General features: G+C 35.5%; 1 protein-coding gene across 1 annotated transcript; it reads right to left on the bottom strand.

Moving 5' to 3' along the window:
* Window positions 1-16,133: 16,133 nt before the first annotated feature.
* Window positions 16,134-62,086, bottom strand: EMB1644 (Small nuclear ribonucleoprotein family protein). The gene is made up of 7 exons (XM_089821694.1): window positions 61,873-62,086; window positions 53,311-53,352; window positions 52,796-52,894; window positions 52,545-52,622; window positions 16,862-16,901; window positions 16,588-16,746; window positions 16,134-16,501 (listed from the first exon to the last, which is right to left on the bottom strand). Exons 1-7 carry the CDS (start codon window positions 61,873-61,875, stop codon window positions 16,479-16,481), a joined length of 444 nt encoding a protein of 147 aa, XP_089677820.1. The 5' UTR covers window positions 61,876-62,086; the 3' UTR covers window positions 16,134-16,478.
* Between the last annotated feature and the right edge of the window lie 10,003 nt (window positions 62,087-72,089).

Below are 72,089 nucleotides of genomic sequence, written 5' to 3'. Positions count from 1 at the left end.
ACATTGTTGATCCTACACATGAAGTAATACTATTCATTGTGTTGGTGTTGATATTTTTGTCCTTAAGTGGAAAATAGGCCCCTTAGGTTGGGCAAAATGACTAAATGAACCTATCAATAATAGATATATTGGTTTGAAGATATTGTGTGAGCTTTTGATGGTATATCTTATAAAAATGTTGAATATTTGATGGAGTATTTGATGGAAGTATTGTCATTGATGTCAAAGGATTTTATGGGTGTGAACAAAATTACATGTTTTAGCATCATTAATGTCAAAGGTATGAGAATGCGGTGAGGTATATGATGTATAAACAAGTGTTGAGGAATTTAGTGATCATGTAACATTACGAAGAGTAATCACTTTTTGAGTGTCAACTTTATAGAAGTTATCAAGACTAAACTTTCAGTTAATGATTAAATTGTATGAAATATTTAATAGGAAAAATTTATAGTCTTCACTCTTTGTATATATCTATTTGGATAGAGATATCACATATACAGTGAAAAAGAAAGAGTTCTACTCTAAAATAGAAGACTAAGGCTATGTAGTGATTCAAATGTGCATGATAATTGTATAACAGAGACACAATACTAAAATTTCTTTAAGGTGCAACTGATTCAATATATATAGTTTGCATCATTAAAATAAGTTTAAATGATAGTATGAGATACCTTAATGTGCAACTCAAGAAAATAGCCCTAGTCTACCATAAAATAAACTTGAAATAAAAGAGATTAAACACTAGAAACCCCCTTCAAGTTTAGCTCCTATGTTCTCCTTTTTTCTTCATAATGTTGATTTAGCTCTTAATTTTGACAATATGTACCTACAAAATGATAGCAAAAAGATGTTGATGTGATAGAAGAATGATGATAATGAGAATAATATGAGTATGATTAGCCAAAACAAGTTCATAAGAACTCAATTTATATAATTTTTGAGCGAAAATGCAAAATGGAAGGAAAGGTGAGCTTTTGGAAAGATTTCATGGTTAGGTATGAAACTTGGAATTTTTTTATGAAAAAGAGCTAAATTTTAGTTAATATAATGCATTATGATGATGTGTAAGAATTGGCATAGGAATGTGTAAGGAAAATGGAAAAAAGTGTAAGAATTGTGCATAGAAAGTGTAAGAGGATGTAAGCTAGAAAATAGGAAGAATTTAGGAGTTGAAATTTTTGAATTTAAAAACTCATGATTCCCCTATGAATGAAAATTAGAAAATTAAGAAATGGGAAATTATAAATTAAAGAAATAAGAAATAAGAAATTAGGAAATATGAAACTCCCATAATTCAAGAAAATGAGACAATTAATAATAAACATTAATTAATTGAAAAAGTTGATTAAAAAGAATAAGTAATAAGAGTGGGTAAATAAAATGATAAGACATAGGAGTAAACTATGGGTTATTCACTCCTATAGGATAATTTAATAAATTGATTGGACAAAATTATTGAACAAATGCAAGTTAACCCTATTGAAGGACTATGATGAAATCGGATGAATCAAATCCATAATCATATTAATTGGATAAATGATGCCAGATTGATTGACTAGGATCAATGACTTGTCAAGGACGCATGACAAGGATTGAAAACATATGACATTAACGGACTTTGTTAATTCCATAGGTTTGGTTGAAATTGATTGATAGGATTAATCACAATAACATCAATAGACATAGTCAATGCTATTGAGTTGATTGGATAAGGATGTGACCAGACACTAAAGGAATCAATGATGTCAATGATCAAATTGGTAACAAATGACAACAAGGCATTGAGGGACTTGATAATTTCAAGGATTGAATTGATAAAATGATGAAATGCCAAGGACACATGACATGAATTGATGAATGTTGATAAGGAACCAAAGGATGCAACAATGCCTAAAGGATTGATGGTGATAGTTGACTTGATTGGGGTTTGACAAGGTTCAACTAAGCATTAAGGGATCAAAAAATGACTAGGATTGGATAGTGATGATTGAATAGAATTGATTGCGAGTGATTTGATGATGTTGAAACAATTCTAAATCAATTTGGAAATGATCTATAGTTTATTGAAAAGGGTTGAAGATGATGAAAAGCATATTGAAAGATACTCCAAGAATGTTGTGAAATGGGTCTAAATGATGAACAAGTTGGGCAAAAGATCAAAGTTGGTAAATTTTAAAAATGGGACACATTAATGCACAGAGCTAATGAAAGAGTAAGTGTGAACCATATTTTTATAATCCATATTTTGCCCCTCTTTGAGACAATGTTATTCTAAGCATTGTGTCAAAGAAAAAAAGATGATAAAAGATCATGCCCCAATGAATCAATAGAAGGGAGGTAGGGTACTACCTCAAAAAATGGGCAATAAATGACTTGAGTTTAATTTTTTGAAAAGAGAAAATGATGAGAAAGATTGGCATAAGAAATATCAATAGAAAAAGAAAATGGGATTGAGAATAGTTAGTAAATGATTAATCTTTCTTTCACAAGGTACACTTTATGTCATACGACCTTTATTTAATATGAAAAATGGAATGCAATGCATCATGGCATAGAAAGCCAGAGAGAAAATGCAAGCCTTTTACAATGTAGATAGAGAATGACCTTATCCACTCTAAGGCATAGAGTTGATTCCCAAACTATCAAAAGAACATTTAGAAAATAGAAAAAATAGTCATGAACCATCTAGCCACTCTCATAAATCATTTTATATCATCAAGTAGCATAGGAACATGATTAAAAGAAAGAAAACAAGAATAAAACACTCACTAAACAACATGAACCAAAAGCCATTCTAATCCATTATTACTTTCTTTATTAAGTGATTTTATGATTTTAAAAGTGTTCTTGATTGATATTTGACAAGTTGATAGTTGAAGTTATTGTGATCAGTGTAAAATCAGATTTGATCATTGGTCCAAGCGGTTCAGTTTGGGCTTTGTCAAAGCAAGATTTTGTGAAAGCACAATGTTTAAGTTTGTGTCTGTAGACACCTAAAAACCTTTAGAAAATAAAGTATTTTTATTTTCTGAAAAAGTCCTGATGACATCATCATTTATTAATTAATTAATTATTTATTTTATTTATTTATTTTTATGCCATTAAATCCCTTTATCTTAATTAAAAATATTTAATTAAGGAATCCCTTCCAAAAATGTTTAAATCTTATTTAAACATTATTTCTTTATTTATTAATTATTTAATTAATAAATTGACCAAAAAACCCAAAATAAATTAAAAATATATTTTTTGCCCAAAACTTGGCTAATTTCCTTAAGACCACTAACCTCTTCCAAAATCTTCTAATCCTTCTTTAATTTTAATTAAAGGCTAATCCCATCATTTCCTACCCCTAATCCCAACTCAAAATATTTAATTAAGATTAAATATTAATCCTCATGTTTATTAAAAAAGTTTTAATAAATATCTCCTCAACCCAAACCCTTGAAATAAATAAAACTTTATTTATTTCCTAAAAATCTAATTTATCCTCATCCTAAGAAGTTCTAGACTCTTCTAGAAAGTCTTCATCCTCATCCTAGGAAATTCTAGACTATTCTAGAAAGTCTTTATCCTCATCCAAAATCTAGACTCTTCTAGAAGATGTCTTTAAACCTAATCCTAATCCCCTCCTAACCTTGTCACATTCTCTAAACATGGGTTAAGACTTACTAACCCAAGCCAAAGTTAACAAATATCTCCTCCTTCACCCACCCTCATAAAATGCCATCCACTTGCCTATCCCTAAGCTAATCCTAAACCATCCTAATCCATCCTCTAATCATTTGCACAAGCCTAAGCAAGCTTAAAACCTTCCTAATCAAGCCCAAGTCGAAATTCCTCTCATCTCCTTCAAAATATCCCAACCATAAAACTTTATGAAGTCCACTAGGCCATAAATGACTCTTCCAAGCCCTTTTATTGCTCTTACAAGCCATTATGAGGGTCTTTATGAAGATTTTATCCCTTGAGCCTCCTTTGTTGACTCATCCTTCCCCTTTCCTCCATCCTCTCACCCTATGACATGTGTCACTCCTTGATTGGCTGTAAGGAAGCACAATCCATGTGCTCTCTTCTCATGCAATTTGAGCCCTCCATGAGCTTTTTCCCATCCTTGCATCATAGCCCTCAATCCCTCAAGCCTCTTGCCTATAAATTGGATCCTTCCCCTTTGCAAAACAACACAATCCATGAAGTAAAGTCATAATGCCATTTTGAGAAGCCATTTTACATCAAAACCATACACTCACACCCAAATTCCAACTCCATTTGAAGCCCTTTTTGAAGCATAAGCTTGAGCATACATCCTATCTATTTAGACAAAGCTACTCAACAAGAGAGCTTCTCATTGAGAGAGCCCATTAATGGCTCATATTCTCAATTGAGAGCTCATCTTAGTCTATCTTGAAATTTATGAATTTTGTTTAGTTTGTAGAAGCTTTATTTAAATTTGGTTTCTATTAGCATACTAACATTGCTCATATACAGTGTCTACATGTGCTAATTTTTAGGAAAAGGGGTGATTATTTACAAAATAAAATAAAATTTGTTGACTATTTTTTTTATTTTTGTTGACTTTTTCAAAAGATAATGGATTTGTGACATGACGTGGATAGAGGGCTCAAGAATATTTATTTTGTGAATGGTTATCTTAAAAGACATACCATAATGGGCCATGACTATGATAGTATGCTCAAAGATTGGTAGGGTAATGAAAATGGGGATGAAATAGATTAATGCTAGAGATTGGATAGGCTCGATGAAAGGATAGGAAAAATAAATAGGAGGATGGAGGGAGTGAAAAAAGATTTGACGTTTAGTGGATGGAAATAGATGCAATAACAACATTGGCACACACACCTTGAAGGGCAACGAAATGAGAGAGGAAAAGGAGATTTTGGCTTTGAAAAAGGAAGGGATGTGGATTTTAGGACATAAGGACCCAAATTGGATTTGGAAGATGGAAGGATATTTGGAGGGATAAAAAATTTGGATGCCAGCTTTGATCTTTCCTTTAGACTCTATGCTTCAAGAAGCTTCTTGGGATTCCACTTTTTTTTTTACTTTTCATACTTTTTCCGGTCCTTTTCTAACATTGTTTGCAAAAGAGAATTAGGAACCCATATTGCTTTCAACTTTTCTTTATGATTGATGGGCCTTTTTGGCCTTTTTGACATATCTTTTTCTTTTGGTATCATGTGTTTCTTTATAGTCATGTGTCAATTAGACTAGAGATGTTGATCCTTAAATGCATGTGGATTGCTTGACTTAATGATCTTATTCTTGGCATCCAAATTACTTGGAAAGGGAATGAAATACATGGATCAAGAGGAATAGTGTGGAGGGATTTTAGATGGGTGGAAGGCTCTCTAGGATGTGTGCCTTTTCTTACTTTCATATGGAAAAGGGTAAGTGGATTGTGAACTAGTGGATGGAGTTATATATGGACCTAAAATGGATGGAAGGGATGAAGGAGGAGGTATACATTTGGATCTAGATTTAAAAGGGATACAAATGCCTTAAGTGTCAGCTTTAGAACTAAAGTCATGACCTTCAAAATTTTGTTTGACATGAAAGGGTTTTGACATACCTTGTTCTTTAATGATGGACCCTTTTACTTGATGATGCCTTTTACTAGTGAGATACTACTAGATGCGTATCCATGTTTAGGTGTATATGATATGGAAGAACTTGTAGGACAGTAAATTTGACTAGACTTGATAGAACTAGGGGAACCTATTTGAAGTGTAAGAAGTTCATGAACATCTTGCATAAGTGTATTTAAACAATGAGGGGGATCACACAAAATAATAGGATCCTTTAATGGAATAGGAATAGTGATAAGATCATCTAGTAGGATATGATCTTGTGGAGGATCAAAAGGGATGGTGGGATCTTGAGTAGGATCCATATGGATAATGGGATCATGTGGTGGCCATGGAGGAATGGTTAGATATTTTAAAGAATTTGGGTCTGAAGGGATACTCTGATCTTGACTTGGATTTGGACCATTAGGAAATATGACAGGTTAATCTTGATCTTGCTTTGGATGTGAAAGGTCAAGGGGAAATGGATCATCTTAGATAATGGGGTTATATGACACTCAAGGAAAATGAGGTCTTGGTCAAATATTGGATGGGGTTTGTCTTTGTTAGGGATCTTGATCTTGATTTATTTTAGGACTTGTTTCTACGCTCTTTAAATCATCCTCTTGACATAGGGTATGAATTTTTGAGAATGGGTTAATGTTTGTACGTGAAGGAGATGGGCTTTGTGTTGGACTATCTGAAATAGGATTGATTGAAGATGGAGCACATAATGTTATTGGATGTGGAATTTGGGAATCATGAAATGGACTTAGATCAAGGCTATGACTAGTTGAAAATTCTTGTGTGGATACCCCTTGGGAAGTCTCATCATTGGAAGTGCAAATTAAGGGTATTGGAGGAAAATTCTCTTTTGAATCTTTAGGTGATGAAGGATAAGAGGGAGACATGGATGTTTCTTGGAGGTTCATTTCTTCATATGACATTACTATTGCATCCGTGTGAGTTTTTTTGGATGAGCCATTTATAGACATGGGTAAATTATCATCCTCATCTTCTTCATACAATTTTTAAAATCTTCTCTTAAGAGTATATGATTTTGATTTTTTTTTCTTGGTTGATCTCATTGTTCATGTAGAATTGATATTTACATTTTGTACAAATTTATTGGTTTGAATATGTTCCTCAAAAGCAAATTTTTTGATCATGTTAATTTGATGTCCAAATGTTGACATATTTGGGTTTGTGCTTGTTTCAAAAAGAGTTGTCGAATTTTAGGACAAAAAAATTTTTTGATTGAATTTGGTTGAAGGAGAAATTGTTTGCGAACTTAGTGTTGATGGAATTATTTGTACAAAATAATGTAACATTTCTTGAGGATAACTTGATTCAAAATGGGATGAAAGTTGGTTCAAAATCAAAGGGTGTCCCCATTGGATTATTCCATGTGTTGGTGAATTGCTAGGTGAAGAAACATGTTGCACATGTCATTTGAAGAAGATAAGGGATGTTTTGAAAAAGGATTGGATTGATCATATTCAAGATCTTCATTTAGAAATATTTGGTTGAATTTTTTCTTTGCCTCTGTGAGTTGTGAAATAAGTTTGGCATTTTTTATCTGTCCATGAGAGATTTTATGTGAGCTTTAGAAAATCCTTGTACCAGAAAGTTATAAATTTTAGCCCCATCATAACCTCATTTTACAATGGATTCTATTTTCTTTTGAACATTTTCAGACTCCTTGTCTTTTTTCCTTTACAATTTTTTTATAAGGAGCATGTGATATTTAGGTGATTGATTATAACTTGTTGTAGGTGGCATTTGTCTTAAATCAAAAGAGGTAACACCATGTGACGTGTATGTTGTGTTGGGGTCAAAACCTTGTGTTGAATCAAAAGGTGATTGTGAAGTGTCCATGATGTTCAAGTCAAAGAGTTGTTGCAATAGCATGCCTTGTCTTGGGTTGAATAGTGTTTGTGTGGACATGGTTTGATATAAATCATGTTTCCTTATGGAAGTTTTGACCTTGAAATGATTGGCATGATGTCTAAGGATGTATGCAAATGCACCTAAGTATGAAGGTGTATGCAAAATGCACTTTGTTTTTAGATTTTTGGACTTTGAAATGAAAATGCAACTAAGGTATGCAAAAAAATGAATTTTTGAGTTTAGGCATGCAAATGAAACTAAGGTATTACAATGTAAAGGATCCAAAGTTGTGAAATGAAAATGCAAGTTCTAATTGGATTAAGGTATGCAAATGAAAGTGTTTTTGAATTTTTTTGGAATATAAGTATGAAAAAATGCACACCAAGGGTATGTATGAAAAATATTTTTGAGATTTTTTTAATTTGGATTATGAAAATGTAACTAAGGACATGTGCATATAAGGAATTTTGATAATTTTGGACTTTGGATTATGAAAATTAAACTAAGGTTTTATGTATGCAAGTATGCAAGGGGTTAATGATGTTTAGGACATGCAAGGTTTTGAGTAGAAGATGGGATTATGCAAAGGTCGACTAATGAAAAGCAATGTTGAATTTCAAATGTTGGTGGACTTGGACAAAAAAATTGTTGGATAATGCTCCTTCGACTTTGGAGGCTTTTAATATTTGGAAAATGATTTTGGATTTGATATGAAAATGTTTTAGACTTGAAATAATAATAAAAAAATGTAATTTTTTTTAATTTTCGGATAAGTAAATAATATGGAAAGTAAGGTTTATGTAAATATAGATTATGAAAGCTAAGGATTATGCAAAGTGAGGATTATGCAACCAAGGTTATGCAAAGTGAGCATTATGAAAAATATGATTATGCAAAGTGAGGTTTGAATTTTGAGGAAAATATTTGGAAAACACAAGGCTAAGAGTCTAACCTTATAAGGATTGGATATTGACCAAGAAGAAAAAGGAAAAAATCGAAATGATAAAGTTGATAAAAGGACTATGTCAAACCCATCGGGACATAGATGAGATTTAACCCAAAGAAGATGATAAAAGGACAAAATACAAAAAAAGACCAGGTTCAAGATCCTTTATTCATCTACATTAGGAGATACTCTAAGACTCATTTTTTTTGGATTTTCAACTAACATCAAGGGTTCTAAGGTTCAAAATTAGGATTATTATGGGATCAAAATGAGGGATAAGCAAATACCTAGATGCAAAGGAATGCTATGATGGGATCAAAATGAGGACAATGATGGTTATGAAAGGATGAAAATTACAACAAGAACATGCAAAATGCAAGGTATCCTATATGCAAAATCAGGGGAATGTTGGGATCCAAATGAGGATTATGTTATCAAAAAGGGGTCCTAAATGCAAAATGACAATTATGCAAGGACTATGATAAGGATATCATAATGCAAAATGCAAGATGGATATGCAAAATGAATTCTCAGAGTGATGCCACAAGACTTAAGGCAACAAGTTTATGTTTCCATGTTTTTTAATGTTTGACAAGTTTGAACAAGTGTATTTTGGAGAATGTTCAATGTTGCAAGTGTATTTGTTAGAGTTTGATAAGTTTTTGTAATTAACTTGATTAGTTTGTAAACACTCATGCAAGATACAATAGATAGAATGGTTGTTGTTAAAAGTGATGAGATGAGCCATAACCTAGGTTTAAAGGATTGTATCCATTGAATTCCCACTTGAACTAAAGTTCAATCATGTTTATCTAGAGAAAATGACCTAGAATAATGGTAGCACGAGCTCCTCCTTACAGTGCACTCACTTCTTGGGAAAACCAAGATCTTCTTCCCGAGGGACTATTGTCTCTACTAAGCACTACGAGTTCGTGGGATGACTTCACAAGCATGGGTGACCCCCTGAGCCAGTGAATAGAAGGTTTCTGGCCACTAAAACATGGTATTTAGTATGGGACACTATGTTCAGGAGGTGGATGATAAAATCTTGCAGGAGGTCTCACAGGCCTAAGAGCTAGGGTTTTGAGCACCTCTAAGGGTACTGGAGGAGAGCTATCACCCAACCATATTGTTGATTGGGCATTACCCACAATCAAACCTTTATATAAGGGTTCACCTAGATTTACAATAGGAGTATCACCCAAATTTGTAACAAAAGCTTCATCCTCATTATTAGGATACAACTAACCATTGGAGTTAAAATTAAGAGGGATATTCAAATGTTATTTGTCAACATCTTTCCACCAAGTGATCATTTACACTATAGAAGAGAAAAAACAATTGTCAAGTGACCATTAGAGAAACACCAATGATATTGAAATGGGATGCCCCCATATTCCACCACTTGATTCCATGACCTATCCCTCGCTATAGTGGTCTTAGTTTTATCCACCTTAATAAAATAGGTGATATAGTTTCCAATGACATCAAAATAAGAGGTTGCTCAAAAATTGAATGGGAAGATTAGAGAGCTAAACCCACACAAGATGCACACTAAGTGGTTCATTAAGAGGATTTAAAGAAATTTCCCAAGGTTTTGCATGCTTTATTTTGTGGATTTCTTCTTGGATGTCCCCCAAGCTTTATTTTTCCATTGAGTAATGTTGTGGTGACACCTTCATCTACCACATTCCATGCTTGACCATTTTTTATTGAGCACATTTAATATGTCTTGTTTGGGAACACCTTTGAATACTAAAAACATGATCTTGATGGAGTGAAAGGTAGGAGAATCCCCAAAGGAGATGTCCTAGCCCCCAACAAAAAACCACACAGCAGAAACACAACAACAATGCAACATTTGATAGCAAATCATGACTCTTTATTCATAAAATAACTGATTACATGCAATGTGTCGGGTTGTAAGGCCTTCTCAATTACTGCCAAATACAGTAGTAATTACAATAACAGTTATGCAAGATTGCTCAAGATTCAATCCAAACACTAATCCCAGCTAATCCAGATCCACACCCAGGTAGAAACCTTCGAGGAAATCTTAACTTATGCTCACAAGCCCATCAAGCAATCTCCTCATTTTCCAAGCCACGGCTACTATCCCTTCTCAAAATTTGCTCCTACATTTCATCCTCTTCTCCAAGATGGATGACCATCTAAAAGACTCCACAAGACCCTCTATTTATACCCAGCTAAGCCACAAGTCAACGCTATTCATTACAAATTAAATTAAATTAAACATTAAATACATGTTGAGCCACAAGTCGACCTCCAATAGATTTTAAATACCAAAATGCCTTAGAATGCTTACAACACAAATTTAATGCACATAGGAGAGACAACCAAGACCCAAATAGGTCCCACACAAACTCTCAGGTTGATCCATGTCACGATCACATGCTACATGCATTAAATGCTTCAACTCAATCGAGTAAATCCACAAGAACTCCAATCTACACCAACACACTATTGAGTGTCAGTAAACTCCTAAGCACTTCCAAGCAACCAACACATGCTGAGCACAAAAAGTGTCAAGCAACAAAAGATGTTGAGCTCCAACAACGACTGAACCCCTTTAATGACCGAGCCCCTTGGCCAAAACTATACCCAATAGGGACTGAGCACCACTTCTTTGGTGACCGAGTCCACAACTCTGAGCCAAAATACCTCCAACATGCAGTATTGCTAACAACCCTAGGATGCTCCTACATCAGACAACCCAGGTTCGAAAAGATGTTCTCAATAGTTGGAAGAACATTTATGGGATTCAGCACATAAATCCCACTTGGTTCTTCACATGCATGTCCTCCAAGTCCTCAACTTGTACACTCTTTCCCTTGATCTTCTGTTGCTTCCTCACATCCATCCTCGGTGTGCTACAAGTCTACTTTCCATGCTAATCTCTAACCTTCTCAGAATCCTTCAACTCAACTCGACTACTAATACTCAAGTTTCTTCTATCGAGTTCTTCATTCTGCAAAGGAATCAGGGAATGCTTCCTAGCACCATTCACAATTCTAAACACATTCTTGACACAATCATGCACAACCCTATAATCATATTGCCAAGGTCTACCAAGCAACAAATGACAATTGTTCATGTCCATAACATCACACAATGCTTGAACCTTATGTTACCCAATCTAAAAATCAACAAGGCATTTCTCTCACACCTCCAAAGCATGCTCACCTTGCAACCAGCCAATCCTATAAGGATAAGGATGTCTCACTCTCTTCAAACCAAGTTTCTAAACCATCTCCTCAGCAACAAGGTTATCATTACTACCACCATCCACAATCACAATGCAGACTTTACCACCAGACTTACAATGAGTCCTAAACAAACTAGTCCTCTAACAAGATTCCAGTGTCCTCTACCCAATCAGTACTCACGGCACTAGCAAACTCTCTCCTCGCTCAAGTTGATTGCCTTGGACTTCAACCTCATTCACAATAGCAGCTCTCCTACCATTAGGATATTCAAAGTATCTATGCCCTTCTTAACCACATCTAAAGCAATTACCTCTAAACTAACCTCCACCTATTCTCCTCTTCTGATCAACAAGTTTTGGTTCATCTTTTGCACTTGGCTTAGCCTTTATCGAGCTATCCTACTTCTCCTTCCCTTTAACATTACCTTGACTTTTCCTCTTCAACTTATCTTCTACCTTTCGAGCATATTGATAAGCATCCTAAACCGAATCAACATTCAACATGCCAACCTCATCTTGGATATTGAATCTCAAACCAATAATGTACCAAGCTACCTTCTCCTTTGACAATTCTCTATGCCCAGACCGAATAGTCAACTTGAAAAACTCCTCAGTATATCTTTCACAATCATATCCTTTTTCTTTAGATTCTGCAACCTCTTAAACAACTAACGTTCATAATCAACAGGAGTGAACTTAACCATCAACTTGGTTACCATTAATCTCCATCTAGTGATCTTCATTTCACCTTCTTTTTCTATGTCTCTTTGTAGTTCTTTCCACCAAAGAGCAGCATGTCCTTTCAACAACATTACACCACACTTGATACTTATACTACCCAATCTGGAAATCAACAATGCATTGATCCCTCACCTCCAAAGCATGCTCACCTTGCAACCAACGAATCCTATAAGGATAAGGATGTCTCACTCTCTTCAAACCAAGTTTCTGAACCATCTCCTCAACAACAAGGTTATCAGCTTTACCACCATCCACAATCACATCACAAACTTTACCACCAAACTTACAACGAGTCCTAAACAAACTAGTCCTCTAACAAGATTCAAGTTTCCCCTAACCAATCAATACTCATCAAGCTAGCAAACTCCCCCCTTGCTCAGGTTAACTATCTTAGACTTCAACCTCATTCACAACATCAGCTCTCCTACCATGAGGACATTCAAATGATCTATGCCCTTCTTCACTACATCTGAAGCAATTACCTCTAAACTCACCTCCACCTGTCCTCCTCTTCTAATCAACAATAATAGTTGTAGAACTATGTAATAAAAGTGTGTTTTCAATGAAATGAGATTGAAGTTAGAAATTCCTATTGTGATCTAATAATCTCCAAGGTGAGGTAGTGGTATTATCATTTAGCATATTTACTTTGTGAAGAATGAATATTCCAAATTGTAAAGGGTTTCTCCTTCTCATTATGTGAGGCTAACATCAACCATATTACAAGACTTCTCAAATTTGTAAGTGATTGTTTAGTCATTTTAAAGGTCAAAACTACAGCCTTAGATGAAACATTGCAACCCTATCATTTTCCTTAGTTATTTCAATGAAAACTATTGCAAATGTGTTAGCTAAGTCCTAGTTATTTCTATTAAAACTTTTAAATGCCTTCGCTATGTGCATTCAACAAATTTACTCAAAATTATCTGACGCAAATTTTATAGAGTATTCTAATGGTGAGTTATATTTAGGATTGTGCATTAATGGCATATTTTATAGCTACTATTGTAAAACTTATATAGCTCTCTCTCATAATCTTTCAAGGTTACTCTTCTCTAGCTTCTATTTGTCATTATTACTAATAGTAACACTTGTTGAATGTATTATGAAGGTTCTATCGATCTATAGCTCCATTGTTACAACCAACAAAATAACCCTCTTCCAACATGCCCAATATTGTGTGATAAGAAAGCACAATACTAAAGATATTTGTAATTCATAAATAAATTCAATGTGAGCTTGACTATTTTCATTTGACAATGATTAATCACAAACAATTCCCTCAAACCAATATGGGGCTTATTCTAATCTTTCAAAAGCTATGGCTACATAATCATAATCTATCGTAAAGATGAACTAACAATTCATGACTCATTTAAAAATACAAAACAAGACCCACCACAATTTCATTTATCTTAATAGCCTTGCAACGTGTCTTAAACTAGAACTTGCACCTTTGAATGGTGCAAGGATTAACTCCAATAGTCTTTTATATATTCTTGATAATTTGCTTGAGTATTTTTATTTTATTACTAATTCTAATTCAATTTTGTAGTTTGAGCTAGTTCAATTATTTAATAGTCTTTTTTAGTGTTTTCCACACTTCAAATACAAACATTTTGTTTGAAGAGTCGTCTAATCTAGGGGAGATTCTTCCTTTTCCTCTATAATTGCACATGGACTACTTTTCATTTTGAAGTATCTTTCAAAAGTGAATAACACAAATGCAAAACCCATCTAGTGATTTTAATTTGGATATAGTTGTAACAATAAGGCCTTGTCCCTCAACCACACCAATATCCATTGTTGCTTTCTATAGCACGAGTCCTTGAGATTTATATAACATGATAGCTTGGCAATTGGTAATTGTCTTTGACTACCCAAGGTGGCAAGCATTATTGGCACACATTTGGGATCCTCTTGATTCCGTAGAGGTCCATTATAACAATGTACATGGTCAGATCTACAGTTGGCTGAATAAATATATAATAACTCAAATTATTTACATCCAAGAAAATTATATTTGTTCAATGTATATTAATATAAATGTATAACATTCAAAAATCATTTTTTATTAAAAATCAACTATATAATATTTAGAAATTTTTTAGAATTTCTAATACACCTTTCAATTTTTTTTATTGAATTATTATGATTTATCTTTTCTTTAATCATCGCAATAAAAAGAAGTCCATGACTATCTATGGTATTATCTAAATATTATACTTTTTCTTTGAGTGTAACATATTATTATCCAAATCCTATAATTTTGTTCATTGAATATTTTATCTTTATTTCAACATTAAATTTATAATTTTCTTCTATTTGTTCAATGGTGACAACATATACTTGGTTGATCTTTATAATACAGTCTTCAATGTGTATAATATGTAGCCTTTAAACAATTCCTTGTACTTTCCTTTCTGACATTCTTTATTGCTTTGCTGTTCGTGATAAGTTCCAGATATTTAATATATAATTTGCAAAACTCCTTCAAAAGAATTTTGGAAATTAAAATTAAATTGTAACTTACCATTAGGTAAAATATAAGAAACCCTTCGTACATCATACACAGCATGTAAGTCCTTAAAGTATGCAATAATAAGGAATGCTCATAATATGAGCAATTCTTATGTTTATCCTTTAAATAAGTTGAAAGAAAATACCGACATATTTATTTGTAGTAATCGATGTCAACAATTTGAAGCTTCCAAATATTACTAAAATTAATGGAATGCGAGATGATCGTTTAGTTTTCCTACCGTTCTGACAGGCTCCTTCATCGAACATGTAGGTGGAAGAAGACTTGTAAAATATTATGTAGTTGGCAGTTTCTCAGTTTTTTTATTTTGTGGCGTTAAGACACAAGCCGCGGGCTAGTCTCACCAAAATAAGCCCGTCAGCTTAACAAAGACAATCGAACATTGATTGGTAATCTCTTTTAAAAACTAAAACAAGCTAGAAATAAAAATTTCAAAGCTCATTTAAGCAAATTGTCAAAGGCATTTTATCCCGCAACTATTGAAAATCTGTAAATACAAATGAATTAAATAAAGGAATTCCTTCTTGCAATACGATACATGAAAGAAAACAAATTATAATGTCGAGAGGCAAAAAGTATATACCATCAAAGAAGAGGCTAGAAATTTTTTTATCAATAAATTTTAGTAATACCTACTTACAGAATCAACCAATGCTGGTAATCCTGTATAGGAGAACAAATTAAAGGATATGCCCTAAAGGCCTAAAGATTTTGATGACATAAAATAGCGCACACGTTTATCGAGTAAAATTTATTCATTCACTTTCATGTATAAAATTCTGTGTTCGGAAAAAATGTCACCGTTAAATGTCTCTATCAAGGAAAACAAACACGTCATTTGAAATTCAAATGGTAGTAACTGCTTAAAAAAGAAAACCTGTCAAGTGACCCAATAATTCACCAATATCAAAACAAACAAACTGTCCAATTAAACAAGGCATACTTTACCAGGTCTTAAAATCTTCAGTTGGTATCTGTGTCATATACATTATCTTGCAGGAATCACTTTTATCATCGACTAAAATTTATTCATTCAAACTTTATGTATAAAATTCTGTGTTCAGAATAAATGTCACCGTTGGATGTCTATATCAAGATAAGCAAACAGGTCATTTGAAATTCAAAATAGTAGTAGTAACTGCTTAAAAATGAAAACCGGTCAAGTGACCCAAGAATTCACCAATATCAAAAACAGACAAATTGTCCAATTAAACAAGACATAATTTACCAGGTCTTAAAATCTTCAGTTGGTATCTACATGTCAAATACATATCTTGCAGAAATCACTTGAGTTCTAACAATGCCTACAAAAAGCACCAATGCAAAAAGTCTAAGAAAACTCATCGCTAGCTTATGGCATCCAAAAAACTTAGCCATGCAAAACAAAGGAGCCAGGTGATTAGCAAGATAATAGAAGGTAGTTGTACAGATTTCTTTAAAAACATCATCACATCCAGCAGTCTTATCACAGGGAGCCACCTCAAAGCGTATAAGATTAAGAGAAACAACAATGTTCAAAGTTGCTCACAGCACTATAAAAAAGTGTCATGTACGGCCACGGGCACCCCCTGAAACAAAAGCAAAGAATTATTATACATTAAAAATCAGGACACATAAAAATAGCAAGGTGCAAATCACTTATACTACTTATTACCTCTTCCAGTTCCTCCCCTCCCAGCTCCTCGAGCACGTCCACCCCTACCACTTTCTTCTGAGCCTCCTCGACCTCCACTTTTTGCTGGTCCTCTACCACCACCTTCCTCGTTCCTTCCTCTTCCTCTTCCTCTTCCCTGACTAATAACAGGTTTTCTATCTGCAAATGGACGATTATTAAATTAGTAACTCAAACCTGATATTAAATATCGAACAGCTGCATAAACTTGCAAGTATATAAAAAAATTATGTCAGACTTGAGAGCAAGGTGGTACCTATACGTCTAATTGTTTCTTCTTGAACTTTGTCAATAACCTGCCAGAGAAACCACATCTTAATAAGCAATCTGAGGAAAGTGAGCAAAACCACCTAATTACAATCATCATAAAAGTCTAAGCAAACAAATGATTTCTGCACAATCTAGTCAATAGAGAGAATTGATAAAACAATATTTATCACCCCTCCATTCATCTAGACATTCTCCCATCAAGAATGTTTAAGAACACACTGACTAATTGATTCTACAAACTTATTTAAATCTCCGGACAAAGAGTTTGTCTCAAACTTCAGTTTCTAGTCTGACTTTCCTCATTTATTTTGCAGAGATCCTCTTCAAGTCTTTTGAATTCCTCTAAAAATATCAGATCTGTACTTCTCTATGTCTATATGTTATATATAAGAAATATCTTATCGTAATGTATGCAAATATAGAGAAGTTATGAGTTAAAATTCTTGATATAGTATTCTCTTGAGAAATAATTATTTTAACAATCTGCTGAATGTGTTGTTGCATGTCTCTCTGATTTTTTGATCCTAAGAGTTTACACGTTAAGAAAATTGTCAATCGTGTTAGTTTTCAGAGGATTGCTGCAAATGTGCTAAGCACTGCCATAATATTTGGCATATGTTTTCCAAATGGCAGCAACCTCTTATTTAAATTGAGAACAAGCCACAAAAAGACATGTCCATAGGACATGTCTATTTGTTAATTAGATAATTAATATAATAAAAGTTTAATCATTGTTATATACATATGCCATAGTTTTATCTGACTGAAGCTACGAAACATCAACACTCCCTCTTAGCTAGGGAGGATAAACACTAGACAAATATTACACCACTAGAATTCTTTTAGAATGACCAAATACTCTTAAGTAATAGTCTCCAAAATATCAACACTTGATATTCACCATGTACTCAATAAGGGTTTGCAGAACATCAATATATCATATTTACCATTTTGATATCACATTTGAGTAATGGTCTACAGAATATCAACATATGATATTCACCAAATACTCTGAGTAATGGCCTCAAAGTGAGATGCAAGATATTCACCAAATACTGTGAGTAATGACCTCCACAACATCAAGTTGTATGATATTCACCACGTACTCTATGCAATGGCCTCTAGAACATCAATTTGCATACCATTCACCATGTATTAAAAAATGTTTATAAGTTATGTGCACACGTATTCTCATAACACTTACCATATAAACATCCACCATGTGAAGTATAATCTATCATGCTCTGCACAGACATCGTAAGATATCCATCATAATAGAAAATTAAGTTATTGTAAAATCATCACCTTTCAATAACTTATGCAAATACAAGTGATGATCATTTGGAAGTCGTCACTTCCTCATGATGTACATAGGGTGTAGGCCCATTAAAATCACATAGTTACGAGGTATATTCATGAATCAGAGTCCTCTTGACTTGCTAAAATTTACCAATTACTAGAGAACTCAACATGGTTTTACTCCATCTAAATCAATATGACCAAGATCGCTGAAAGTTGAATGAATCATATCCTCTATTTGCTCCCTCTCTTTCAAGGTTGCCTCTAATGAGATGTCAGGCTCTCTTTTCTTGCAAGAACATTCTCAGCGGAAAAGATCAAGGCAAATAGTTCTTATAGTATATACAAATAAGAGAGAGAATACATTGATTAGTTAAATTAGATACTCAAGAATAAATACTTAACTGTACATCAATATCCCTTTATTTTATCTTTCATGCCATTAGACATTAAAATTGACAACCCTATTTATTCATAAATTATATTTCTCAATTACGTACATCATAAATTTAGATACATACCTTTGATACTTGCACTAACAATAGGAAATCTTAAAGTCTTACTCCACCCCTTTGTATTAGTGATGACCATACTACTCTTCATGGGATGAGCATATTTGAATATTCTACATACTTACATTTTGTTCGCTGCCTTTGGTGGTCATGTTGGCTACATTGTAGGGCCCGTATTAGAGTCCGCATACTTATCCTGTCAATGCCCATTTAATAAGTCATTTATATGTGAAGTACTTCACTTAGCTGGCGGATGACTAAAATGACCCAAATGTTTTAATGAATATCAGCAGTCCTTCATTAACCTTTTCCAATTATCAGTAGTAATTAGCAGTGATTATTTGGGAGGGAACATCTTGTCCATTCCCTATTTGAATGTCCACCTGTGCAGCGATTGAGGGACTATTCATTCCTGATGCCGTGTCATTTCAGATCATGTGATTTGCAATTTCCTCGATGTCCATCTATCTTCCCACTGTTTGTCCTCTTTCCATTTTGATATGTATTTTATTGTTTGGTATTTGCCCATTGGTGGGTTTCGAAATGTTTACATGTTGCAATGGAAAGGAAGCTGTCACCTTGCATTAGTTATTATAAGATTTCATCTTCCGCCTTATTGATGTATGATGCTATCAGTGGATTCATATGCATATTCTTTCATTAACAAGGGGTCCACCTTCTGTTTTATAGATGATGGTAATAAATCCCAATGTCTTCTATGTTAGTTCGTATTGTGGGCCCAGTCGCCCCTTATAGATATATCTCTGATTTTATCAATCAATCTTCTATAGGTTTTAAGATAACCTCTCAGTACAGAACTCAATCCCAACATTTGCAATATCCCCACTTTGTTCCTCACATAATATGCTTCCAAATGGCTAATATTTCTACCAGTGACCAACATGCCAAGTTATTATACTAAGGAATAAAATGCTTGTCTCAGACCTGTTATTAATTTGAGCATCCAGCCATACGCTTCAGTTGTAAGATACCTTACCTGTTCTAACCTTCATTACAAAAGTAATAACAAAAAATTTATGTAAACAAATAGTCACCCAGCTTGTGATACTAATGACTTCATGCATTGACTTTTATGGGCCGAAATGATATTGCAGAAATCTGATACACAATGTCTTTAACGACAGGATGATCTTTTTATTCATTTAAAGCCTGCTCTAATACCCTGTTAGTTTTCGGAGGATCACTGTAAATGTGCTAAGCACTGCCATAATATTTGGTACATGTTTCCCAAATAGCAGCAACCTCTTATTTAAATTGAGAATAAGCCATGAAGAGACATGTCCCATTCATATGGGACATGTCTATTTGTTAATTAGATAATTAATATAATAATAATTTAATCATTGTTATATATATATATATATATATATATCTCATAGTTTTATCCGACTGAAGCTATCAAACATCAACAAATCGCCAATGAGCTCGACATGGATCCACATAACCTACAAACCAAAGTTGTAAACACATAAAATGCACCTCTTGGTGCATTGAAAAACCAGTTCATCATCCAGCCAAAGCTGAAATTATTTTATTTTAACCAACGAAAAAAAAAGTGATGGACAACTGGAGGGTGACATGGTGTTTAGATGGCATAAATTCTAATAACTGGTTGGTACAGAATCTAGATAATCCGACTCCCTGGGCTAAGAGTAAAGAACCAAGGGTAGTCACTGCAAAAAATTAATTAAACAGTATTTGAAGCAACCGAGTGGATAAAAAGCCAGTAGAGGAGAAAATTGAAAACTAAAACAGTCCACTTACCATAGAGATTTTCCAACAACAGATTTTTGCTGATTGTTTCCCAACACTAATGACAAGTTATAAGGTCCAAGCCTCCAAAATATGATAGCAATATCATAAATAAGAAATGCACTAATTAGGGATCATTCTACTCTTCAATGTCAAAAACAATTTCATAGGTATGTCATTCATGTCATCTATTTAGTTGTTAGTTTCATGGTTTAACCCTTTCATTTCAGGCAATGAGCTGTTAACATTTTAATTAACTGTAATACAACTATGTTTAAATTGTATGTTTGGGGAAAACAGAGATCGAACACTGCCACTGGCTGAAATTCATCGCCTGGAGAACAGAGTTCAGCGACAACATATATATTATTTTAAACAATCATGAAAGCAGTTTGCTCTAAGTAATATCAGTGAAATTGGCACAATTTTTCAGTCCCAATTCAAGTTGAGAGGATAGTCCAGGGGTCCAATAAGAAACAGGAGGTATTTCTGTGTATTATATAAGACATCTATAAGTAATTTTTCAAGTTACAAAGCACCCAGAGCAGCTGCAATTCTTACCCTGCAGAGAGATGTTCTAATAATTCTGCACAGCTGCACACTGAATTCTTAGCTTTACAGCCATTTCATTTCTAAGAAAAGCAGACGGGTTTTTTTCTATTTTCTTTTCTTCTGAAAATAGAATGTTGTTAAGTATGTGTACTCATCTCCCAAATCACCAAATTGAAAAAACTTGGTGGTCATTATTATCATACTTGGAAAGTTAAGATCCATTATTTATATTCAATCAGTGGAAATTTCTGAAAATGAGTTGATGGTGGATATTAAAAACCAAGGGATCCTATGCTTGATTTGCAAAAAGCACATTGAAGTGGGTAGATATCCTGTCTGAAGATGAAGAGCCAAGGAAGTGTCACTGATCATATAAAATGTTTCAGGCCTTCAATTTATCATTTGGAAGAAAATGGAATCAAACATGTGATGGCACTATTGCTCAACTTGGTGACCTGTCTATCAAGTAAATTTACAATGCATTAGCTTATTGTCAGTGTCACCCATCATCCATGAATCACCTGTTTCCTGAGACTCACCCATTCGAAAATAAGTTTGATCTGAATCACAAATCATTTCAAAATGATCAACTAAACTTACCTACTCACACTCACATCCACTTGAGACATTCTTAACCCCACTTATCAGTAAAATAAAAACAATTTTTCAGTTCTAGAATCAAACACATTCAAACACATTACAACAAAAGCACATATACCAGAAGATGTTGAAGAACTACAAGATTAAATCCTGAAGACAGAAATGCAGATGAGGGAATCCTCTCACTCCAAATTTTGCAACCTGAATGGTAGAATAAAGAAGTGGATGTTATCAATTTGAGTTAGCCAATGGCATGATACAGCGTACCCTGGGGACACATCTCCCCCCAAAATCCCCAACATCTCCAAGACATTGATGCACCGGGGATAGGGGAATGCTGAACCGGCATTTCTGGCGGTGTTACCCATCCATTTTAGGAGAGACACGGGGACATCCCAGCATACCTTGACGGGATAGGGGGTGGAAACAAATACCTCGACCCCTCTATGGAATAGACAGAGGTCCCGTCACAGCAAAAAATAAGGTTACTTTTTTATTAAAAAATGTGTTTTTCTATATTTTATTGGTCGTTTTGTAACCCTAGGGCATGTGGGATAATTTCAAAATTGAACTAGGGTCTCCTCTATGGAGACATGCATTAAGAATATCACAAGTTGTAGGTGGTGGCTCCTATATTTGGAGTTGTAATTATTGTCGAAGTAACAAAGGAAAGCCTTTCAATAGCTCTTATTCTCGGGTAAAGCTTCATTTCATGGGCCCTGCCAGTAAAGGTTTAGGAATGTGTAAAGGTGTAGATGGGAAAGGGTTGTCTAATGCATGTATAGCTTCATTTGTAAAAGAACAAGAGGTTGCTGATCATTTAGTTAAAAGATGGAAAAAGAGTTATTATCAACCTCCTTCCTCGATAAAGAACAAAATGCAACCACCCACTGAAAAAGGAACCAATTGTATCTTCCAAACATCCATTCATGCAAGTATTTGTACCAGGAGAGGAGGATGAAGTAGAAAATTTTGCAGCAGCCCGGAAAAGAGGCCCATTGCACTTAGCATTTAAAATGGAGGCAAGAGACCATGTTGATGAAGCCATTGCACATTGCATCTATGCTAATGGTCTTCCTTTCAACCTAGTTTGGTTGAGGGACAGTATGACCATATTTTTTGGACACCATGCACTTTACACTCCCTCAACTTGATTATGCAACAAATTGGCACTCAAATAGATTGGGTGAAGCAAATATACGAAGAGGGAGAGGACATATAAATTTTTGTGACTAACTGCAACATGTCACAATCCATTTTTAGAACATACTCACAATTGGAGTTGAAGAATGTAAATTAATTTTTTGCTATTAATAAATTTCATGGATTTGTAATTTAGTTAATATTTATATTTTTATTGTCAATTGACATATTGTTAACTTGTTTAAGTTGCTAAGACCCGTTCTACATCTCATACTATTGTTATGAGACAACTTCTCAAGGTGAAAGATGCTTTGAGCCAAATGGTCATTTGTCCTCAATGGGGTGCGTGGAAGGCTTCAAATACAAAAAGAGCCCAAAAGATTAGGGGCATGATCTTGGATGAACATTGGTGGGTTCGTGTGCAATATGTATTGGATATCACCGAGCCCATCATCACTATGCTTTGCTTTGCCGATACAGATACACCTTGCTTGGGATATGTGTATCATGGCATGGACACCATGGTTGAGAAGGTAAAACATTATATACAAGCACATGAGAGTGACCCTACAAAACGTCAAGCCTTATGCAATAAAGTGAAAGCAATAATTATGCATTGTTGGGAGAAGATGACTACCCCATTACACCTCCTTGCATATGCTTTATCTTCGAGGTATTATAGCTTGGCGGTACTTTCTATGCCAGATAGAATTGCACCATATGCTGATGAAGATAATGTTAATGGGTGCTCGAGCTTTTGCAAGAATCTTCCAAGATGATGAGATGCATGAAAAGGTGAGGCTAGAGTTTGGCTTATTTGTTTTCGGAGCAAAGCTTACTCCATTTGCAATTAAGGACCAAAATAAAATGGGAGCAATCACATGGTGGCACATGTATGATCAGCCATACAAGCATCTACAACCTTTTGCAATTAAAATCCTCTCACAAGTAAGTTTTGATTTTTGTTTTTAGGTTACAACTTGTATTCAGTCATATTGTCATTTACTTTTCGTCCGTATGTTTAATTTTCAAAGATTAATTTTGTGAACACAATGTTGGTTGCAAGTTCTTCTGCTGCTGAAAGGAATTGGAGTACATACTCCTATATCCATTCAGTGAAGCGCAACCAGTCGGTGTCAAAAAAAATTGAGGACTTGGTCTACATTCTTACCAACTTGCATATTTGGTCACATAATAATGATGAATACATGGATGGGGCAGCAAAACTTTGGAATGTACTCTCTAAGTGTGCAAACTTGGATGCAACACTTCATGATCTTACTTTGATGATGGATGATGCTGATAGGTCCATGACACATGGTGCATCTAGCGCAAGTGGAACCAGTTTTGGTTCAAATGATATGGAAATTGCAGTAGTTGGAGATGAGGAGGATCCAGAATTTTTTTTAAATCCTTATTATTCTAACTAGTGAACATTGAATCATGAACTATGTTTTTGATTTTGAAGTTTGGAGATGGAGTGTAGAACACGAATATTTGTGCCTATGAAGTTTTAATTTAAAGCTTGAGCTACTTAATTGGCATACGAAATATCTTGAATCTTGATCAATGGTGAAGTATCAAATGAATAAATTAATAATGATATTATGAAATGATGTATGTTTGTATATTTCTAAGTTTCTAACTCTAAGTTCTTGTATTTTTAAGTTTCTTAAATTCTTTGCATATATATAAATATTATATATATATATATATATATATAGGCGTTTCCAAACGCATCCGTATCCAAAAAAATAAAAATTCCTACATCCCCTTTTGATTATGTATTCGAATCAATAACTTAGATCCAAATCGATATCTATAACTGTGCATAAAACCATTATTCATCTTATTCAATATTGGCTTAAGAAGGAAAGGGTTGTGATATTTCCAAGGAGAGGCTTGTCTAAATTCAAGCAATGGCATTAGTCCCAAGAAAGGGTAGGAATCAGCATCCCAGAAGCCTTGACAGCAATCCCAAGACAGGATACGAGCTTGGACCTATAAACTTTGAGGGAGCCCATTGTATTTGGTCTCCAGGTACCTTGGTTATAAACCTAATCCTTCTTTCCGCAAGTTCGAATAGTAATAAGGTCAATAGGGATGTCAATAAATATACATAGATAACTTAGAAGGAATAAATAAATTATTAATTGTTTACTTGGCTTGAATTGTTGTGTCTTTATCTATTTGACTTGGACATAAATATTACAATTGGGTTCAACTAGTAATGAGTAAGTCTAATCTTGTAAGGGTGCATTACAGGAAGAGGAAAAAGCAAGATGTTGCGACCCCGTATTCGTTGTTTCTTTTATGTCTATTTGATTTTTGTAAAGATTAAAGAGGCTTGGTCTTTCTTTGGAGAACTTGTCATCTTTAGAGTAACAACATTGCATGCAATAGGACATGCTCCAAAAACACTTAGAAATGTCATGTAGGTGATCCACCAACCCTATTAAACTCTCCATAAAAGGATGACCAAACAAATGACATTTTATTCTACTAAAGTGCATTTCAGATGTTTCCATCCCTCAATAATTGATTGTAGAAGTACATTTGTCATACACTCTGTTTATTAAGACAACTAATAAGTATGAATATCCAAAATAATGGATTGGTAACATCAACAATCAGATCACAAAAATAGGACAATTGATGTCATTGAAGTTTTTAATTGACATAACAAACAAGGATCACATCATCCAAGTTTCAATCAAAACTTTGACCATTACAATTTATAATTTTAAAAAATATAGTTACTTTCAAAAAGTTTTAATAATATTAAACTACTAATTTATTTCCCTTGTTAAAGGGATGGTCAAAATTAAGGACTGAAGGAGTGACCAATAAATTCCTTCTATGGAAGATATTCTAAAACTCAATTTTGATGGAGCTCATGGGGAGGACCTTGGCTTGACAGGAGTTGTCATCGCATTCCAAGGTGAGCAAGCTGAGTATGGAGGTTCATTTAAGGACCTTTCTTTCTGGGGCGTAAAATTAATTGTGAAGCAAAATTTCTTCCTTTATTGGAATGATTGCAACTGTCCAATGTGTTTGGTTGGAGCATGTTAGTAGTTTTGGGTGATTTTGAGGCGGTGATAAATGGTTGTCCTAGAGGCCAAGTTAACAACCAGAACTTAAAACCTATCTTTGATGAATTCCAGATGCTAAGAAATGGCTTTGTATTTATATCATTTACACATTGCTTTTGACAAAGTAATAAGTTTGCTGATAACTTAACAAATTCAAGGTCAGTGCAACTCCCGCCCCAACAAAGGTTGGCTAAGATCCTATGAAATGGTAGCTAGAGAAGTGACTTTTCTACAAAAGTGGTTGTACTCCCCAACATGCCTTACTTTCCCATAACCAAACGTTTAATGCCTTCTCTGGGAATATTGTAAATAAAGGGGAGATAAAACAGAAGTGTCAAGAAGTATTTGATGATAGACCATGTTAGTTCCCAAAATCGCAGATTGGAAATCCAAGAGCCTGCCACTTCTCCGATAGGATTCCGCAATCAATTATGGCTAACGAATGAGAATCACCCCGATTCCCCTACACCTCAAGCTCCACCACACCTAGGCGAGTAAACCTTCTCCTTAAATGTGATCACTTGGTTCAAAGCTTTTCTAAAGCAAATTTAAGGTTTTGGAGTTCTTCAACTGGCAAAATCCTTGAACTCGATTTAAAATGAAACTGGATGTTGAGTGTTTAAATTGAATGAATTGTATAAGCTTTTGCTAATAATGGATTTGATGTTTGCAGAAAGGATGTTATAGAGTTTTTGCCTTCAAATATAAATCCAGTAGACCAATGCTTTAACCTATTTGGGTAATAGAGTCAACTTCAGTGAATTTTCACATACAACTCTATAAAATTCTTATGCACTTGAACTATCAACAATTTAACAATCAAGATGCGAAAGACCAAATATTATGCAATCTTAAATTAGTCCAGATTGAATTTTAACTCCTCTGGTAGCGAGACAAACTGGACACAGATACGAAAACAACTGTATATTCCACAATCTTTGTAATGATCCAATTTAAAATGCTAAATGACCATGTCCACTTATCTGACATTAAAATTGGTTACAGAATTTAAAAATAATAATTATAGGATGATTCATCTGCAGTTTAAATCTCCATGCCTTTAAAACTAAACAAGAAGCCTTTTATTTTTATTATTAAAATAAAATAATTGAATTTATATTACAAAGTCATATTATAGCCCTTATTCCTCCATACAAGTAGATGTAAAATACTCCTCCTTGAGAGTATTTTTTTGAATGTCTTCTACAAATGAATAGCTCTCCTTTTATATCTTGAGAACAAACAAATATGCCTTTTGTTTTAAACAGGTGCATCACTTCACCATAATACATTAAGATCATTTACATATAATAAATATAATTATATATGACTTAAGCACCTTGTCGTAATTAATTTTAACATCGGGCTTTTATTTCTTTATCCTTCACGATAATATTGATTAGATGCTAGTTGCAAATTTAACATCTCTGAGAAAATATTGATTGGAACATTATCAATATTTCTCCTTATACCTTTATTATCTGCCATATGTGATTTTATATGATTTCAATCTCTGAAAAACATAGGTATTCATTCTTGAATATATTTACTCTGTATTATTAATCCACCGCTCCTCTTTATTCCAAATTGTGGTCGGCAAACTCTAGACACGGCAAAGACATCATTATTGGCATAATTTGACTCCTTGGAACTTCGTTTTGGAGTGCTTGGCACGATATTCTTCCAAACACATTCCATATCCCGGTGGAGTGATGGAGTTTCTCGAAATAGAGTTTCCTGATGACATATTTGTTATTCTTTTATCACTCTATATAGAACTATACACATTTGTGATTGTGAATGATTCTTCTTGTAGAGAAACAAAGTATGGTTTTGTGCAAAGGCAATAGCTCCTTGCTTCTCCAATGATGATACGGAAACAATACGATGCCCGATAAGAATATAGGCCTTCATATTCTATGTGCATCGACTGGGCATCATTTCTATGCTTGAAAGCCATGTATCATGTATTCTGAATCACATATGGACCTTCCAAATGTATCACTCAATCGCATCCTCTATACGTCTGTTGGTAGCTGGGCATCATTAGCGTATATTACTTTAATAGTTAAATAGCATCCCAATAATCTCAACGCCAAAAACTGCTTGAGTGATGATTCAACAGGTTTGACTGCCATATCAGCATGGGAAAATTTGATTGAATATAGAACCAGGGTCCTACCGATAGTATTCCAATTGATCTGCATCCTGTACAGATTGAGGATCCTGAAGATGATTTATTACCCAACATCTTATCTATTGCACTTGTACGACCTAGATTCTGTTAGTAAAATTGTTTCTATGCCTCTTTTTCTCATTGTCTTTACTTAATATGTCTTGGTCAGCTGCTTCTGATATTCTAACTATTTCTGCTGTTCAATAAGAGACTATTACTACCTTTGTTACTGTTGTAGATTACAATACTTTTCTGTATTTCTGATCCGCATTTCATAATCTCTCTATGGATGGACTGTAGGATCAATATCTTTGTTTTAAGTTCAATAATAAAGTTGTGATCTAGCTGAATAAGTGTATCACCAGCTTGCAAAACCTAGTCAATCTTTAGAAAAATAATGGGAAATAACAGTTGAATGGAAGCTCCAATTTTGCCAAAATTTAGAGTTCCATCAGACCAAACAAAACATTTCACGTTATGGACGCAGAAGCTGTATCATTTGTTAAAGTCATTCAAGGAGAGGAGGCTTTGAAAGGCTGAGCATTTGCATACAATTGATTCTATTTCACAAAATGTAGAATTTGGGAGTGGAAAATCAAGCCACAAAGAAGTACGCAACTGGGTAAGATAAAACTCTTGAATGGTGTCGGTTGTCTAATCAGAGATGAACATTGTAAACTGATTGGAGTTGCTTCAAAGAAAACACTAAAAAAGACACAAATACTGCAACTGAGGTTTGATCCTTCATCCTTGGATTGCAAATTTGTGAATTATACAAAGCTTGAAAGGTTCAGGTTAAAAGAGATTCAATAGTTAAAGTGAACACCATAAGAGACAGAGAATTGACCAATTGAAAAGTCAAGAATATCCTTCGAAGTGCATGGCCTATTCTAGACATGTAGGGAGACTTCACAGTCAATAATATCTACAAAGAAATAAATGTGTACGTATCATCCTGGCCAAAAGTGCCGTACAAATCAAAACACAATATGTAGTTCGCTACATGTACACACTAGGCATTATTATCATTAGAATTTGGTATTCTTTTAAAACATAAAGATCCACCTAGAGGCACTATGTAAGGATTAAGAGATAGGAAATTCAAAAATGAAATGAAAACTACTTGAGTAATGAAATAATCTTCCCCTACCTTGTTAAACTTGGATGCCAACCATGATGGAGAATGATTTGATTCCTATCCCTTTATTGAAGACAACTGGAAAAAATTCACAAAAAGCAGGAAGATATTCATTGTATCTCGATTGACAAAATCATTATTAGTATTTCCATGATAGATATAGCATGAGATTCACCATTATTTGATGGCAAGCCAATTGCGTCTAGAATATCTATTCTCATCCTCCCATCATATTACGTGGACACCTCTGTAAGATTGGTAAGCAAGGAGAGGCAAATGGTGTTTCTAGGTGGTATCATAGAGATGCACTTCAAATGGGTTTTAAAATAAGAAGAGGAATCCTACTGTTTTAGGTACAATGGATTCTTGGAAAGAATTCAAGACAGCCAAGGAAATTAAGACATGCTTCAATGTTTGTGGCCACAAAGTTCAATCTTGATGAAGAAAAACTAATAATTAACAAACTAGCAAATACTTTGGTCAAAGGAAATTTACTTTAAATTTGGACAGCATTCCTCAAGCAGCAATTTTAGGCTCTAATAAGACCCCATCTTTGGAGCTTTGATCATTAAGAATGGAATGACTAGATCACCGAGTGCTTCCATTCTCAATGATCTAACCACAAAATGAGGCTTGTAACACAAAAAAGGCATCATGAAGTGTCAAGTTCCTTAAGCAAGCAATTGGATTGTGTTGTCATCTTTTCACACCATCTTCCCATTAAAAATGTGAACCTCTCTTTTCACTTTGGCAGTACGAGCAAAAGTCGTTGCAGGCTTTAGTTGGTGGCAATCTTGAAGTTTTCAAGTGAATAGGCTTAGTTTGATCAAGCCTAGATGCAAGTCAATTCATAGAAAGGAGTTGAGTTGTTAACAAGGGGCGCCAAATACTTAGCCAAGTTTAGGTGATATTACGCCTTGGTGGCCTAACTCGAATGCTCTTGTTTCTAATTTTGAGATTTTGGGGCAAACTTGATGATGAATGATTTGAAAATCATGGTGGAAGAAGTTTTGAAAGACGAGCAAAATTGAAATGGGAGAATTAATGTTTAAAGATGATATAGACTTTGGAAGCAATTGGTAAACTGGCCAAAGGTACTGCCTTGTCCAAGGGATAGTGTGGAATCCACAACCCTCATGGACATGCTTATCCAACCAAACCAAGAATTTCACCCTTCAATCTCCATGAAATATCGACTCCAAATTGATACACTCACTAAGATAGGAACATTTCAATGTTTAAGCTAAGTTTCCCCACCTAAAGCTTGTCTAATTCAAGAGGGTAAAAAGACTACAGTTGTCGTGAAAGCATGAAATCAAGCCTTTGACCAAAGAACGTAGTGAACAAGTCTCAAATTTAGAGTGACATTAAGATATCTAAGATCATTCATCATAACATAAGGAAAGGTCAAATCTCAAGGTGAAGAGGTCAAATAAAAACGAGTTTTAAGGAAAAGGTGCCTAAAGCTTGTCCTTCGAATGTGCAAGATCCACACTACCATTGACAAGGTTGTCTGCACTATTCTACACTATCCTTGGACACTTATGTCCATAGAATCCTTGAATCATGCCCTTCGTTTTTGGTCTAATATTGCACTCCAAGTTGTTTCACCTAATGAATATTGTCATTCTAAATTGTAACTAAGCCTCTAAGCTTCTAACCATATGTCATAGTCTGAAGGCACTGTAGAAAAGTTGAATCAACTTCTCTAGAAAGTTTTTGAGGAATTATTTCCACATCTATATGCAAAATTCTTCTATCCTGCTCCTACACACAAAAATTGAAGAGTTTTTACTGTTTGTTGGGTAAGGGCTTGCCTTTGTCAAGCCCTAGATTGAGGAATCAACCTTGAATTGAAATATAATTGATAAAAGAAATGCTTACATGTAGTAGATCTAAATAATATTCAAACGAAAGATACAATTACCTTCGAAGATGCAATTGACTTTTATATGTGTTCAAGTATGTAAGTTTAATAGCCTTGACTCAAAGAAAAATCATGAGGAAATCAAAGAAGCCAAAACCTCATGTATAGGAATATTGTCATTCTAAATTGTAACTAAGCTTCTAACCATATAAATCGGATCCCAAAGTGTTGAAAAGAAAAACCAAAGAATAAAAAGCAAATCAAATCAGGTCTGAAAATGAAAATCATGTTTGAGCTCTCTTAGGATGGTTTATAAGTAAAAGTTTCTTTCATCTAAGCATCGTGCTGAAATTGTCTTAACCATAGTAACGAGAATCGCAGTGATTCACACGATTTGGCGATTCAATTCAAGCCAAATGATTTTTTGAGAATTGGTGAATCAAATCAGCAATAATGGGTTTATGAAATAAGTTACTAAATTTCAAGGGATTTTTAAAATTTGTCTTGCCGATTCTAATTCTCATTACTTTGATCTTAACAATATTCTAATCTTGTCCATGTTCATCATTTTTTCAAACTTAATGCAACTACTCTCTTGTTTTCCAAGGTAATTATGGAAGGAGATGCTTGGAGATATCATCATCACTTCTACAAGTTCAAAATCATGGCATTGAGAATACTAATAAATGAGAGAAGACAAAGAGAGTACTTGAAGATGAAGCAATTTGAGAATATGAGTCATTGCAACTGAAGACTTGACAATGTTGACTATCAAGAGATATATTCTCATCGCTAAGAAGATGATCAGGTTTACAAGACAAGCAATGTTGAGATGGCACCCATTCATCTTCAACCAATCAAACTGCTCCAATTGCATGTGTCAAACCACACTCGATCAGACCATGCCATGTGTCCACTTGATGCTTCTACCTAGTCTATTTCTTTATTGGCCAAATCTTGGCCCTTGATCTCAAACTGATCTCCGTCCTTCATTGCACTTTGAACAACTATAAAAGGTGAGCCTTCTCACACGGAACTCATTAGTTTTAGAATAGAGTAGGAGAGACTTGTTGAAGTTGTTGCAATAATGTATCAAAGTAATTGCAGATTCATTGTTAGTCTTTATGGTGGATTATTTGTATTGTTTTGGAGTATTGCATATTATCTACATTTCCTAAATTAGCGAAGGATTTTATTTCATATTGAGTAGAAGAAGAATAGATGAATGTAAGATGTTGTTGGTGAATTTATGGTAAAACAAATGTCCATACCTTTCAGTACTTGCTAGTTCTAATTATCAATGGAAGGTTAGTTTGGGCATGAATGTAAATATCTAACTTCAATTGGAGGTATTCGTTTGGATTACACCTGTATTGGGTATTTAAGTGAATGTTGAGAAATTCAACATCATTCCTGCATCCTTAGAAGGAAGCAATGTCCTTAGTATACTTGGTTTGGCAAAGTAAAGAATAGTAAAAGTCTCACCAAACTTGCATTGTCAGAATTAGATTTGTCCCTTTGCAATACCAACATATCACATCATTACGAGTGAGAGTTCACAATTAGAAGGAACCTTGGGGTTATCTCATTTGATCACAACAATCAGTATATTATTTAGCATATGAGCATCCTCATTCAAGAGAGAATTACATGTTTCATTTGAAATCCTAGATATTTGATTCTGCATGTTGAAATGGTCATAAAACTCACATGAACAGATTGGTGTTGACAAAAGGAACTGCATAGCATAGCTCCCTGATTTCAGACATCTAGAAGAATGAGGTGGTCTCTAGTTTTTTTCACTAACTTAGAATATAAATAGCTATGGAATGAATTGTTTTTTCTATATTCCACTGTTTACAGTAATAAGCTGTTTTTACTATTTAAAATAGTAAAAGCATTTTGTCTTCTGTGCTCATTATTTTGTTTCTTGGACCCCAAAAATGCATAGGAAGTGTGCTCTTCGCAACTAATAATATGTGTCTGTGTCTATATATTAGAATAAAACGGCCCTATAAGTTGTGACATAAATTAACACCCCCATGAAGTAGTGGTATGGATAGGTGTTAATAATTGGTAGCTTTAGTTGGATAAACTATACTGCAAATATATATTATATATATGTAAGTGTAAGACATTATATATATATATGAGATATTTATTTGTCATTATATTAATTACATTCTAATGAAAAGACGTGTCGTGAAGAAACATGTCTATCCATACTTCATCCTATATTAGAGAGATGGCTGCCATTTGGAAAGCACATACCAACACATTATGGCAGTGCTATTACATTTGCAGCAGATCCAGAAAACCTTAACATGGTATCACAGCAATGGTTCTTGGCAGATCGCAAATGTTGTAGTCTAGTGAGGAACTTGGATTAAGGTTTATAAATTACGATGAGTTAAATCCATAGTCAGCAGTCATAGAAGATCTACTGTGTAGATATGTTGTATATGATCTCAAACTCGTGCCAAAGCTGAGATTCATTTGATCCATGATTATTGACTATAGTAGAAGCTCTCCGTCTCTTCACGATTTTCCTTCTCATTGTTTCCCTTCTTGTTCTCATTGAAAAGAGCGAAGATATAAGTGTCAATGTTGCTCCCAGGTCTCTTTGGAGTCCCTGGCATTAGACAATACATGTTGGATGAGATTTATTGATGTAAGTCTATGCATTCTCAAATGGTTGCCACATCATTCCCTGCAGAAGGCCACCCACTTTCAGTTATCACAATTGGCAGATATGGATGTCTCAATGATCCCATGGCAGAAAGAAGAGTATCTACCATGGCGTCAAACAAGTTGGTGTAAAACAAATCTCCATCTGCAACAAGATTCGTGGGCTTGAAGAGCGTGTAATCTAAACCGATGGAGTTATTGTCGGACCTAGGAGAAATAGGGGTAGACGTCCGCCATGAAAGGAGAGCCGTGGTTATTTGCAGGAACTGGAGAATATAAGTCATGCTATCTTGTGAAGAGATTTGTAGAAACCGTAATGGTAAAAATAGATGGCCAAAGAAGTGGCCCAAGTTAGGGAGGAAGATGAAAAGGTGTAATGACCCACGTCAAAGGATCAACAGTACCAATACTATGTCAAATACAAAATGGTGCAATAGAGGAGGAAAGATTTAGAACAGTAAATGTTTCGAGAAGTTGATTTTGCATCAACCTTCCATTGGTCAGTTTTACATGCCATGTGAGAGCAATGTGAAACTTAAGACAAAGCGTGAATTTGATGAATATAATACTCCAGTTAAAGATTCTTTTTCCTCTAGTTCAGTGGAAAATACTCCACTTAATGTAGAGGCAGATCATTAGGTAAGTGGATACCGTAGGTTTAATGGGCATAATTATTCCACTAAAATTGGTGGACAAACCTCCACAAGAGATGTTCAGTTTAGTTCTTTTGATCATGATTAGAAAGTGGATAAATGAATCACGATAATTTTACAATATGGATATCTAACTTTATTGTAACAATCCAATATGAAATATTGTATGGAGATTCAATCGTAAACTCACTCTTTAAAAAATATCAAACACTATATTGATTGTTACAATCAAACCCACTTGCTATACTGACGCGATTACCATGAAAGTCAACAAGCTCTAGTGTGCATTGACATCGTAGAAGATAAGGTCAATGGTACCCCATGAAACTATGTTGGTCGGCTTGCTATCTGAAATAAACGGGATCTTCATGAGCCACAACTCTTGTTGGCAGGAATGGAGGACACTTCAACATCCAACGTAGTGTTTATCGGAAGAATGTACATGTAAAACAATTTCAATTGAATTTATCTACAAAATATTTAAAGGAAACAATTGGAATCCGAATATGTTATTGGTTACACGGGAGACTATCATGGGCATAGTACAGACTTAGAGAATGCAATCAACACTCTCTTCCAATTAGGGGATTTATATCTCTACAGTCAACAACCTTATGGGTTGGAGATACAATAAGAAACGTAAACCAGTCAACAGATGGTAGAATCAAAGCGATAAATATTCAATGAAGGATGAAAATTGATTCTTGCATTATATTTCCTATATGGGCTCACTTTATTAAAGGAAATATTTGAATCACAAGGACGAAAGCATATGGAATTCAGATTCAGAGGGAGTCTGGCATCTTCAAAGGGGTCTAAATGTCGATAAACTCGAGCTTCAAAGGGAGCAGATGAGTTCAGTCAACTTGTGACAATCTCGATCATAGTGATTGAGAGTTGTTGAAGGCAAAACACTTATGAGGTAAACTTAATTGATTATTATGAGATCATTTAATGCCTATTGGGTCCTGTGTAAATCATAAGGAAGTGACGAGTTCGAAATGATTATCACTTGTATTTGTTGATGTTATTGGAAGATGACAATCTTACAATAACTTAATCTTCTATCATGATAGACATCATGTGATGGCTGAAACAAATCATGATAGATGATTTCTAGCATGGTGGATTTAGCTCCTTAAACAGCCCATTACCTTCTAGATTGTGATAGACATCATGTAATGGCTGAGACTAATCACAATAGATTATGAATGTTCGTATGGTAAGTACACATTATCTTTGAACAATTTTGAGATATGGTGAATATCATGAGACTTGATATTCTTGGTTAGACCATATCTCTGATATCATATTGAAATGATATCTAAAACTAGGTATCACGGGTTAGGTGATATGTAAAATTGGGTATCACATGTTAGGCAATTCCTCATATCACGTGTTAGGTGATATGCAAAACTAGGTATCACGTGTTAGGTGATTCCTCATATCACGTGTTAGGTGATATGTAAAACTAGGTATCACATGTTAGGTGATACGTAAAACTAGGTATCACTTGTTAGGTGATTCCTCATATCACGTGTTAGGTCATAGGTAAAACTGGGTAACACGTTTTAGGTGATTCCTCATATCACGTGTTAGGTGATGTAAAATTAAGTATAATATGTTAAATGATACTTTATATCATGTGCTATGTGATCACAAGATGTGGAATATGATTATACCATTTATCTTTCCTAGCTAAGAGGGAGTGTTGACGTTTGTAGCATCGATCAAATGTCATATGAATTGACATTCTAGAAACCATTATTTACGTTGAGGTAATATGTTATTCATATTGTGTATGAATCTTGTTTATCCCCTCTAAGCTAAGAGGAAGTGTTAATAATTGGTAGCTTTATTTGGATAAACTATAGTGCAAATATATATATATATATATATATATATATATATATATATATATAAGTGTGAGAAATTATATATATATATAGGCATTTCCTGATTCTAAAGCTATAATACAAAATCAATAATATTAATATATGATATCAATATTCAACTTAAATATTTCTTGCTACCACAATATTACATACGCAGTAATATAATTATAGATATTTCCTTAGCTGATCTGGTAAACAAATCAAATGTTGAAAATAACATCTCTTGAAATAAATGTTAAAAATCCTCCACAGAAATGAAAAATAGTTGACAACAATCATAACGCATAGGCCTATTAAAGTAATATTGCAAGATTTAGTTTATAACGGTCAATTGAATCACTAGTATAGACATCGGGAATATTATTTGATCTTTCAATTGTCATTTGGTTGTTTGGTTTATTAGTTATTGATCTTAACCTTTACAAAAATAATTTGTTACTCTGATCTAAAAAAGACTAGAGCTCCTTCGTTAATATCAAGTAATTGAGCAATCAATATTGGTTAACAATTTCCAAAATATGGTATCAAAGCTGTTGGGATTTGGTGTTGTACACCATTATACAAATTGATTTTTTTTAATATTTTAATAACACAATTATTTAGTTGTGGTCCATATAAGAGATATTGATAGACAACTGTCATGCCCAAAATCTAGGACAAAAACACGCCAAATTGTTTTTCAAGTATAAGTTTACTAAGTTAATCATTGCAGTGGAAGTATGTTTGCAACATAATTGCAAAAGTGAAATATCATAAGTCAAGTGTACATCTTGAGGGGCACCATGACTAGCATTAGTCGTGTGGTTGTCCCACCCATTGATGTGCTACTAGCAGACTGCTAGCAAATTGCAAAAACTGGCAAAGTTTTTTGGCCTCGAAAGTTTTTATGAATTTAACTAGCCCCAAAAACTCTCCTAATTTTTGGGAAGAACCAATCGAGTACTTGATGAGTTTTTGCCAAAAAACTCTGTCATAATTTTATAACAACACTTAAAGGCAAGAAGTGGCCCAAATTAATTTTATTTCTCATTTCTTCACTTGTATTTTTCTAAAAGGGGGAAAATAGTCTTCTAAACACTTGAAAATTGATCTCTACCAATTTGAAGCAAATTTGTGGTGATTTTTAAAGAGGATGACTTCAATGATTTGGAGAGGTGGGCTACGGAGGAGGGCAGTGGATTTAGTTTCACATTGGATAAGAGCGAGTTGAATTAGTAGTCATTGCTAGTGCCAAGAGAAGCTAAAGGCAAAGCTACATCCAAGATGGAGGATGACCTACAAACTAAGTTAGACATAATGAGGGAGTACATGAGGTCATGCCCACTAACGACTTTTAGAACTAGACCCTCTACTTCTACCTCGCCCTTAGTTTTTTGATTTTTTTTGGTCAGTAACATAATATATTTTATTAATAAAGTAAAGGAAGCACATAAGAAACCTATAACATGGCCAAAACATTAAATAGTCCCATAGGATAGAACAAAGTAAAGATAAGCTAAGAAGACCATGCCCCGAACAAGAGTGGAAACAAAGGTTCCACCATCCCATCACAAAACAAAGCAATCACCAAAAAAGTTGGAGAAAGGAAACAAATGAATCCGCACCCCCCCCCCATTGTGAGTGAGATCTAAGAACCATATCTAATTTACTTGGAAAACTTTCCTTTTTCCTCTTGACCACTTGCCACCCTTCCTCCATTCTAAAGTCTTCAGCTTGTTTCAGACCAGCAAGCTCATCATGTTCATTCCCACTATCCTCTGCATCAGATCCCTCTTCATCCACCATATTTTCATCATGTGCTAAATCATCTTGTCCATTTTGATCCATAAGTTTGGACTTCTCCTTTCCAACTACGTACCCACCTCCACTTGAGTACCCTATGCAACACCATCTACTAGGTTTTCATTTCCCCTTTGCTTCCTTAGAGAGCAATCGGGCTCAGAAGGCACCTCACAACCCCCATATTCACCCATAACCTCAAAGAAACTCCTTTGTTTCTCTACTTTCTTCTCCACCGTATAGCGTGAAGTTGATACATCTTTCCACCATGTTGAGGTATTAGGACCTTTCCCCTATTCACAATTTGCAGCAACATGGCGTGTTTGAAAACACCTTCTACATCTAAGAGGGATCCCTTCGTAATCCATCATTTGTGTCCAAAAACCCTTAGAAGATTTAACTGGAATTTCAGCTGGAAAACTTTCGGTAAAATCCATTTCAACCAATAAACGGGTAAAGGTAGAACGAAGAAGGTTTGACGAACCATCATCAACCATTAGAAACACACCTAAAGCATTACCAATAACCTCTCACATAAAATCAAACCAGAGATGAAGGGGCAAAGTTGGCAGCTTTACCCAACCGAAACCTTATCAAAATCTCTGTTGATGGATTAAAAAATCTAGATGCCATGGCTTTAGCATTAATGGAAACTTCTCCTCCCAACACCAAAAATGTTCACATAAAACTCTATTCTTATCCTTAACATTTTCAAAAACAATAATGAAACAACCTTTGGCAGCCGGGTAAATCTAAACCCCTGCATCCAAAATGGGCTCCCAATGCTTAGAAATCCAAGAATGTAGTCCTAAGGCTGGTAAAACTCGACTTTATATATATCTAGGCTAAGCTTGTTTCTTTTGTGTTCTCACTTATTGACTCATTGGATGCATCTTCTCATCGCATCCTACAAAAAAATGCATCTATAATTAAATTTAAGCAATTTTTTATGTTCCCAAGTTTTTCCCAAGAACTGGTCGAGTTTTCCCCAATTTCTTTTTTCAGGCCTTGGCAACTTTTTGACTTTGGCGAGTTTTCCAACTATGATCCCACCACAACGATTGACCCAATCACCCCCCCTTTGTAGTTAATCATTAGGTTTGGTTAAATTAACCCAACCACTAAAATACTAAATTAAAATATAAATATAAATTTCCATCATTATCCCAAGTTGAAGTCTCGACTAGTTTTCAGTTGACAATAATGGGTTAACTCTTTGTAAGCAATATCTATAATATCAATCTATAGTTCATTTTCCATTGTTGCCCAAACTCTCTTCTTGTTATATCAGTTCTAAATGTCCTAAGAATATCCTTAAATGTTGTTAATTCATTTGTAAGTCTCATCTTGTGCCATGATACGGCATTTATAGGGTAGAATTGTGAATTTCACCTTATTGAATCATTACCATGGACAAATCTTCAAATGTTGGACAAGTTGAGAAGGAAATTAGCAACAAGCAATATGAACAAGTGAGTTTTTACATGAATGAATGAATGAAGGTATTTTAATGACGTCCACAAGACTAGCCAACCTATGGGACCCTTTTCACGTTCTTTTCAAATGTCGGCCCACCTGGTTTGGATCTTCTTTAGGAAGCTTGTTGTTTTACGTAGTCATGTTTCCTCAAAAATCTAGTGTAATTGGCCCTCCTTCAAACTGTCCTCGAACTATTACGAGGTAATTGGTAAATACTTGCTTATTAATAACAGAGACCGAAAGGTCAATTTATACAAAAGGAAGAGACGATGTTTCCTTAGGAAACGATCGTAAAGAATAGAAACATTCTATTCCAGAGAAAGCAAAAAACGAAAGCAAACTAAAGCTAAAGATATTTACAAGATAACCATTAACTAATAATAGACGTCTTATCTATTACTGTAATACCCTCCCTTAATGGTTAATCTATCTAACACACCAAGCTGTCCTCTGAATTTGACAAACTTATCAGGACCAAGAGGCTTGGTGAGAATGTCTGCAGTCTTATCTGTGGTAGGAACATACTGCAGATCTATAGTCCCGTCTTCAACCAGCTGTCATATGTAATGACAATGAACATCCACATGCTTGGTTCGTTCATGGAAGACTGGATTCCATGCTAACTTGATAACGCCTTCGTTATCAACAAACAAAGTAGTCGGTCCTGCTGGTGACATCTGCATATCCCCAAGCATCCGACAAAGCCAAACAGCTTCACATCCTGCCTTAACAGTCCCTCTATATTCAGCCTCTGTAGAAGAGAGAGAAACTGCCTGCTGCTTCTTGCTGGTCCATGTGACTGCACCGGATCCCAAACTGAACACATATCCAGATGTTGACTTTTTATCATCAACAGAGCCTGCCCAATCTGAATCTGTGAACCCACTGAGTTTAAGATTAAAACTTCGAGAATACAGAAGTCCATAATCAGAAGTGCCCTTCACATAACGAAGCACACGCTTTGCTGCCATCCAATGATCAGCCTTAGGAGCTGTCATAAAGCGTGAAATATAGCTGACTGCGAAGCTGATATCAGGCCTAGTAGCAGATAGGTAGATGAGGCTGCCTACTAGTTGCCTATACGTAGTATCATCAACGGAAGGAGAATCAGACTTGGCTGATAACTTGAGACCTTTCTCCATAGGTGTAGATGCAGGTTTGCAATCCTGCATTCGGAATTTGTCTAACAAGGCTCTAGCATATTTGGACTGAGAGATGAATATACCAGAAGACTGTTGCCAAACTTCAACACCTAAGCAATAATGCATGAGCCCAAGGTCAGTCATATCAAAAGACTGGCATAAGTGTTGTTTGATTCCCTAAATCAAAGATGTCGAATTGCCAGTGATGATCAGATCATCCACATAGATAACTAGAAGGATGATGTCACTGTCAGTAGTCTTAATGTACAGATTTGAGTCTGAAGAACTCCTCTTGAAGCCTTGATCACTGAGGTACGTATCAATCTTGATGTACCATGCCCGAGGGGCCTGCTTCAAACCATAGAGAGCTTTTACCAATCTGAGAACCTGATGGTCTTTACCAGCAACCTTGAAACCAGGAGGCTGTGTCATGTAGACCTCTTCATGGAGATCACCATTCAGGAAAGCACTCTTTACGTCCATCTGATGGACCTTCCAGCCAAACTGTGTTGCCATGGCTAGGACTAATCTGATGGTGCTCATCTTTGCAGTAGGAGCAAAGGTCTCCTCATAATCAATGCCCTGACGCTGAGAAAAGCCCTTTGCCACTAAACGAGCTTTGTACTTATCCAAAGTACCATCTAATTTGTATTTGATTTTGTAGACCCATTTGCAGCTAATGGGTTTCTTCCCTGGGGGAAGATCAAAAAAGACCCAAGTGTTGTTCTTCAGCAGGCTCTGGTGTTCAGATTGCATGGCCTGTTCCCACTCTGGAATTCCTTTAGCCTCGGAATATGTTTGAGGTTCAAACACACTGTGAATGTTGGCCATAAGAGCAAAGTTAACAGAATCTATAGTTTTGCTCTTTTTCCGAGTAGTTCTCCCATCAATGAGCTCATCATCATGAAGATCAGTAAGTGTCTTAGCCCACCACTTAGGCCGGAGAGGAGAATGACCAACAGTAGTACTAGGAGATGCTTGAGCAGCAGGATCCTGATCAGAAGAATCTGGATCAAACTCAGGTGAAGCATCTTCAAAACGAGGTGATCCTGCAGGAGAAGCCGGAGGTGGCTGTACAGGTATCACTAGCAGGACTGGAGCTGTAGGAGCTACTGGAGCCCACCCATCAGGTGGACCTAATGGAAGCCAAACTCCCAAATCATGAACCTGCATAGGCTGGTCTGCTGGATCAGGAACAGGAGAAACAAGCATGAATGGTCCTCGCTGCTCATCAAAGACTACATCGCGGCTGTATATGAGACGAGATGTCTCAACATCAATAAGGCGGTAGGCTTTATGAAGACTGCTATATCCAGCAAGCATCAGTTTCTGACTCTTGGCATCCAACTTGGTGCGTGAAGCATCAGGGATCCAAACAAAAGCAAGAGAGCCAAAAACCTTCAGGTGACTGATTCTGGGCTTGCGACCTGACCAGGCCTCTTCCGGAGTTTTACCTTTGACCGCCACTGTGGGTGACCGGTTCAACAGATAAACTATAGTGTTAACTGCTTCTGCCCAAAACGCTTCGGAACATGTCTGTGTTCGAGCATAGAACGAGCCATCTCGGTGATTGTCCTGTTCCGACGTTCAACTACACTGTTCTGTTGTGGCGTGTGGAGTGTGGTGAACTAGCGTTAGATGCCATGTGTATCCAAGAAGCTGGAGAAAACATTAGAACAAAATTCCCCCCCATTGTCTGATCTAAGAGTAATAATAGATTTCCCAGACTCTTTTTCAACTAAGGGTTTAAACTTCTGAAATACAATAAATGCATAGGATTTCTTTTTAAGGAAATACACCCACATTTTTCTACTGAAATCATCTACAAACAACAGAAAATACCTGTACCCAAGAACAGAAGGAGTGGCCATAGGGCCACAGATATCAGCATGAACAAGCTGAAGTACTTGAGAAGCTCGCCAAGAATCGCCACTGGGGAAAGGTGTGCGATGTTGCTTCCCAGCCTAACATGCGTCACAAACTCCAAGGTGTTGGGTTTAAATCTCTGGCAAACCAAGAACAAGCTCATCCCGAGCAAGTTGTGAGAGATAATGCACATTTAAGTGCCCATATCGCTGATGCCAAAGTGTACTGATGGAAGATCGCCGAGCAGCCATAGCTAAGTCCTGAGAATCACCAAAATCAGTAAGTCTGAAAAGACCATGATCCTCAAGACCAACTGCAATAGTAGACTTAGTCGCCCAATCAGTGATGGTGCACTGATGTGAACCGAAGGTGACTGCCAAGTGTGGAGAATGTCGCAGCAACTGACTGACCGAGAGTAGATTTAGTTCAATCCCTAGAACGTAGTACACATCAAGGAATATGAGCTTCCTCCCAACAGACTAAATTTGAATGTTGCCTTTACCAACAACCGTGTACTCTTCTCCACCACCAAAGATAACAGAATCTGAATAAGGCTGGTAGTCAATAAACCAGTCTCTGCGGTGAGTGAAATGTCAAGAGGCACCTGAATCAATGTACCAGGCAGATGACTGCACATGATCTGCGGGTCTTTTAGCCATGAAGGCATAAAAGGCAGATTCCGCCTACTCAGTGTGCTCTGCACTGTTCGCTTTGGGTTGCGAACCTGATTGCTTAGACTAGGCAGCTAAGCGTTTCCGACATGCAACCTTCATGTGACCATACTTGTGGCAATAGTTGCATTGAATGTTCTTCTTTTTGGTACCATCGGATGCTGGAGCAGAAAACTTCTGCTGAGATGGTTGCTGAAACTTGCCCTTATCCTTCTGAAAGGATTTCGCAGCAAAGGCTTGCTCAGTGGAGGTGGAACTGGAGCTGCTACCGAACTCTTGTTTCCACCGATCTTGCTGAAGTAGCAGGGTGCAGAGATCAGTGAACTTTAGATCAACACCAATAGATGTGATGCTGAAAGTCTTGATAAAATGCTCATAGGAATTTGGTAAACTCCGAAGAGTGATTACCACAATATCCTCTTCCTCCATCTTGCGATCGATGGCAAGTAACTGATCACGGATTTCCTGAATCTGATTCAGGTGTGCCTGGAGCGAGGTGCGCTCATCCATGACAATAGAAAACAGAGTGTTTTTCAGAAAGAAGGCTCTGCTATTGTCGAAAGTCTCATGAAGACCTTTTAGATGTGTCCAAATTTCGGCAGCTGTCTTGCCGGATGGAATCTGAGAAAGCTGGTCATCAGCTACGGAGAGTTTTGAGAAGCATTACTGCCTCTCGATTGTTCAGATCCCATGTATCTTGATCAGGACCTGGAGAAGTTGGACGTTGCTTAACACCCAGAACAAGTTGATCGGTGTTTCGATATTCAAAGATTGCGATGATGCGTTGCTTCCAGGTTCCATAATTGCGACCATTGAATTTGGAATTATGCTCGAGCAGAATATTTGTCAGAGATGCCATGGCACGTTTTTCAATGGAAAACTATGAAAATCTGTGAAGGCACATTCTTCGAGAAGAATCAGAGAATGAGCCAGAAGAGAGCTTGAAAATCAAGGCACCCAAAAAAAATGGACAACCCAATTGAGCTCTCGAAAAACCCACCAAGAATTTGCAAACAAAAAAAGTTTTCGACTCCAAAAATTAGGGTTTCGAAAAAAAACGGCCTAGCTGAAAAAAACTTGAAAAAACTTCAAATTTCTTGATGAAAAATGGTCGAATCTGCTTCCCAGAGCACGATGACAGACTGAGACGGCTAAGAGCATGAAGATTTGATACAGAAACATGCAGATTTTCACCCCAAAAACGCGAGTCTCCAAAAAATGGCCACAATTTCCACGCGATTTGCAGACCCGTAATTCGGGAATTTCTCCAAGCAGGAAAACCCTAGGTGGGTTTTGGAGAAATTAGCTGAAATAATTTTGGGATAATTTAAACAAATAATTTCAAGAAGAAATTATAAATTTTTCCGAAAAAATTTAAGTATTTAGCTCTGATAACATATTACGAGGTAATTGGTAAATACTTGCTTATTAATAACAGAGACCGAAAGGTCAATTTATACAAAAGGAAGAGACGATGTTTCCTTAGGAAACGATCGTAAAGAATAGAAACATTCTATTCCAGAGAAAGCAAAAAACGAAAGCAAACTAAAGCTAAAGATATTTACAAGATAACCATTAACTAATAATAGACGTCTTATCTATTATTGTAATACGAACTACTTTTGGATATCTTGGTATGCCGCACACTCAAAGATGAAATGCCATTTTGTTTTGACACATCCTTTACTATAGTTGATGCATTTCCTTTCTTCCCAATCCTCCTTGGGCACCGTCCACCTCCCAGTCTCAAACCATAAATGATGGGATCTCGTTCATAATTGCGCCACTAATGGCCTATATTTAGCTTTCACATCTTGGTATGCCGCACACTCAAAGATGAAATGCCATTTCATTTTGACACATCCTTTATTGCAGTAGATGCATTTTTTGTCTTCCCAATCCTCCTTGGGCACCGTCCACCTCCCAATCTCACACCATAAATGATGGGATCTCGTTCATAACTGCGCCACTAATAGCCTATATTTAGCTTTCATATCTACACGTACGTAATCTTTAATCTCATGGCACCACGTGGAGTTGAACTCTTTCACATAGTGGGCCTTTTTCTTCCCCATTTGTTTTGTCCACATAATTGCTTTAAATTTTTCCAGCACAAACCTTTTTACCTCTTCATTGGTGTTGGGGTGTTCCAATATGTTGATGTTCCACTTCGTTAGCCATTTTTCGTTTTGCTACATCCACGTTTTCTTTCTTCGGGCTAGCCCCTCTTCAACCACTAGTTTGGGCCATCATTGCTTGTCCATATTTTTCCACCTTGTTTAAATAGCTTAACAGAGGTATAACCGCAAAGGCTTCTATTGGGAACATCCCTGCTTCAGCCAAGAGGATCTCGTATGGTATAGTTGATTTGACTTTAACGTAAGTAGTGATGAGGTTCTTTTGTATTCTTTCTACTTACTTCCATTTGTAGTTGGATAGGCTGCTCCCCCAAACCTCGCACAAGTATAACACAACAAGGGTGACCAGCAGTCCAAAAAGAGTCTTTTTTATTTTCCAATCCCAAAACTCAGCCTGTCTACACCTGGTTTGCAGCAAAAAGAAAGCCCTCCAACCCCCTTGTATCCGCTTAACTCTATAAGTTTCCCAATTGAGCTTGTTGTTAAAGTCTATGCCCAAGTATTTATACTCTTCCACAATCTCAAGAGTATTTCTTTCAAAGTGGAAGTCAACTTTTTATTTCTTTCTTAGAGAGAACACCATAACTTTAGTCTTGCTAGTGTTCGCTTGCATCCCAACTTTGTGGCAAAAGCTCTCCAAAGTTTTCAAGTGTTCTCTTAGGGCCCATTTAGCAACGGGAATACAAGCAGAATAGGCCTATGTAAATTCTTAAAATTTTGAATTCTTCGTTTGGATGCACTAAATCAGAATTGGAATACAAAGTAAAATAGGAATACGTATTCCAATTTTGGCCCAAAAATGGGGTTTTGCAATTCCACCCAAATAGGTGCTATTGGAATAAGTATTCCTATTCCACTTTTATTTATTTTAGAAAACATAATTTTGGGATCCGCAAATTCCCCATCAAATATTGGCTGAACCAAACAAAGAACAGGAATACATAGCCCCATTTTCTATTCCAGAATAGTCATTCCTATTCCCGCAACTAAACAGGCCCTTAGAGCCTTGGTTGTTTGTGCAATTAGGATAAGATCATTCACATAGAGAAGCAACTACACCACATATTTGGCAAGTTGGACTCCTCTCCCTTGAGTTTTATTTAACAATTCCTCCAACTTATCAATATATAATCCAAATAGGGTAGGCGAGAGAGGGCATCCCTGCTTAACCCCAATATCACTTCTAAAACATTCTGACATGCCATCTTTTGTTCTGATTCTAGCTCTAACATTCTCATAAAGTCTATGAACAGCCGCTCTAAACTCATTTGGAATTTAAAGTTCCTCCGTCTATTTCCAAAGTTTAATTCTAGGGAACATGTCAAAAGCTTTTTTGAAATCCACAAAACAACAAAAAGCCTCTTTGCCTTGGATATATCCTAAGCCTTCTCAATAAGGTGTCTAAGAGTGATGCAAAGGTCAATCACAATATATTTAGGTCTGAGCCCAACCTGCCCTTTTGCTCTTTTCTTCTTTCTTAGCCTAGCAACTGATTCTACGCTCTATCATGCCCCCAAATAATTTGCTAAGGAGGGGATTAACCATAATCATGCAGTAGTTAAACGAATTGTTGATATCTCCACTCTTGTGTAGAGGTATGACCATGCTGGTCGTCCAACTTGTCAAAAAGTCATTTTGATTAACTTTGTCAAAAATATCTAGAATCTGCGGAGCGAGAAGTTCCATGCCCCGCTTTAAAATTTCAGCTTGCAGCCCATCAATACCTTTTGCTTTATTACTTGCTAGATTCTTTATTCCTTTCTTAATATCCTCTACCAAGAAAAGTTCAATATAGGTGCTAATTCTAGGAGGTGTATTTCTATCTTGGATTCTCTCATAGGAGTTTTGCATACTCAAATCACTAGCTGTCGATAATATTGTTTCTAATTTGTTGCTTCATTTGTTGTAGTTCTTTCAAAAACCTCCTAAGATTGTGTTTTCCCAAAGAGAATAGATCTTCTCTTCTTGATGTGACATATATCTCTTTTTTATCTCTTACTAGCTTCTCATATGATATTTTCTTTTGCTTGTTCAATTCGTCCTTTTTGAGTGCTTTTTTTGTTGCCTTGCAATCTCTGTCATACCAAGGGTTTGAAGGGAAAGTGTTGTTGTCACTCTTTTTAGACCAAGATCTTTTACATGTTTCTAAAGCTCTATGGATTGCAGGTGTGAGCTGGCTGCTGTAAATATGCTCCTTGTTCGCTTGTGAGATTTGAAGATGATGCTTCAATGCGGTCACAAATAGCTCCTGATTTTCTTGGTTTAAGCTGATTTTCCCTTGAGAGTTATTGTTCTTGTGCAAGATGTTATCTGCTTCCTGCACTCTCTGATTTTGAATATTCAATTTCACTAAGAGTAGCATGTGATCAAACTTCAACTCGATAGGACATGCCCCAACTTTAAATTCCAGCAATCTAGAACTAGAAGTTTGAAAACAAAGGATGTAGCCATGCCCCAACTTTAAATTCCAGCAGTCTAGAAATAGAAGTTTGAGAACAAAGGATGTAGTCCACCATGGTGTGACCATAGAAAGTCTTACATGTGATACCTCTCGAGCTCAGCCACTTTGCCATCCCATTACAAATGATTAACTCATGCAAGTTGCAAACTCCTAGCAGTTCAACCCCAAAGTGGGACACAATACCCTACCCATCTTTTGAGATCCTTTCCCATATATGATCCCCATTTTCCTCTAACCAAATAGGATTATCCTCTACCCCCTCCCTGCTGTCCAGCTGAGTGGCCTGATTGTCTGTTGTCCTTGCATTGAAATCACCTATTAGAACTATCCCTCTTGAAGAACCGTAAATCAAGATGTCTTTTTTTAAAGTGGCATAAGGGTCTTCACTGTAAAGACCATTCTTCTTGTACAAGAAATTTTTGGGGCAAAATAGCAAGCAGCCATCCATATTATAGCACCTTTTTCTACTAGTTTGGGCCATATATATTTCTTGTTTGGGTCTTCTTTTTCTAATTCTATGGTGCTCTCCAATCTTGCTTGATTAACACTACAATCCCCTCATGTCCATTCCCCATTTCCAATCCTTTGTTCCATACTGAGATTTTATTGCAGCCTTCAAAGTTTGGTAATTTGCAACCCTCATGTTCATGCGTCTTTGTGAGAATAATGAAATCTTTCCCTTTTGCTATGGACCCCAAACCCGATCCTTTCCTCCATGGGAAACCTCTATAATTCTAGCTCACCTATTGAAAGTAGATCTGTCACTAATTTGAGCTTTGCCATTTTTCAACCCGGCCTAAAGTACCTTTTCTCTTGCAGCCTTTACCTTCTCCCATTCTTTCCTTCGTTCTTGTTGTGCAAATGTAAGATCCTCTTCAAAGTAAAATTTTGTGCCTTTCAGCATTCCTCTCAGCTTTAAGATTACATTTTTGTCTTCCACATCTTTCAGTGTAACCCTTATGTGCCTAGATCTGTTATTATCCGGTTTCCTCCCTATTATGGCTGCCTGTTGGATATTATCTGACCACCTTATTTGATCTTTCAGAAAGCCTCACTAAGATATCTGTTCTTTCTTTTTCCCCAAATTCCTTCAAACCTTTGATTATGAAATTTGCTGCTTTATTTTGTTTGTCTTTTTCTTCTATTAATTGTTTCCTAACCTGTTTTTTCTATAGTTTCCATTTGTGCATTTAACGAAGTCCCATTCACAACTTGAACCCAAGATTGGTTGCCTCTATCTTCTCCCTTAAAGCGATTTCTCTCTCTCAAGTCCTCCAATGCTGATTGTTTTTCTTCCATATGTTTTCTATCACCCTTATCCAAGGACTCTACAATCTCCTTTGCTGGTTTGTTTTTGTGTACCTCTCGTCTCAAAGTGAGTAGCTCTTGTTACCCTCACTCCATAGTGTTTTGCAACTTTGCAACTTCCTCTCTAAGCATCTTGTTTTCCTCTTCTAATCTCCTACTAGCTTTTGTGATTTCATTCATCCATGAATCTCTAATTTGATCCTTTGTTTCTATATTAACTTTTTCTTTCAACATGATTTCGTTCACATACAGTTCAAAGGACCAAAGAAGTGGGGAGGTTGTAGGGCTGTATGTGTGTTGATGGTCACAGAATCCATCCTCCCTTTCCATCTTCTCCTCAATTGTTATGTCAGCTTTGGTTTGTACTGTCTTAAGCCTCTTTCTCCCATTTATCCCTTTCATCTTGTTCATGTTGCCCAATTTTAGCTTGAGTTACTTGTGAGGTCATATTATAGTTGTTTTTAACTATCTTTGGAAGGATGATGAGTAGTTTCTTTTTAGGTTACCTCATCTTGCGTATTTGTCTACGCCGAAGGATCCCCTTGTATTGCTTTGCATTGACAAAAATTAATCTTTCTTTAATCATCACTCCATTGCCATTAGTAAAGTCTACCCACTCCAAGCTCGGGTTCCACGATCCAATTATGTTTTTTGTTTGTATGCTAGGTTCATTGTCTAGGAGTCTATTTGTGAATTGTATCATCCAACTTCCAGACATCATTTGCCCCTCCTGACCCGACCACCTAGGCCCAACCTCTAGATCGTGCATGTCAACACCATTTATAACTAGTCCCAGGTTTTCCGAAAAGGCTGTGTTTATAAGCTCTTTCTAGTTTTTAGCCTTTACTGTGTTGTTTAAGAGGGTCTGATGTGGTTGTGGCTTGAGGGTTTGGTAGATTTGTCTCTACCATCCTCAATACATATTGATACAAAAAATGCTAATAAGAAAGTCAAGGAGAGCAAAAAAGAGAAAAGTGTCAACCTGACTCTACCATTCGTGACCTATCACCATTAAAAATTATTGAAGTTTGCCCCAGAAAGTTTGAAATGATGGGAGGGTCCCACTATCCACTTGCCTCATTGCCAATGGTCAAAGGCTCAAATTCTCGTTGTCTTCCACACTACACTTTTGGTTCGGATCCCCTTTGTCTTGCTCTCAGCAACATATCCAGTTGAAAACAAGAAGCTAGAATCCCCCACCAGCTACCTGCTACAAAACAACTGCCTGTTGCCTGCTAAAAAAACCTCGCCTACTACCTGCTACCTGTTATCTGCTACCTACTACTTGCTACAAAACCCCCGCCTGCTATAGGAATAAGAACTAATTGAGAAGTGGGTTTGCCCAAACAATTTTGGTCCTTCGCTCGCACTACTAACTCTTGCGTCCTGGTGTTTCTGTCGATAGTTATGGCGATGCGAGTGATGATCTACCGATTTAGTCACATTGATTAGTGCCTAAGCAATTTTAGGAGATGGTCTCGGGGAATACATGTGCAATACTCCTGGAGCAACTTCAATGCTCCTGAGCTTAGTATTGTGCCTTCTACTTCTGCATCCAGCAATAACAAGTCCCTCTACAAGTTATCTTGCTCAAATTGATATTACTTCTTCTCTTGCACACTCTTCAAATAGTTTATCTTTTGTATCCTCCATGCATGATGTAGATGAAAATTTGTAGTCGATTTAAAGTTCCTAGTAAGAGTCCAAGTAAACTCTATCCTGATGTAAGAGGTCTAAAAGGAATTCCTCAATATCAATCTAAAAAACTATGGAAAGTTGTTAAACTACAACATAAGATAACTAATGGTTTTGAAGGCATGCTTCAATTGTTCTTTGCAAAAGAAATTGCTAAATATAGACATATGGCTCTCTGTGACAAAAATGCTTACCAATACACGCATTTGTCATGGGTTAGAATTGGTATTGAAGGTCACTATAGAAGGAGGCTACCTGTAATTATCTTAGTGGTGCTCAAGGATGCTAGGCAGTTGCATACTAGTGATACCCTTCTTGGTGTTGTATGTGATATTATGATTAATGGTCCCATTAAATTTGACTCCATCATTGAACTTCTCAATGAGCTTGTGGCAAGTTAACCTTGATGATGTCTTACTTATAAATCTTATCCTTTGCTTTCTTAGTTCTCTATCTTACCTTTGCTTTATTCACTGTCAATCTTTTCCTTTACAGATAAATCATTTGTGATTCTTAGTTAAGGAGGCTTTCACTCCTTCTGTTAATATAGAATATCAAGGTAATCCTTGGGTTATCATTTTCCATACTAAGGCTCGCCACACATGATAATGGACCAACAATGAAGATTGCTTTCCATTAAAAATATATATGCATTCAATCACTCAAATGTGTCGTTAAAACAATTATATGTTCGCTATTCACCAAATTTTGAAATGTTCAAATGAAACTCATGACTTAGTTTGAGCATGTATTTATCCAAAATAGGGTATCATTTAAGATTAAATGGTTTTTACCATTTCAAAAATTTTGTTTTTAGTTCCTTTTTAATACTTGTTTAGATACAATGTAAGCCACTACTTTGCCAAATCTAAATGTTTCGAGTTCGCAAACAATTTTCCCTCATTTTAGGTATGAGGGAGCATGATGTGTATGCCATATTGTACCCATATCCATATTGGGTATGCCAATACACATACCAAGGGAGGGCAGTGGCATTTCCATATCAGGTATGCCAATTAATTGTACCAAGAGAGGAGAGGAATATCTGATAACCTTGCAAAGATACATTACAATGAAGTTGAGGAGCATTTTGAATTGTTTCACATACAACTTAAAACTTTGATGAACTTAACTCTCAATAAAGTTAAGATAACTGTAGCTTCTTCAGATACAGTTCTATAAATAAAAACACTTAAAAAAAAATTAGTAAGCATTGAAACCCAGCTCAAATTTGCACAATTCAAGTTCAATGCTTGTTTCATTACATATGAAAAAAGTTTAGATAAACTGTTGCTTCTTTAGATACAGTTTGAAAAGGACAGTTAAAAATATTAGCAAACATTGAAACCCAGCTCAAATTTACATAATTCAAGTTCAATGTCTGTTTCACTAAACACAATAAACAATTATACGTTGGCTTTAAAATGGGTAATCAAAAGATTAATTGAATTAAAACACCAAAGCAGATAATCTCTTCTGGTTTGCAAGAATTATTTTATATGACAAGATTTGTCAATTACCATTTATATACTAATATATTTGCAAATCACTAACTCTGTACAGTGTGTTCTTTTAGTTCCTGATAATTGATACACTAGCAAATTCATTACTGAATCTTCACTGTTTGTTCTTATAGTTCCTGATATTTTCTAACAAAAAGTGCAAATATACATTCTCCAGCTATCAGCTTGCCATGAAATTCAATTGCACTTGTATGCATGAATAAGAATTCCTAATCTCACCTCATCAGGTACTCGTAGATATTTGATAGTGTTCCCACGAATGTAACACTCAGGCATTCGCCAAAAACGATCACCATCCTACAGTAAAAACCTCCATTTCAGAGACAGAAAATCCACATCAGCCTAAAGGTTTGCAAACAATACAGATTCCAAACACTGCTTAGTGGAAGTTCCGGGATAGATGAACAAACTAGAGTTCACAAAACAGCATAATTATCAGAAGGAAAAAGGGTTACAGTCAGTAAGCTTACCTTGGATGTACATATGACTTCTCTTAAATGTATGTTCATCCATGTGTCACAATTAACCAAGTTTCCATTGTATGTTTCACCATTCTTCAACTCCACCAACTGCCAGTGGAGATTGTTAGTAACAGCAATTGCATGCATTAGAAAGAACCAATTACTTAATACTAAGAGCATCAGAAATTTAGTATTATCTGCAAAAGACATCCATGCAATATCTGTTGCAACAAACCCTTCTTGTCTATGCATGAGCCAATCCTTTAACTTGATGTTCTTAGCTATGAATTTAAACATTACAAAAGGGTTCAAACATGTGTAAATGCCGACACAGCAGGGATTTATGACACTGCCATACAAATCTGAATGGCATTCAGAATAGATCATTTACTTAAAACAGTTACAATCCTTACAAACTGATTCAAATGATTAATGTGAAAGAGCAATCACACAAAAGTTAATGTGGAAATATATAAAGACTGAATGTGAAGAACATGGTTTGCAAAATCTTGACACAAACATACCATAGGATGGCCTTGAGCTGTCTTGAGAAGTGATAAAGGAAGCTGTCAAACAACAGAAAATGAAAATCGAACAAGAGCATCAGTTAGCAGGTCAAAAATTGGTGAAGCCATTTGTAAAAACAATTATAAGTAGATGATAACAGTCAATACAGTAACATTTCATTCAATTACTGCTTCCAATTATCATTTCATCAAATTCAAGCACATTCATATCACAGAGCACCAATGTATCCCTATATCTGCCTCCACAAGAGAAAATAGAAACCAATGATTACTATGTCATATATTCAATTATGTTCATAATACAGAGCATCTCCAGACTCTTCATGTTAATTTTCTTGATCAGATTTAACTATTTACTTTACAGAATTATGCACAAAGGATCTTAACCCCTTTTATAGATTTTATTTGACAAAATGTATAAGTCCTCTTGATCAGATTTAACTATTTACTTTACAGAATTATGCACAAAGGATCTTGACCCCTTTTATAGATTTTATTTGACAAAATGTATAAGTCCTTGTATTTCTGTAAGACTTTGAATGATAGCAAAACAATACATATATCAAAGATGATTGTATAGCTCAAATTGTAAGACAAAGGCCCACCACGCTTAGTACACTTGTTTTCAAGAACTCAGATCTGACAGCGATCAACTGGAAATGCTGTCATCAAGTACAGAGGCGCTGACAACAATGACTGTAGTACTGACAATGATGACAGAAGTGCAGTTTACAAGTGAGAAGGATTTACAAGTGAGAAGGAAAGACTTAATGTTTTTATGCGTCTTCTATGTTTTAATCTGCAGGTCAACCGCTTATTTATGTGTTTCAAGGAAGAGGAGTCACATCCAATGGGACTGACTTCACCATGGAGTCACGTCCCGTCAAGCACATAACTCCCAGTCAACAAAAACAAAACAAACCTTAATTTGACCTTATCATATGGTTCGAATTGTAATGTTGACTAGACAATCAATCACATGAGATATTATTATATATCAAGTAAATTAGGATATAATCATATATATATAGACACACACACACACACTTTTCAATTATATCTTATCTTGACTGAACTATACACTAACACTCCCTCTTAGTTCATAAGGATAAACGCATAAATAAACATTACACCATTGGCAATCTTTAGGAATGACAAACTTCCACAATTTTAATATCGCATTTGATATCATGAGTATTGGCCTCCAGAATATCAACATTTAATATTCACCAAATAGTTTGAGTAACGGCCTACAAAATATCAACATATGATAATCACCAAGTATTCAATAAGGAAACAGTCCAACACATGATATTCACCAAATACGATAGTAACAAGGGGACGCATCCCTACCGTTCTGGGGGTCAGCATCCGAGACAGGGACACGTCCCTGCAATGTGAAAATGAGTTCCCAAGGTCAAATCACAGTGATGATGAGATGGATTTAAAGGCCCATTCTCATAGTCATAGCAGCCAAGAAGATTATAACAATGAGGTTGAACATGATGAAGAGAATGAAGAAACAAATTCAAAATCAATAGATAGTTGGCCACCCGGTCCACCAGCTAGAGATTGCCCCTCCACTCTTTTGGCAAAGTGGGTTTGAGGTAGTTATGATTCTAAATCTCCCCTCAGACAATATGCAACGAGGACAACTGCACAAACAACTACAAGTGGTGGTACAAAGAAGTGGAAATGTAACATTTGTAAGACAAAATGGTTTGGGAGCATCACTACAGTGAATGCACATTTCCTCTTTTGGATAGGAAAAGGTGTGGGTGCATGCAAGTTTTTAACGAAATCGAAAAATTTGCATTACAGAATTGAGTTCACCAATCTTTAGGGTATTCCAGATGACTTGGGCATTGAGACCTACCACCTTGACTAGTAGGCAATAGGTTCAAAGTCTTCAGCAAGCTTATGAGGAAGGGCAGCCACGTTATTCTACTCCTAGTCTTGGGGGTAGACCATAGCAGAGACCTACCACTACATCATTTGTAGGGGCAGCCTCGGGTCCTTCTTCTACATCTAGTGCTCTGCTTGAAGCATGGTCCAGCAAGGGGAAAAGAAAGGTGTCATCTGAAAGTAGCCCCATTGCTAATTTATTTAATGCCTGCCTGAGAGATGAGATAGAGGAAGGCATTGGTAGATTTCTTTTTTCCAATGACATACCTCTTCATGTGACACGGTATCTTTATTATAAGGACATGATGTAGCTAGTTGCAAGGGGAGCACTGTCATTTGTGCCACCAAGTGATCGCAAATTGCAGATTAGGATAAAGAGTATGCCAAGATTGCTTTAGAGAAGGAGAACTTGAGACTTGTTTGGGAGGAGTATGAATGCAGCATCATCGTGGAAGGTGGACAAACATTAGGCATCATCCACTCCCCAATATCATCATTACATGCATAAAGAGGCCATTTTTTCTAAGGACTATTGATTGTTCAGGACATCGAAAGGATGCTGAATTTTAGTTTCATATACTTTGGGATGCTATGGGGGAGGTTGGGCCACAAAATGTGGTCCAAACAGTGACAAATGTGGCACCTGTGCGTAGAGCTACGGGGAGACTTGTTGAGACAACTTATAGACATATTTGGTGGACTCCATGTTGTGTGCATGCCATGAACAATGCACTAAAGGACATGGGGAAGATTCCCTAGATTAAGGGAGTAGTGAGCGATGCAAGAGATGTGCAAATGTTTATTTGCAATCATCACACATCACATGCCCTTTTCAAAAGCTTCGCAAGGAAGGAGTTCCCAAAACCAGTTAAGACCCGATATACATCCTACATCATTCTTTTAGAGAGAATGATTGAGTTGCAAGAACCATTGCAACTCATGGTTATGACAAATGAGTGGAATAGGTGTGATGGGTCCAGGACAAAGCAGAGGTTAAGTGTGAAAGAGAGTATAGAGTGATGTATTTTGGAGTGATTGAAAATACATTCTCTAAATATGGGGATGCAAATGCAGCTACTCTTGGAGAGGTGCACGAGTGCATTGATGCTATGCTTGGCCAAATGAGGGCAATTGTGCGAGAGAGGAACCCGACTTTAGCATTTTACACTAAGCACATTCGGCCTATTATTCAACGTAAGTGGAATGGCCTCAAAATCCCTTACATATGGTTGCTTATGCATTGAATCCAAAGTGATACATGCCTAGGCCTAGGAGAGTTACAACAACTAAAGGGTGATGAGGTAATCTATTATCAATTTTGAATTTAGTACTCTTGCACTTGAAAGTTAGAAGTTAGTACACTTGCACTTACGAATATTTAATTTATTAATTTACTGATTTTAAAATTTGAATTTCAAGTGAGGTAAGGATTCTTCAAGTGCATTGATAGCATGCATGACATTAAAACAGCAAGGAAGGTTCGCACTGAGCGGACCAAATTTGCTACTCTTAGGGGCTATCAAGTTAGAGCAAAGGCCGACATAAAAACAATGGCATACAATGATCCTATTTTGTGGTGGAATTGTCATGGACCCAAATCAACAACTACCACACTAGCCATCTGTCTCCTTTCTAAGGTTTCATGTTTTCCAACTTTAGAACCTTTACTTTTCACTTTCAGATTTCAATTTCACTTTTACTTTAGTCTTTTAGTCATGAATTTCAATTTCAGTTTTTTGATTCTCATATTAGTCATTTGATTGTTATGATGTTATCTAAGGTATCTAGTTCTTCAGCTTCTGAGAGGATCTGGTCTACATATAGCTTCATCCACTTTCTTAAGAGGAACAAACTTACCTCTAAGAAAGCAGAGAAGCAAGTGGTTGTACATTGTGCCTTGCATATCAAAGATCACAAGACACACATGTACAAGCAGAGCCATACAACACAATGGGATGTAGAGCCAAAGGAACCCTTATAGGTTGATGAAGGATGTAGATACTTCTGATGCGGGGTTGGTTGGTATTCCTCTCGCAGCTCTTACCCTTGAAAAGGCCAAGAGTTTGAAGGATGAGTTTGTTGAGCGAGCCTCAAGTTGACATGGATGATTAGAGGCCTCTACGCAGCCTCTACTACATTTTGGCAGCCCTTGGGCATTTAGTACTTGACATTTTGCCTTTTGATTTTGTAGTTTGTACTTAAGACTTGGATATTATCATATTTGTCATTTGAAGTTTGAAACGTTGAACATTGAACATTGAACATTGAACATTGTGAACATATCATGGTTATTGCTATTTGATGTAATTAAGTTTATGATGCCACTGAATGATTGATGAGATAATGACACTCATACTTTGATGCCATTTGAATCTTTGATTATTTAAATATAAGTTATTTGATAGAAGTTAGAACTTAGAACTTAGATCTCTTTCATTGTTCATTGTTCATTGTTCATTGTTCATTGTTCAATGTTCAATGTTCAATGCAATGTAAACTAAACTAGCAATAGCGGTCTTGATGAACTTAGGATTCATATTTATGTCTTATATCGTTATACATCTTTTCATAATTAGCATTTTAAGTATCATATGTATAGTATATACAATATAAACCTTGTCCCCCCCTCCCATCCCCCACCACCGTCCCCCTGCAGTCTCCAAATTGAGGCCTCTTTGTCCCCTCGTCCCGGAAACTTGTCACCTCATCCCCCACGCCAATGTACCTATGCCAAATACCTATTATATATCTACACAAACAACTTATAGAACGTCACAACAATTACATCTAACACTTGGTTGTTGATTTACAGGATATAATTCATCATGATCTATTTCAACATTTACATAAAATGAATAATTGTTGATTTACAGGATATAATTCATCACATAGTTTGCAAACTCTCCGAGTACTCTCAGAGTTGCCGAGTACTTTCAAGTTTTTCTGTTGGGCGAGTACTCTCAAGTTTAACTCTCGTGTATTTATAGATGTTAAAAAACATAGGTAAAAATGTTGATGCAGGGAAAACATTGGATTAGATGCATTTTTCACATCATTATAGTGCTATAAAACTATACATGTTCTCTATTGAAATGTCAATTACTAATTTAATACATTTTGTAATTGTATTCTACAAAATAATATATTTTTCTTTAAGAGATTTTAAATTTTAGTACTTTCTGAGTTGTCAAGTTTTCCCTGAGTTTTTGTTGAGTATATGCCGAGTTTTTTCCGAGTTCAAAATTTTGGGCCTACCGAGTACTCTCCGAGTCCGAGTCTGCAAACTATGATTCATCATGATCTATTTCAATATTTACATAAAATGATTTAAGTTATTGTAAGATCGTCAAGATCGTCACCTTCCAATAATTTCTACAAATACAAGTGATGATCATTTGGAAGTCAGCATTTCCTCATGATGCACACAGGGGGTAGGCCCATTAAAATCATAGTCACTCACGAGGACTTTTGAACTCCCTCTAAATATTAATCATCTAAGCTCCTCATTCAAGATTGCCTTTGAAGAAGTATCAGGTTTCCTCTTCCTACAATAAGATTCTTGGAGGAAAAGATCAAGGCACATAGCTCTTATAGTATGTATTGCAAATATAAACAAATAAATGTGATATTAAAGTTAGATTTATATAAAAATATATTACAATAATTTGGTTTTCTGAGACCATCCTAGAAATTGTAACCATGTCAAGTTCACTTTGAAAGTGTTCCACATTTATTTTGCAATTTGATGAAGATGATAAAGAAATAGAGAACTCCCTCTTGATCCAATATTTCACACGTGTTAATGGACATTTTGAAGTTCTTTAGCATAGACATCTCTTTGAATCTATATCCAAATTGCAAACTTTGGCAAAGGATGCTTAATGTTTCAATCTATCAAGCCATTGTAATGCTGAGTCACCATAGTTGTCACATCTAAAGCACTACATTTTAGAGTAATCCATATGTTTCCTTTTCCCTTTGAATTTAGGTTTCTTCCTTTTTTCAACTTAAGCTATGAAAATTTGAATATCACCTTCAATTGAAATATCATCTTGAGACATTAACATGCACTCCTCTTGTACGCAGTCAGACTTTAGTCAAGCAAGTTCGGGAAGCTTCGATCGAGAACATACTTCTTATCTAAAAGTTTTCCATGATGGTGGCAGTCCTTTTAAAGCTATCACGGTTAATTCTTTGTCATCATAGATGTGACCAATTGTAGAGAGTTGGTTCCTTAGTTCTGTTACCCTCATGAAATATGAAGTGATGGATTCCCCTTTATTCATCTTAATATTGGAAAGCTTGCCTTTCAGTGTGAGAATTCTGGTAGTATTGTTTATCTCAAACATTTCTTCAATTGCTTTAAACATTTCATGTGTTGTGCCTACTTCTGTAACCATAGGAAGTAGATGATCCTTCAACCCGTCCACTAGTAATCTCATAGCCTTGGTATTGTCTTTTTCTCATCTACTCAATTTATCACTCCCTTTAGGTGGTGGGTCTGATTTTTCAATAAACTGTTTTAGATCATGCTCCTTCAAGATCAACATTATTCGCAATTTCCAAGCCGCAAAATTTGAGTCACCTTCAAGTCTGTCTTTTGTCTCATACCATTCTCCATTTTGACAAAGGTGAGATTTAAGAACATCTGATTGTCTCCCAGACCTACTCTGATACCATACTAATTTTGTTGATCAAATTTAACTATTTACTTTACAGAATTATGGACAAAGGATCTTAACCTCTTTTATAGATTTTATATGATTAAATTTATAAGTCCTTATATTTCCATGAAACTTTGAATGATAGAAAAACAATTAGTATATCAAAGATGATTGTATAGCTTAAATCGTAAGACAGGCCCACCACACTTAGTGGACTCGTATTCAAGAACTCAAATCTGGTAGCGATCAACTGGAAATGTTGTCATCAAGTACAGAGGCACTGACAACAATGACAGTAGTACTGACAACGATGACAGAAGTACAGACAACTATGACAGAAATGCAGTTTACAAGTGAGAAGGAAAGACTTAATGTTTTTATGCATGTTTTTAATGTTTTTATGCAGTTTTTAATTTTTTTCCTGACACAGACTCGTATAATTTACTATTGGGTTTGGAAAAAACTGTAAACATAAAGCTCTTTTTCTATGACAAACAGCTTTAAGATTAAAAAAATTGGTTAATTATGATATTTCATTGAGTGAATTAGAAGCAGTCCCTGTTAAGCAATTGCTGTGATGCATCTCATAGGTTATTTAAAAATAATTGAAAACATGGAAACAAGTAGATGGCCAAATGTTGTTTTCAGCAATAGCTTGACCAAAAGAAAGAAGACTTGGATGAGATATTACAGCAGATGGGCTAGTTGAATATATATTTCAAAGGGTGCCCGGTAGGCAACAAATAGATTAAATCTTTTGTTATAAACAAATTTAGCAAACATTCTTTGGGTAAAGTCTTTGGGAGAAAATCAAAGTATTATATTGAGGAGTTCAGTCCCCCTTGTGATCTATCTCAAAAAGCATACATGAAGGCTTGTACCATGTGGACAGCCAAATTTCTCATTGCTCAAATAAAAACTAACTCTCATCAGCTTAGTTATGAAACTGGGAGTGGAAACATCCAAAGAAAGGGTGTGTGTCCTTTGCAGTTCTGGGGCAATAGAATCTGAAAGATGTTTCATTTGGATTCTGATGCTTAATGCAACATCAGGAGCAATTATGCTAATATCTTGACAGCTGGATCATGGTATAGTCTTTTTAGCGAGGGTGTTGTCGACAAATTAGGGGAGCTCATCATCATCTTATACAGAAAAAGAGAGGAACATGCTTTAGACTAAGTTTGCAAAGGTAACTGCCCAATAGGCAACTTATATTTTGCCTGGTGCCCATTAAAAAAGATCTCCTCCTACATAAAACCAAACTGGGAAATGAGCACCCTCTAGGAGACTTTTTTAAGAGGTCATTTATAAAAGTGTTCACGCTTACATGACTCCTCGCATGCCATAGGACATAAAATAATCGGTTCTCTCTAGATTGAAGCCAAGGACTGAAGGAAAAACAGTTTGTTAAATTAGCCTCTTTCTAATATTAATCCCGGAAATCAATCCTTGCTGAGTTTTCATCATTTTTGTAAATAAGCCGGCATTCTTCACCGGTAGGCTTTGTCCTCTGGTCTTTGTTATATCTTTCCACTTTTCGACCGTACCAAGAAAACCTAAGTGAATATTTTCTAGGAAACTGCTATTGCCTTTGTGTTTCGATCAACTCTAGTATTTAATTAAAGACCAGTATAAGCACAAACCCTAACGGCGCTGCTAGTGACTAAACAAAGCAGGAATCTCTAACAAATCATCAGAGTCAATACAAGATTCCGATTGACTATTTTATCACGATGTTTGTCACGAATACAGCAAGCTTCAAAGCCAAGTTCTCGCATACGTGAAAGCAGAGCATGAACTTAATCGTTAAGAAAAATTCCGTTAGGGTTTGATTTTACGCAAAAACCTATAACGGTAAACAAAGAATATCAATAGAAATTAAACTGTTACACCCAGCGTTTCAGGCACTTGACTCATTAATTATATGCTAAATCTAGTAACCTGCATTTACATTTTGCGTGAATGAAGGTCGAAAAAGAGAACACTGTACCATTTTCGATGGGAAAAAAAATACTCGAAATGCTCTGGAAGAGATGTAGGCTCGAATCTGAGGGAAGAAAACAGAAATCAAGGTGTAATTGCTTTGAATGTCGACAACTACGAAAAAAACCAAAATAACTTCTCTGCTCTGCCTTAGCCTTCACGAAGCAAAGATTCAAAAAGCTTGGCCTAAGAAAAGCATGTTTGCAATTACACGCTGATTTGTTCAAGGGTATTAAAGAAGAGCTTTAAATGGTTATCATTGCTTTTTTGTTTACAAAATTAGGGTTCTAGAGGCTTTTAGATTGGCGGTCTCCCACCCGTGTGAATAAAAAGTTTTGTAACAGCACGCGTGGGCGCTAGGGGTTCACCAATGTCTTCTAAATATTCTTTCATTTGTTATTATTGCTTGTATTGGATGTAAGTAATTCTATTTTTAAATATAATTTTTTAATATAAAAAATTAATTGATAAGTAGAGATTTGAAATGTAGAATTTTGATACTAATATTACAATTTAGTTTGTTGTGGAAAAATATTTTCTACATATCAATTAATGAGCTTAAGGGGCTTTCTATTGAATGGGTCATAAAGCACAACATTTGGTTAAGGTTTTGCATGTAGGGTTGCATATAAAGTGGGTTTAAACATGGAAGAAAACTTTGTAGTTAAGTATGCTCAAATTGGAGCAGTACTGGGAGGGGTGACTTTCTGGAAAAAAAAATTGTGCTTCACTTCTATGAGCATTGTCTAGATGCAATAAGTGTTAAATGTTTCATTCAATCTTATGAGAGATGGATTTGTGTGAACCACTACTCGTGAAACATGGGTCAATGAGTTTGACTCAAAAAACTTCATAGTTGAATCCGGAATAGCAATAAAACAAGTAGAGATGTTGTCTTATAGTAAGTCAATTTGCAATAGTATTTTTTTAGTCCAACTTGTTAACCTGTGTTTTATGAATAATAATCAACAAGAATCCATTTTTTTAGAATAACTAACTATTGTACATTTGTGTGCAATGAATATGTCAAAGAGATTTGGAAGGTCATGGTCACAAAGTGTGATTTAACATGTCAATGTAGAGGAAATTTTACACAATCAAATCTAGAAGCAAGATTAAGATAACTTATGGATTGTGGAAATCTATTCACTTTGAAGTTTGATCTAGTTTTTGCATATATGTATGGTGTCTGTTGTTTATGGAAAAAAGAAATCTTAATAGAGAAGTGATAGTTCCAAATCAATTGTGTGTGTGTGTGTGTGTGTGTGTGTGTGTGTGTGTGTGTGTGTGTGTGTGAGAGAGAGAGAGAGAGAGGGAGATTGTTACAATTTAACTATTCCTAATCATGTTACATTACTAATTTGTTTTTTATGCTATGTCAAATTATAGTTCCAGATCAATTGTGTGTGTGTGTGTGTGTGTGTGTGTGTGTGTGTGTGTGTGTGAGTGAGAGAGAGAGAGAGAGAGAGAGAGAGATTCTTACAATTTAACTATTCCTAATCATGTTACATTACTAATTTGATTTTTATGCTATGTCAAATTATAGTTCCAAATCAATTGTGTGTGTGTGTGTGTGTGTGTGTGTGTGTGTGTGTGAGAGAGAGAGAGAGAGATTGTTACAATTTAACTATTCCTAATCATGCCACATTACTAATTTGATTTTTATGCCAAATTATAATAAAATCAAACTTGAAATATGTTTGTATAGATACATCACAATAAAATACATATACATTATGCAAGTTATCAATGACAAATTTAAGTAGAGATATAAGAAGATATTTTGAAAGACAAGGGGAGAGGAAGAATTTAGAAAATATTAAACATATATTTATTCTCAAAATGTTTTATATAATATATAAATAATAAATCATTTCATATATTTAAAACATATCATTGTTCACTTATAACAAAAAATTAAAAAAATTCAAATATATTTTATTAAAAAAACAAGTATATATAATTAACTGTTACTATATTATAATTATTATTTTACTAATTTAGACTTTTAGAAAGTATAAAATAATGTATAAAGTATCTAAAAGAATAAAATAGAACACTGGAATAAGGAAGATGTCTCTGTCAAAGGTCACAGACTTCGCTGCGATTGGGCTTTCCCCCCTACGGATTGAGGTTGCTTCCTTGGTGGATTCTAAGGTTACTTCCTTCAAAAATCTCGCAATCATTGGTCGGATTCTTAGTAAGTATCTAAAATTAGGTCAAGGATTATTGGGTCTGTGGTGCATCGAACATTCATTTCCTACCTCAACACTTCTTTGTGGTCATCTTCAGCTTATAGGCTTTGCGTGATGAGGTTCTTCTCAAGCCTTGGACTATTGAAATTCATTTCATCTTTGTTAAGCCCTGGTCATCGCTCTTTAATCATGTTGTTGCTCCCCCCCATGATGGTCCAGTATGGATCAACTTATTTAATCTATCGATGGAGTTTTGGTCAAAAGAAGTTCTGAAATTGATCAGTAATTCACTCAGACAAACTCTAGTAATTGACATGGATCATGGTGATTCTGTTTGGGAAGCCAGAATCCAGCTTCTGGCCATTAACAAGTCCCACACATAATACTCCTTAATGCTTCATTTGGAAAATGGATTCAGTCTGTGGAGATTGAGAAGAGAAGTGTTTTAGAATCAAGCGTCATAACTGCAAACATTAGAAGGATGCTTGTCCACTACCATTGGCCACCCACTGGACTCCTAAGAAAGATCTCAGGGCTCCTTGGTCTTATGTGCCTGATGGCTCATTTCCTTACATTAGTGTGTGTACCATTTCTCCAATTGAGCCACATCTTGGTGCAGTTGATATGGTGCCCTCCCAGTTCGGCCCCTTTGGATGGTGGGAGGGTCGATGGTCCCACCTCTCCTTTGGGCTTGGTCTGTGTATTCGTCACCCTTAAACATGACATACTAAGGAGAAATCTAAGCTTGGAAAAAATAAGTCAATTTGGACTATTTAACACTTTTAGTCTTAAAATGAAGCTTAGCGTGTGATGTTTAAGCCATTTGCTCTGGGTTCACCAAGCATGACAAGTTGATCACCACCATGGTTAAGTCGTTGACCATTCTTGAGACTGCTCCTTCACCTTCCACTATACAAGCGCCCATATTAGTCTTGCCCCCCAAACTGCTTGGTTATTCAATAGAGGATTTTGATCTAGAGGCTCTGATTGATGAATTAGATATTATTGAGCCGCAAACAATCTCATAGTCTACGACTAATATATTAAGACTTGACCCCATTCGTAAGTGGGTTGGGAGGAAGACCAACAAGTAGAAGCATGATGAATATGTGCATGCTTTGGATCTAGTCTATATGAAATCTTATCTTACAAGATCCAAAGGGGTGGCTCCCCTCCCTAGCACATGATGCTAGTAGGTTAGGGATCTGACCGCCCCTAACATTTGTCACATGCATGCATGTGTTTTGATGTTTCATGCATTATTTTGTTCATGATGCCCTAGGTGGCATGTGTCTCTTATCAAGGATTTTGTCAAACTCTTCTTTGCCTTATTCTTCTTTGTTTTGGTTTGAAGATGCATTGTCTAGCTCTTTTCTATGCATTGGTTGGTTGGGTTGTGGTTTCTTCCCCTCAGTTCCTATTGGCTTTCTCTTGGATTTGTAGATGGTCTCCTCCATCTTCTATCTTATATTTCCTTGGCTTCTCCTTTTATTCGCTTTTTCATCTCATCTTTATGGAGATGTCAATGTCATCTCATATTTGTGGAGCTTCGTTTTGTTATCAATTGGTGTAATCACTTCTTTTGGATTCAATAGAAATGGATGCTACCCCTTGGTGTGTGTGTGTGTGTGTGTGTGTGTGTGTGTGTGTGTGTGGAGAGAGAGAGAGAGAGAGAGAGAGAGAGAGAGAGAGAGATACATACATACATATATATATATATATATATATATATATATATGTGTGTGTGTGTGTGTGTGTGTGTGTGTGTGTGTGTGTGTGTGTGTGTGTGTGTGTGTGTGGCTTTTTTAGTTAGAAAAGTAAAAAAAAGTAACATATGAACTTTTTATTCACTTAGTCCTATAAAAAACCATGTTTTTCAATAAAGCAGTCATCATCATATCCCTTCGTCTAAACCATTCAACAGCCAAGACTTGGGTCATATCCTTTCTTAAGACCATATTAACTGCAAAAACCATCTTCTTTCTTGCCAACACAAAGTTGAAAGTGGTGTGAAACAAAACTAAATATGGTGAGGAAAACAATTATCAGTAGGGTCACGAATATTGATGTAATAATTTTATAAAATATTAATACATTCAATATTGTAAAGAAATTTTCAAATCAAACCTAAATATCATAGATTTTAATCACATGTCTAGAAGATTTAGGTCAAGAAAGAGTTAATCAAAGGTAAGATAAAGACTGCAAAACAAAGTCAAAGAATCAATCAAGAGTACTAATACCCCTCACATTTAACATATTTAAATGCAACTTCATTAGGTTTTCAATATCTCATAGAAAATCTTACTCAGATTACATGACTTCATTTTCCTTAAAAGTTTTAAATTGTCCTTTATTATAGTTTTGTGGGATAAATAATAAGAATCTTAGTTCATAATTAGAGCCAGTGAATATCCTTAGGAAATGTTGCTAGTGATACCTTTATTAACCTATATTTTCCAATTCATCCACTCTTTTAATACCCTTCCTATAAATGTGATTTATAGTAAAATTATCAAAGGATTTACATAAGAAAAGGGCTTTGGATAGTAAAGTATTTAGTCTCGTATTCGAAGTTGATTCAGTCCTTAATGCATTAATATTATTGGCTTAATCTCCTTCAATTTCTAATTTTTGAATACCCAAATCTTTGCAAATTTTCAATCCCTAAAATAAGGCAAAGCGCTTGACCCAATTATTTGTCTCTATACCTATAGGCTTTATAATTATTGCAATTATTCCCCCATCGCATTATAGATGCAACATTCAATACCAACATTACTAGGATTACCTCTTTGCACTCCAAAATTTAACTTAAACCATCCATACAAAGAAGGTTTCCAAGATCATTCCTTCAAAGGGAGGTAGCTTGAGACCCAACCATTTCCTTCATTGCTTCTCATCCCAATAATTCATAACCTTATCCTTACCAAATTAACTTTGGATGCAATTAGTAGAAATATATGTGACTGAAGATTCAATTTTGTTTATAAGATGACTAACCTCAAGCCTCTTATCTTGGAAGATTCTTATGTTATATTCCTTCCACAATTTCCACATAATGATAAAAGGAGCAATTATCCATAATCTTGAATAAATACGACACTTTTAAGGCAAGGCCAACTTTGAAGAAATTCTAAAATTGAGTTGGGGAAGGTGGAGGACCATCTAGCTAAGAACTAATCCATTTCCAACATTTATTTGCACATGGGCATTGGAGAAAGAGGTGATCTACTCTTTCCTCCTCATTTTCACAAAGAGAACATCTACTTGGTCCTTGATAGTTCATCCTCCTTAAAATTTCTGATTTTAAAATTTTCTTATTGAGGACTAGCCAAGTGAAAATACCAACCTTGGGTAAATAGATTTTATCCCAACAGATCTTTCGAGGGAGGTGAGATTTAGGATATAAGTGATTGGAAGTCAATATAGAGTATCATGTCTTAACTGAATATTCCCCAAAACTATTGCCATCCCAAAAGTTAATTTATCACTTACTTGATTCTGTAAGATATTTCTAGATTTCAGGGATTCCTTAGGAGAAGCCAAGGTAGGGATGATAATGTCAACCAACTTCTTCCAATTCCATTTATTACCTAAAGCATCTCATTCTATATAGTCCTTAACTTTAGAACCTTGTTTATTTTCTCAAATAGCCTTTGAGTTTGACCACTTCATCTCTTTTTATAGAACATTATACCCACCCAAGGAGTCTAACGAGAATTGTGCTTCCTCCCCATTCCTAATGTTCCAAGTCAACTTCTCCACCATAACACTACAACATTCCAACTTGAAGTTCTAGGTTCTAGACCCCTTAGGCAAAAAAAAGTCCTAAAAATATTAATTAGGCATGAATTGTTAAGGTACTTCTAAATAAGGATCCTTGCCCATTTAAGATGAGACTGGAGGTATATTCTCCAAACTAGTTTGGCTCCTAAAGCTTTTCCTTGATCTCTAATATTTTTTATGCCAACACCCCCATATTCTTTAGGCCTACAAACCTTATCCCATGCCATAAGGAGACAATTATTCTTTATTATTCTTTCCACATGTGTCTTGCCAGAAGAATATTGTACACAATTGTCAAGTTCTAACATTTTATTAGTTGGAAGGTCAAAACACAATAACTAGTAGATGGTTGAACTAAAAGAATATTCTTAACCATAGTAGCTCTACCGACCATCAAGAGCCATTTCCCTTTGCAACAATATTTTCTTTTGAATATTTTCTATGGTCAATTCCCATAGTTCACTTGTTCTACACCCTGACTCTAGAGGTAGGCCTAAATACTTACATGACAAGTTCCCCTTTCTAAAAGTAAGGATGTTGCAAATTCAATTTTCTAATTCAAGAGGAGTGTTAAAAAAGAAAATTTCCAACTTGACTGGGTTAATTTCCTAACTAGAGACTCTAGTATAGGTGTTTAAAGTCTCTTTAAAAATATGTGCTTCCTCTACCATACTTTAACCATAAGGCACAGTATCGTCCACAAATTGTTATGAATTGTAGGGTCCAAACTGCTAGTGATCCTTATACCATGTAGGTTCCCTTCCTCCCTATCTCTGGTTATTAAATGTCAAAGGTCTTCAGTCATGACGATGAAAAGAAAGAGAGAGATTGGATCTCTCTATCTTAATCCCATAAAAATCTCCAAAAACCCAATTGGGGAGCCATTAAAAAGGATTGACATTTTAGGTGTAGTGATAAATTCATAGATTGAGCTTATCAATTTTTTAGAGAATCCAACTATTTACACAAAAATCTCTAATCCACTCGATAGTAAGCTTTTTTTATATCTAATTTTACGAAATTTGAGGGAGAAAGGTTGCTCTTAATTGTATTAATTGCTTTATGTGCTATAAATTGATCTTCTTGGGAGAAACCCTGTTTATTCTTCGCTAATAAGAAAAGGTAAAAGATTTTGAAGTATATTGGCTAGGGTCTTTGTAAAGAGCTTGTATAGGGTATTACATAGAGTTGTGGATTTGAAACCATCAAAATACTTCACTCCCACCTTTTTTGGTATCAATGTTATAAATGTGTTGTTAACATCCCTCCAAAAATTTCCATAATTTCTTACCCCTTCCAAAACATTAGTGATTTCCTTACCCATGAAGTCCCAACACTTCTGGAAGAAGTCAATGGGGAAACCATCTAAGCTTGAGGCTTTATTTGGACTCATTTTCATTAGTATAGATTCCACTTCTTGAATGGAAAACACATTTAAGAGGTCTTTGTTTTGTTATTTTGATATTAATTTTGGTATATGTTTCAAAATGTTCCTTTTTTTAATTTAAGAGGGAGCCTTCCCAATTGTTAAATATTTAGTGAAAGGGAAAAACTCAAATTCAGGTTGAGGATGTCCAAGTCACACCAGAGCTTGGGCTCACAAAACACTCATTGCCAAAATCACACTTAATTGGGTTTTATGGATATAACTTATGTTCTATGGACATTAGATACTTTCAGTCGCTTGCGAATCTATCTTGAGATCCTGTAGTGAACTCTTGTTGCTACCTCTGTGAATGCTTTCACAATTACATAAAAAAATCAATTTGACAACTATTTTTCTCCATTTGGTAGCATTTTTTTTTCTCCATGAGATAATTTCCTAGAGTGTTGGTGGAATACAAAGTAATTATATAATTGTTCCAATATAAAAATGGCTCTGCAACCAATGAAAAAGCAAATGATGCATATAATGCTTCATACTTTGCTAAAACAAAGTATAGGACAGCAAAAAACTTACCAATCTGCAATAATATATGAAATTATGCAAAGCTTGGAGGAAGATCCATCTGTGGGAAATGGCATAGGGAAGGACCAAAAACTTGAAATCAGAAGTATTCAAAGGTCGGATAAAAATCCAATGACAAATTCAATCGAAAAACACAAAAATTATTTCTCAAAAACTAGATATGGGCACAATTACAAGGAAGAAGTGGAAAACACCCAAGATAAGCCACTACAAAGATTCAAAGGCTAGAGGAGGTTTCATATTGCCCTCAATAAGGATGAGGCAAAAGAATTACAATATCCAAGCCAATTTTCAGAAATAAATCGGGTTTCAACTAGAAAAAAATACTAAAGGCAGTACAAGGATAGCAAACAACTGGTGGCATTCAAAAAATCCATAGAAGTCTTTCCCAGTAACCCTAAAAAGAGGGAAAATCTTATTCCACCTCACAAAAGAACAAACAATGCTCATAAGCAGCCACCAAAACACCTAACAAACAAACCAAGTAAGAAATTAAAAGAACCCAAATTTGAGGATAAGTGGGATGGATGTTTTATTGCCTAAGAACTATAGATGGAATAAAAGATTAGACAAAGAAAAACTTAGCAAACAATAAGGATGGTGAAAACATTTTGATAGTCAATTATATGTATAGTGAAAATAGATGGTTTGAATGTCAAGATCTGGGGCTCTTTGCATTTTGGAATGGGTCAGAAACAAAGACCGTTGTGCAGACCAGGTAAGTATATCTTCCTTATTCAATAGGCTAATGCATATTCAATGTAAAGAAAATAATAATTAGAGATTATCTTCTTTTATGCTGTGTTTGTTTTTATAACAGATATTTCATTAAATTTATAAAATGCAGCCCAAATTTAAGTGAAAATCATGCTAAAAAATTACATATACCTACCTAGCTAATAACAAAAGCACTACCAATAGAACCACTTCATCTTCACATTCTAAATTAGATTAGTTTGGCAATAGGAGATTCAATAGGTTTTGAATCTAATTATAATAAGTCTTAACAACATCAAACTCCTTATTAACATAAAGCCAAACTTGCATAAAATAAAACCATTAAAAATAATAACAAATATATCTATCTATAACATTAACAATTCTAAATATGAAGGATACATTCATGACATAATCATTTTAGACTCCTTCAAGAATCATCAGTCAACTAACTTTGAGTTTTATGAAAGAAGTTCAAATTTAGAAGAATTTTTTCCTATGTTTTCTACATGGAACAAGGCCCAAAATTAGGATCAAATGCCAGGAAATCATGACATCTTACATCTGATAGAGAAAGTAAATAAACACAACATTATCACTCCAAGGTTAAATCTAGGAAGAAAAATCTATTGCTAAAGGCAGTAATAGAGAAGGGGGAAATAGTGGAGAAAGGTGGACATTCTTATAATACTTGCTATTATTCCATCAAACAACCAACTCAGGATGAAACATGCCAAGAAAACAAGGAGCAGTCTAAAGACCCGAGCAATTAAGTCAATAAAAATAACTCTGAAATAGTGGAAAATATAGAGGAGGAAAACATAAATAGATAGCACCAATGTGAACTATGTGAAGTAAAATATTTTCATGGACGATATTAGAGAGAATTTAAAGATATATAAAAGTTTAACCCATGACTTGTTTTAATTCAAACTGATTTAAGTGGTCAATTAATCCTTTGGGACAAAGCACCTAGAGATCATATAACCAATATGGATTAGGGCCTTAATAACAAAGATCAACATAACAATAATAAGATTAGAGAAAGTACAATCTCTTTATCAACATAAGGCAATCAAGGTCAAAAGCAAACACTTAAAGTAAATGAACCCTCAATTGAGGACATAGAAATGCATCAAGTTGCTTAGAAAGAAGAGAAGAAACCAATAACTCTAGAGAGGAGGTAATTATTGGCAGTTCTAAAGAGGTACAAAGACACAATAAAATAGAAATAAGGAGAAAAAGACATATCCAAAAGCAAATCAGAAGGAAAAGACATGAAAAATGAACATGGATAATGATTTAATTAATAATCCCAAAGCAAACATGCTTGGCAACCAGCTAGATGTAGAAGGGCAAAAGAAGCAAAAGTGTACTTTTGATCTTGAAAAGAATGAAACTAGAACAAAATATGTTCAAAAGAAATTGACAAAATATGTGAAAATAACATTGGACATGGGTAGTACAAATAATTGACTTGACTCCCCCATTCCTTTGGATAAAGTTGACTTAGATGAAGAAGACTTCACCAAGAATCTTGATGCTAAAGAAGAA

This window comes from Cupressus sempervirens, chromosome 3, assembly GCF_028749045.1.
Source record: "Cupressus sempervirens isolate cs-2001-9-10 chromosome 3, ASM2874904v1, whole genome shotgun sequence".
Lineage (NCBI taxonomy): Eukaryota > Viridiplantae > Streptophyta > Pinopsida > Cupressales > Cupressaceae > Cupressus > Cupressus sempervirens.
Note: the sequence above shows the minus strand (reverse complement) of the source record. Positions and strands in the feature narration are given on the sequence as shown.

What these genes read in the sequence shown, in the direction of transcription:
- EMB1644 (XM_089821694.1), bottom strand. An exon ending in AAGTCATATGTACATCCAAG is followed by an intron (nt 52,623 to 52,795) that starts GTAAGCTTACTG and finishes TTTTTACTGTAG; the next exon opens with GATGGTGATCGTTTTTGGCG. An exon ending in AGAAACAATTAGACGTATAG is followed by an intron (nt 16,747 to 16,861) that starts GTACCACCTTGC and finishes GTCCATTTGCAG; the next exon opens with ATAGAAAACCTGTTATTAGT.